Source organism: Melanerpes formicivorus, unplaced genomic scaffold, assembly GCF_026170545.1.
Source record: "Melanerpes formicivorus ecotype bairdi unplaced genomic scaffold, bMelFor1.0.p_v2 SCAF_26, whole genome shotgun sequence".
NCBI lineage: Eukaryota > Metazoa > Chordata > Aves > Piciformes > Picidae > Melanerpes > Melanerpes formicivorus.
The window spans coordinates 5,537,637-5,608,946 of record NW_027142378.1 but is presented as its reverse complement, the minus strand read 5'-3'; the positions used below and the strand labels follow the sequence as shown (position 1 = coordinate 5,608,946).

Sequence of the window (71,310 nt, the reverse complement as noted above, 5' to 3'; positions counted from 1 at the left end):
TTGCACAGTGTTTGAATTTGGAACATCGCAAAAACCACCCAGCTCAATCCTATAGGGTTTGACACTGCTTTAATACGATGCTGGATTTCATATGTCATGAAGTCTTTGCCAATATGTCAGCTCTATCTTTTCTTGTTCCCATCAGCTTTCCACAAAGCTTGCCCTACTCGGCCAAGGACCGCAACATACGATACATGTGCATTTTATCGAGGGTGACACATAATTGTTTTTCAAGAGGGTTTAAGTATTTTATCTCATGCTTTATTGTATCTCAGGTGAACGAGATTCTGCCTGTCTTATTTTAAAGAGAAACTTAGTCTGGTTCTTCATTTTCAGAGTAATAACTGAAAGCAAAAAATATCATTCAGGTTAAGTAAAGATGACATATTTGAACTGGCCCAACCCAAGGTTTGGGGAAATCGGGCTCAACAGGTATCAAATCTATAAAAAGAGCTGCTTCTTTCCTCCTCACGATGAGGAATAGTAAACATGGTTTGAAGTGGAATAATAGAGGGGGTGAAGAAGGAAAGTGCAAAACTATGGTTTAATATACAGGAGGTCTTGTGAGCTACATAGAGATTATTAATGTGAGGAAAATGTGTTGACATTGTCCTCTAGATGGAGTCAATAGTAGAATGTCATGCCATTGATATCCGATTTGTTTAATCATATAGAAAAACATCTTTTTGGCCTTTGCTGTTTCTTAGTAGAAATTAGACCAGTACAGATGAAATGCATTTCTTAGAAGGTTATACTCAGCAATGTTTGATCAATTTTAAATAATTACAGGGAAGGAGAGAGGAGGAAGTGGAAGAGAAAAGGGAGGTCTTGCTGAAATAGCAGGGACTACAGTTGAGGTGTTGAATTGTTAAGGTTTTACCAAGAAAAATGCAGCATTGTTGGTGGTTGAAAAGGGTACTGCTACCCAAAGTTCAACACAGTGACCGAATCCAGCTCACTCAATGGGCTTGATTTTACTGTAACGTGCAATGCGTTGTAATTTTCCTTGTGGTGCTTTCCTATCGAGCCAAAAATGAGAATTCAGGTGCCCGGCGAGATTGCAGGAAGTCCCCAGATACGCCAGGACAGAACATTTGAAACTTAGATTGCTGCTGTTTCTCAAGATTTCTGCCTGGTACAGTCCACAAGCCCATCTAGGGCTATTCATACAGGAATTATTCAGTTATGCCTTGAGTGAAACAGTACGAAAATTAGATGTTACTTTCAAAAAGCTTCTGGAATTGCACCATTAGGGAAGGAAGAGTCACAGAAGTTAGATGACGTCTAATGTTGATGGTAGAATTACTCATTTGCTTAAAAAAAAAAAAAAAAAAAAAAAAGTGACAGGAATGCTCCTAAAGTTTGGGGTTAAAAACCCAACCAAAAAACAAAACCGAACCAACACCAACAAAAAAAAAAAAAACCAACCAAAGAACACATTCAGTTTCCAGGAATCTCAAAGAAAGAATATTGCGTGCTCACGTAAGCAAAGCTTATGTTTTAATAAGAAAACCGTTTAATGTGCTTTATTTTATAATTTTAGTCTCTTCTAATATAATCATTTTTCCAATTTGGAATAATATTCCCTGGGCAAAAGGAAAGTTTCAAAACTGTTTTAGTTTTAATAAGGAAATTCTTGGGCATACAACCTTAAAAATTTTATTAAAATGTTTATCTGGTTTTCTTTCATCGTATTTGGAAGGTTACTGTCACCGGTACTGCTATTGAAGGCCTGTTGAGCAATATCAAATAATAGAATATTGACTTAAAATGAAAATTGTGTGGAAAGACAATTTTAAAATCCTAAAATGAAACACAGTTCCTCAAATGCCAAGTTTTAAAGTGATTGTTTAAAAAAAAAAAAAAAAAAAATCTAAAATTCTTTTTCTATACAAAATGGGAGGAAAATAAATAGTGCAACATAAATTTCTGGTAAAAATGGAAATTCTGATCACCTCTAGGCAAGATAATTTCTGGTAAGAGGAATAACACTTTGGTTTCTGTTTGCCTAACCTTTGAGATTTTTCAGTGTTACCATGGGAATAATTTATATTCTAGTCCACACTGCTACAGGAAGGGACTCATAGATTAGTTGTGTATCTGTAAGTTGTATCCTTGTGAATTTGAACATAAGGCTTTAGGAATAAAGCAGGTTTTGATTTTTATTTTTTTTTTACAGTAAAAAGAGACAGTATGCATGATATAAGCCTGAGAAGGAAAGCAAACCAACAAACAAGTTAGGGATTGCAAATGTATAAAAATTGCAATTTAAAATTTTAGTGCGATAGCAGAGCCTAAGTAGCAGCCTAGGAAATAAGAGACATCAGACTCAAGGTGGAAGTGCTCCCAGTGCTGTTCGGAAAATGGCCAAGAATCTGGATTAGATAGGGAATGGGGTAAGAGGATAATGACAGACGGGATCATAAACTGACTATCTTAGTAAAACCCCAAGCATTCCTTGTCACTTCTGTTACTTGTTGAAGAATCTGACTTCCGCGATAAAGAAATTGAAAAATTGCTTTGGAAGATGGTCAGTTGAACGTTCTGACTGCGAGGCGATCGTAGCTTTCTCCTCCTTTGTCTAGGGGTCGTTCAGAAGCTCTGCTTCTGTAGACGAGGGAACATCATATCGCATTACCTTCTCATCATTTATATCTGCAGTTAGGAAGAACAGCGTTGGATCCCTGTACTACCGCTACCATTAGCGGCGTGGCAGCATCTGGTGCCACTGAGCTTAGCTAGAGAGACACAGAAAGGAAGACTTGGCTTTTTAATCAGGTATCAAAGATACCTGCCAAATAGGTATTACTGTACAAAGAGAAGATAGGGAGAAAGAAGGGACCAGAGCCTAACCTTAACACGACTGGTAGCAGCCTGCTGAGCTTTGGTGATTATCCCTGAAGAAGGGACAGATACTCACTCTGCCTGTTGGGCACATCTGCAGCGCTTCGTAGGTCTTGCGACGTATCCGTCACGTGTTGAACTCATGCCCCGAGACCTGGGAAACTGGGTAAGTTGGCCTGCCTTTAAAATATAGGAAAAGCCCAGAGTGACACCTCTGGAAAGTGCTGCTTCATCAGATCGATAGATTCGAAGATGACTAGGTTGTGTAGTTGTATGCAGTTTAAACATTTGTGCAGGGAGTCCACCCGTGCAGAGTATTATTGACAGCTACAGATCAATGCTAATTTTTGATCATTTTCAACCTACAAAGACCTCCTGACCCTGTTGCCACCTTAGGGGCACTTCAAGTAATCAAAAGCAATCGTAGTAGGCAGTGTGAAATCATCAAACCCTTGAAGGCTGCACAGCCTTGCCCATGCCTGGGAGGAGGACCAAACGGTAGCGAGGAAGGCAGGCACCTTACATTACGGATGCTGCTGCCTTTGAATGGCATGAAAGACTATGCTAATTTGTTGCCAGAATTTAAGTGACTTCTGCGCTCATGAATTAAAAAATAAACAAACAAAAAATGCAATCTGAAGCAAATCTTGATGGATACATTATTCATGATTCCAGTTCCTTCATGTTATGTTTTGAAAAATGTGTTAAAACAAGGTTTTATTTTAAATAACTTTTAACTTAAATCACAGTGAGAAGAGTGGAATTAGCGGAGGAGTGTCATTTGTTGCTGTTAACAGCTTGCGCTGCCACTGGCAGCGTGTGAAATATTTTACACAGTAAAAAAACAAAGGCGCAGTCTTGCCTGGAGCGGCGGTGGTGCTGCCGACGCTACACCAAGGAAGGGGACCGGGATTGCCGATACCGAAGGCTGCGTCAAAGCCTGGGCTCTGGGCTGCGGCGTGGGGGTCTGATCACGGCGGCTCGGTGCTGCTTCCCTTAGGTATCTGTTTCTGTAGGGTTTGCATTGAAAGGCCAGGCCTTACCGGGGGAATGCGAGAGTGAGCACATTTAAATGTTTACTGGATTATTCTTAATTTAGTGGCTGGATGAATGAGAATGATTCACGGTAGGAGACAGCGAAAAGTAGCGTATGGGCTTGTAGTCCATTGGATTTCATGGTCGGTCAGTCTATGAATATCTTACTGTTCGCATTAAAATTTTATTTTGTTGGTTTACTTTTAATGGTGACCAAAATCTGGACCGTTAATAACGTGTAAACGTGGAATATATGAGTTTATGGCTTTGCAGACAAAGACTGAGAGAATATTCCAGGCAATGATTTTGATCGTGTGCCTGTTTAAGGCTGTGTCATTTTCTGCTGAAGCCAGAGGTTATGGTACTAGCCTTTGCAAGGTGTATTTCGCTATTGATACTTGACCATTCCACCAGGACAGTATTTCAAGGCTGAAAATATCATGGGAGGACATAAAGTAATTCTTAAAATGAATCCGTGAGAGCGCCATCCATCCTCTTTTGAGCACCAGCCTCTCAGATGAGTAAATTCACAAATGGCAATGGCAGCCGTACAGGGAGAGAAAACGTGGCTCCGTATCCTGGGAGCGTGTCCCCTGAGCATACTTCAAACCAAACTAAACAAAAATACTTGTAAACCGTTTGCTCTTCAAGAACTATCTGTAGGAGCCAGGGATAAAAGTCATCCCTGGAAGGAACGGTTTAGCAATCTCCAGAGAACACAGTGAACTGCAGGCAAGGAAATCCCTCCATCCTTGTTTCATTTCAAAGTGTGGTGAGGATTGTAAACAATTAAATCTTGGGGTTTAATGGGAAAGTGGAAGAGTGATGAAAAATATGCCACTTTTCTGTTTTAAAAACAAAAACAAAAAAAAAAAGAAAGAAAGAAAAGAAACAAAAAAGAAATTGTGTGTTTTGGAGCATTGCTGTCACACCAGCCCATCCTGGTGATGCAGCTGATTAGAAAGCAGAGCCATTGCCCTTTGTGTGGCGTTTGTAATGATGTGCTTGTACCTTTGGAGAGCCTCCGTGTAGCAGTTCAGGAGCAGTAATTTAATGTTGTGTGTTCCTTTCCTCCCATCCCCACCTCCGAACCATGGAATGTAAATTTTAGGCTTTTAAAAGTTCTGTTTTGAAAACGTAATAGGGAACTGTCCTCATAAAAACCATTAATACAGACTACATCCAATTGTAAAGCTAATTTTAATCATGTTTTGTGCCAACATAATTTCTGATGCCAGATTTTTATGCTAAGCGTGAACTTCAATTGGAGCTCTGTTCTTTAACCTGCAGTTCATAATTTTGCATCCGGCTGTATAGTTTTTTGGCTATGGCAGTTTGAACGCTTCCACTTTCAAGGATCTAAGCCATAAATGTTTATTAAAAGAATCTATAATGAAATCAGTTTTGTTATTTTTTTAATGGCTGCCTTGAGTATGTTGGATGACTGAATGCACGTTGTTAATCATTAAGCACTCGTGTTACAAAAAGTGTTTGATAGTATTGCCATCTAGGGGCTGAACTAAATTCTCCATACTGAAATAAACTGCAATTGAACAGGTGCTGCTATTGACAATATACATATGCTTTTGCTTTATGACCCACATGCTTTCCATGTTTCTTATGACAAAAGATACCTCTAAATGTCCCACAGCAGCCAGAGCTTTCTTATATGTAATCTGTTCGAGGTGATTGCTATTTGCATTTGAGCTTATGCTTTTTTGGCAGCGGTGACTGGGAATTCTTAACAAAGAATTATACTTTTTTGCATTATTAATCTTGCTAGTGTTTGCCCTGTTTAACAGAAAAAGGAATCATTTATCTGAAAAGTATGTTTATAATCTGTACTTGTGGCATCTTCAGATTTATTATTCATAATGGTCATTCAAATGCTGTGCTATATTTATCTAAAAGACTAACTCATTGTTGTGAGGAAATAACTACTTAAATATTTATGACAGAACTTTTAATATTTTAAAAAAAGAAATTAATATTTCTTTAAAATTTGTTTCTGAGTCTGATAGTTTAACAAATGTTTAAATATTAAACAATTGGAAGCGTTAGGATTTAACAACTTAATATGACTTACTGAAATAGGGAAATTGACTTCGGCTTTTTCTGCCACACGGAGGAAACTCCTGCCCTTCCCTTCTCGAAATGTATATAATTAATGCAAAACCAGAGCTAAAAATGGGATTAAACGTATGGGTGATCGGCCGAACTCCTTTATTCCTCGCTCCACTCTATAGAAGGCATTACTCTGGGTCTTTGTTGTGACGGAAGGGTCTGGGCCAGGTAGGGTTTATCTTAGTTGCCTGTGTCCCCATCAGCAGTATGGCTGCTTCCTCCAACCTGGAGAAACACAGAGGGTTCTTGCAGGTTGTCCCACAACCATCTTGCCTGGTGCATTTATCTCGAGCAACATCTTTACAAAGTGGGAGCGCAGAAACCTGTTTGTTCCCTCCCTTCTTCCCTCCCCTCTCTCCCCCCCCCCCCCCCCTTTATTTTTTTTTTTGCTTTTAAGGGGTCTATTTTCAGTAAGGAAAGTAATCTGTGCTCTTGGAGACCCTGTTATGTATCTAGATCGTAGTGCTCTAAGTGTCTAGAACAAAACCAACATGTCTATCAAACACCTTGTCTACAAGATGTGTAAGGATTCTGTAGAAGCAGAATCGCCCATCTAATACAGTTTATGTCCGCTGGAAGCCTTCAAAGTCCTAGGCACTCTTATTCCCTGAGCAAAGCTGAGACACATGCTGAATGAACCCTAAGCTGTTTGCAAGCTGAGACTTTGGCTTTTAAAACATATCTGCCATTGTAGTAGCCTTCAGAACTAACTCCTGGGGAATCCTTCATAGCCCGAGTTCTTTTTTGAGTTTCACCTGTCAAAACCCACCAAAAAAATCCTCGTAGCCAGATGGGGTATTCTGCGAAGGGGTCAGAGGCAACGCAGTGCTCAGACCTCATTTTCCAAGTGACATAAGCCACAGATGCTGATTACTTTTTTAACTAACTCAAACATCTGTATTCTTGCTTTAGGGAACAAGGCATCAGGCTCATTTATTTGGATTGAAACCTTTCACAACATATCATATTCATGTCATTGCCGTAAACAATGCCGGACAGGTTTCAAGCCCCTGGACGTCTGTGCGCACGTCAGAAGCCTCACCGAGCGGCCTGAGCAACTTCACTGTGGAAAAGAAAGAAAATGGCAGGGCTCTGCTGCTAAAATGGTCAGAGCCCTCCCAACCCAATGGTGTGATTAAGGTAATCTTCATCCTGACCCTTCGCTTGATCAAAAAAGAGAATGGAAGGGCTGAGTATCAAATTAAGACATTTTTGCTGAAAAGGACTCAATCAAATGCATTATACTTTAAAATAAGACAGAAATCCTATGTAAGCACAAGGCACGCTGTGAGCGCTCTCTGCTTGTGGTTATATTTAAAATGAGTATTCACATTCCTATGCTACAAAATATTCACTTACAGTGAAACAAATTGTTCATTTAACGTATAAAAGCTATGCACAACAGCTCATAATCTTAGTTGGTGTGGATTAGACGTTGCTGAGATGTGTTTCCTAGAAACCTGGGTTTGAGAGGATGCTGTTCTGAAATCTGGGACTTCTTTAAGGTCAATGGCTTCGAGTGAGCATAAACCTTTACCGGCAAGGTTTGCAGCAAGAGAGGTTTATTTAGAGTTTTTTTCTTAAGTGATTTTCTCTAGAATTGGTTTACAAAAAGCTCTCTGCTTACCTGTGAGAGCCTTGCAATGAAGCTTGATAACAAACAATATAATGAAAACTGTCACTAAGTGATTTATTACTGCATCCAAAATGGGGGAAAAAAAAAAAAATCATGAAAACTGGTTCAAAACATTCCTGATCTGTTTGTGTGCTGATTGTTACTACTAAGGAATTAAGTTTCTGAATCGTCAGTGAACAGTGTCTTGCCCACATTAAGGTCTCATCTGCTTTTTATTGACAAAGAATTGCTGTTTTTTTGGGGGGTCTTTTGGTTTTGTTTATGTTTTCCACTTTTTCTTTCTTTATTCACCAGACCTACAATATTTTCAGCGATGACAACTTGGAGTACAGCGGTTTGTCTCGCCAGTTCCTCTTCAGGCGTCTTGAGCCGTACACTCTCTATACCCTCGTCCTGGAGGCTTGCAATGTGGCAGGCTGCACTCGCTCTCCACCCCAGCCGGTCCGAACGGATGAAGCACCCCCGGTGTCTCAGATGGCACCTGTAATCCAGGCGGTGAACGCTACCAATGTTGAACTGAGCTGGTTGCAGCCAATTAATCCAAATGGTAAAATAATTCGCTATGAAGTTATTCACAGATGCACAAAAGAAAATGCTGCAGGGTACAGAGCGACAACAGAAGATGAGAAAATTGTTTTCACGGAATATAACACTGAAAGTAATACATTCATATATAATGATAAAGGTTTACAGCCATGGACAAGGTATGAATATAAAATACGCTCCTGGAATGCGGCAGGATACGCCGACAGCTCTTGGACAGCCGCAAAGACTAGTCAAACTGCCCCGAAAGGTCTTTCTGTCCCCAGGTTATCCTTGGTGTCGGTTAACCCCCGTAAAGTGCTCATCTCGTGGTCTTCCCCGACACAGCCTAATGGTGTTCTTCAGTCGTACAGGCTCCTAAAAAATGATGTTCTCTATCCTTTCAGTTTTGATGCTGCTACTTTCAGCTACACGGATGAAGACTTGTTGCCCTATTCGGTCTACAGCTATGCGATAGTCGCTTGTACAATGGGAGGCTGCTCTACCAGCGAACCAGCTGCGATACGAACGCTCGAAGCAGCTCCCGCCTTAGTGGAGCCGCCGTCCCTGCGGGCTGTCGGTGCTTCTCAAATTAATGCATCCTGGGCACCTCCCCAAATACAAAATGGAGACATCACCCAGTACATATTGAAAGTAAACAATGAAGAGCATTATCCTGGCCAAAGTTTGCAAATGTTGGTTTCTAATCTCCAGCCTTACACACGGTATGATTTTGTACTGGTTGCCTGTACCGCAGGGGGCTGCACACCTAGCGTATCCCGGTCGGCGATGACCATGGAGGCTCCACCGTTAAATATGGATGCTCCCAGGCTGCTGGTCATGGGCTCAGAGTCAATTGAAATCACATGGAAACTTCCAACTAACCCTAACGGTAAAATTACAAGCTACGAGCTGAGAAGGGACGGCGTACTTGTTTATTCAGGTCTGGAAACCCGGTATCTCGATTTCACACTAATGCCAGGCATGGAGTACAGCTACACTGTCACTGCAAATAATAGTCAGGGGAGCGTGACCAGCCCGTCAGCTCTGATAAAAACTAACCCCTCTGCACCATCTGGGATGTTGCCTCCTAGGTTGCAGGCATGGTCCTCCAAGGAGATCTTGGTGGCCTGGGATCCTCCTATCAAAGTAAATGGTGACATTAGAAATTACACAATCTCAATCCACAAACCTGCTGAAACAGGAAAGAAAACTTTTGACTTCGATGCATCGCACGTTTCCTTTCTGAGGCGGTCGTACGTAGCGGGAGAGCTACAGCCCTACAGTAGGTAAGTGGAAGACCTCATTTGTTGAATAAATGCTGCGAAGCGGCCTGGCGGACACCTTGCTTAAACAGATAGTCAGACCCGTGTTATTTTTTTTCCTAAAAAGGACATGACAAAACCAGGATCTTATTATTTTTTAATTCATAGTAACACCAACTCTATATTCTCTTGATGAGCGCGTAGGATTGACTTAGGCTGTCATTAATACGAGGAGAAAGTCAGCACCCTTTTACAGATTCCAAAATCTGTAGCCTCGGACTTGTGCAATTTTGCAGGTTGGCTGCAGTCAAGAAGCTTTACCGGAAAAAGGTTAAGATGGGAGACCAAAAACCTCTCAGCTACCCATTCACGATATAGCTGAGCAAAGGTTAGTGGCGTCACAGCAGGACAGCTGTGTCGAAACTTGAGTTGAAACCGAGCGACTCGTGTTTAAGTGAAAGCTAAAAACCTAACAGAGGGTACCGGACTCTACTACAAAAGGAGACCGCTTGATACTGAAGATATTAATCTTCCCCACTGCTTCTTGATTATTTACCTGACCTTTCCCTCTGCATGTTACGTGGTTGATAAGTTTGTCTACTATTTGCGTAGAACTAATTTACATCCAAAGAGAGCCTATTAAGAGTGAAGTTCTATAGCTCTCAAGTTATATCCAAACCATCTCCTACAATGAATCGTCATTTTGATTGGTATCATCAAAATCAAAACTATTTTGGTCAGAAAGAAACACACCCCAGGAGACTGCGGTCTCCTCTTTTCAGCCTTCCTATGCAATGCACAGCACAAAATCTCTGTGTTCGTATAAATTGTTTAGTTACTGAAAATGCAGAAGACAGAGAGAAATTAAGAAATGCCCCAGAACTCATGCACAGTCTGTATGTGTAGTCTTTTAATTGCTTTGTTCCTTATTTGTGTTCCCAAAGGTATGAAGTACAGCTCCAAGCTTGCACAGAGCTGGGTTGCGCCTCCAGCGAGTGGGCATCGGTGCAGACGCTGGAGGCACCCCCGGCAGCACAGCCAGCCCCTCTCATAGAAATACAGACGACGGCCGGGGGCTTCCAGCTGACTTCTTCCGTCCTGTGGACTGGCCCACAGCAGCCGAACGGGAAGATTTTATATTATGAACTTTACAGAAGGAGAATGACTCAAGCCCGTGTCAATTTAGACCTCACGCTTGTTTACAACGGCTCTTCAACCTCCTTCAGAGATGACAACTTGCTGCCTTACACAGAGTATGAATATCAGGTGGGAATCAAAGCCATTTGGCAGCTCTGATTGTGATTTCATCTCACTTTGAGAACCTTACTTTACACGTAGAACAAATATACACTTTTCACTTCTAATGTTAATAGTATTGTGGTACCCGAATGTTTGCCATTAGTGTGTTTTAAATTGTTGAGGAGCTGAAAATAGTTTTATACAAGCAATGCATTCATTTATCCTTCATTTTTCTGCAATTTAATCTTAAGTGCCTATGTTTCCTGTATGTTAAACATTTGTGTACCCTCTAGAGCTTTTTCAAGGCTGTGAATTGGTGTGAAATACTACTTAAAGGTAGTTTCATTTCATTTGTTTTTTGTTCTTTTTCCATCCTTTCCCAATATATTATGCATTAATTTTTACTTTATGGTCTTAAAGTAGTTTACATCAAGAGGGACTGGGGTAGTTTTCTCTTTAAATTTGATGTCAGGATCGCAGGCAGTTTTCATGAGTAGGTCGAAAGTGAATTTGTTGTTGTACTTCTCTCGCACACAGCTATTTTTACTATTGTTTCTCTTATGAGGCTAAGACAAAGCAAGGAGCCTGGTTCTACCATTCTTTCATGTGTATTTATTTTCTATGTCAAAACCACAAGTTTTAGCATAATTTTTTTTTATCATACTGCACCAGTGGATACACAGGGCATGAGGCCTGTGAGGAGAGGCTGAGGGAGCTGGGGTTGTTACCCCTGCTGACTGATGTTTGGCTTTCGATCTGCTACGACCCGGAAGTCCTTTACGGCAGAGGTGTTCCTGAGCTGATCCGTCCCTACCCTGTAATGCTGTAAGGAATTACTCCTCCCCAGGAATACAAAGGCTTTACATTGGTCTTGCTGAACTTCATAAAGCTTCTGGTGGGCCATTCCTCTACGCCCCGCCTTTCAGAATATCAACCAGTCCCCTTTGGTTTGTCATCATCCGCGAGTTTAATGAGAGCGCACCAGTCAGGTCAGGTTCTTTGGTAGCTCTTCTACGCTGCTATCGGTGTGTTCTTTTTGGTAGATGGAAACCACAAAGAATTACTTCTGAAAGGTTGCTTTATCACATCGGTATATCCCAGCTGCTGTACGCACGTGTGTCGTAGTCTCACTGAGTCACGTAGGTCGGAAGGAACATCCAAGAATCGTCTACCCTAACTCCCTCCCTGAAGCAGGTCCAGATTGAGCAGGCCGCTCAGGGCTCTGTCCAGCTGCATAAAGTTCCCCATCCTTGCATCTCCAAGAATGGCAATTTTGCAGCCTGTGTGGACACCCTGATCCACTGTGACTACATACCTCTTACTTTTCTTTGCATCTAATTCCCTTGTTTCAACTCGTGTCCCTTGCCTCTTGCCCCATAAATGTCAGAGTCCCAGGGCCTGGAGGAAGAAATGCGGTAGTTTTTTTCCTAAATAGTTTCCAGCAGCTCTAATTTGGATAAGAAAAGGATTCAGAAAGGACAGTTATAAAACTATGGGAAAGAGAACTTAGAATGCTGTAGTATTGCTGTAGGTGTAGTCACTGTAGTATTCTGAATGCCTTTTGTGCCTGTCTGAAAGTTACAAACCTCTTCTTTTCCTTTAGATGTTTCTGGACCGGCAGCACATCTGTAAGGTAGCAGCCGGCGTGAAAAGTGCGTGGTAGCTGCGTGTGGACGGAATGACAAGCGTCTGTGAGCGGACTGCTCCTTATTGCTGGTTGCGGTTCCACGTTACTTGGTGTCCTTTGCTTACTTAATAATGTCTTCCTGAATCTAGCGGTTCAGGAGATGCTAGGATAATATGTTGCTAACAAAAAATGGTAATTATTCAAAGCCTGAAAATTTAGTGCACTTTAAATATGAGGGTGTCTTTTCCAGTGGTTGTTTCTCTTGTGACAGGAGTGATTAAACCTCTCCTGGAAACAGCTTGCCTTAGGGTGAAAGGTTTGTGTTTTAAGCCCTGCTATGTGCAAATATTAAGGTTTCTATTTCTATCTCCCAGCTTTGCTTTAATGCCCGTGTAGGGCTTATCTTTCTGACACAACAGTGTGAGGTCTCCTTTCCATTTACTGTAGTTTCCTTGAAGCAGAACTATTGTTAGACTAGATCTCCTTGTCGCTTGGGAGTATGAATTCAAGTGCAGATGGGTTTGAGTACTGCAAGCATTGTTGCAGACCCAAGCCCTACTTATTTAGGAAACTTTCTTGTATAAATAAAAACTTCCCAGGCTGGAATTTGTAGACGTTCACTGTGGGAGCTTTTCAGCTGCGCTGGCTTTCGGTTCTGACTCAGAAGCGGGTTTTGGGGAAGTTGTTATCGCAGAGATTTTCCTGAGCCAAAGCTTTTAATGACCAGTGACAGATAACAAAGAAAGCCTCTTGACCAGATTCCTGTCCTTTATTGTGCTATATTCAAGACTGCTTTTAATCTTGTTTCTAATCTATAGTCAAACTGACCTGTTGACGGGGAACTTAAATAATTTCGGATTTTCTTCAACGGTCGCCATTTAATTCGCCACAAGAGGTTGTTTGCACGCGCGTATTAGTCTTCCGCTTATGTCACTTGCGACAGTCCTCTGGGATCTATTCGGAGCCCCTCCATTGTTGACAATTTATATCTTGCCTGTGAGACAACTTATTTGTAAGTATAGGGCTTGGCTTTTGCTATTATGCTGATGAAACCCAGATTTATATTTCACTTAAACTGGATATTGATTCTGCTGTCTCCACCTTTGAGCCTGGTTTGCCAGACATAAAACTTTAAATGCAACTGAATTTCCTCCAGCAGAATGCAGATAAAATCAAAGTGCTGCGATGGAACTCTACAGCCTTTGGAGGTATTGAGATTTAGTTCAATGAACCCTGACGACTTCTTTGGATCCGAAGTCGGGATTTCAGCGTTCGGTTGTTTGGAGTTTTTTGCCGGAAAGTTCAACTGAATATTTAGGGCTCCTAAGACTAGACACAAAAGTTGTAATTTCAGAAATAATGAAGCGATTCTATAAGCTCTTGGTCATGAAAGGGACTATGCCTGCTAAATGCTTAGGTCACCGTTCTTCGAGGAAACACTTTCAGCCTCTAAGGGCCAGATCTGCATATGCATATTGGCACCTGTTAGGTTTCGGTGGGTTTTCAAAGGACGTTAAAGGTGCCTACTGTCCCGTACTTGGAAATACTTACTCGGATCTTTGAAATTTTCTGTATCTGTTTGTGCAGGTAGGTATTTGTATTTTTGTAGAGCATCTGGCTTTTTTATTATTTGTCGTGATATTGCCTGAGATTGTCGTCTGTATTAAACAGATGTAATTGCGTGATCTTCTGGGGGAAAAGAAAAATTATCCCTGACGTAGACTATATGACTCGTGAGGCCTAATGGGTTTGCAAGTATAATCTTTTGATTCCAGGAACATGTCGGAGACGGTGCGTAGGCTCTTCTGAGGATGGTGTGCAATGTGGCCATATAGCATCCTATAGAGTCAGACCGGGTTTCCTCTGCTAAAGGAAGGCCCTTTTGAAGAGAGACTTGTGACAGTTAGTGCTGTTTGCAAAACAGAGTACGGCGCGATTTCCATGCAAGTGCAATGTCACTCCTTCTCAGTTGCACTTAATTGTGTACTTAAGTGCCTCTTTAGATTAACGGCCTAATGTCTTCCTGATTTAGAACATATCTGTATTTCCATTTGGCAGGCACAGAACATGTAAAAGAGAGAAAAGTAGGACTGTCCTTTTTACAAATGTTTTATGGCTCCCTGCAGAGGTTTATTCTCCAGGAGAGCGCACCGAGACGGGATCTGCAGCACTAAAGCTGTCTGCCTCTGACCGCCGTAGGAGGCATAGCGTCCCTCTTGCTTGTGAAGCGTACTTCTCGTGCTCTGCTTACTGCAGCCAAGTGAAGGATCTAGGAAGTACCCTGAGATATACCAGAGGTAATATATTTTGGGTCCTCAAATACTGGACTCCACAAGAGAGGAAAAAATCATATTCTGGCTTTGGAGAGAGAAGGTTTTAAAAAAGGGGTGCAAAGTCCTGAAGTTTAAGGAATGACTAAGTACACAGAGCGCAGAATATGTCAGCCTTCTTGGTCGCTTTTCAGAGATGACGAAAATGACACTTGTTTACCAGCCTGTCTGTCCAATCGTTGGCCGTTGGGTTTTTGCTGCTTAGTTACCGACCAACGACTCAGTGACCTCTGTAGCCTAAAATGGGTGAAACTCATTTTCTGACTGACCGGTGATAAATAGTCACCCATTTGTTACATCCCTTATATCGGTCTCCTTTTCATAGTTTTAATTCACCAGTTCCTCCTGTCTGCCTGACAGAAAGATGCACTACAAAGTGGTGACATAAAAGTAGGAAGAGGAATTTTTTTTTTTTTTTACCTCATAAGGTTCTTTGTGCTCCCTGCTTGCAAGTAAAGAGAGTTTCTCATACTACACCTGTATTAGGCTACTGAGCCTGACCTCAGCTTCTGAAAACAAAAACAGACAGAACTGTATTGTTTCTCTGATGTAATGGTGATATCGACTCTAAATACCCTCTTGCAGAACAAGGTGCTTCCTTTCCACAAGTAGAGGGTACAGAGTCAGAAGGGCCATGTGAAACCTCACGATGTTGCTCATGAAGCCCCACTTCAGATGCTGCATTTCTGTTGTCAACAGAATCCTAAATTCAAGTGTGGAAACGGTGTTTTGATGCAACAAACCTTGCTTTTTGTTCATTAAACTACATAAGGATATTAGGCTTGAATTTGTTGGCCTCCAAAATTACCAGCGAGACCTACGGCAGGCCTCGCGTAAGGACCCTTCTCAGTAAATTGTGATTCTGACGTATTTGAAGCCGTGGCAAGCTATCCTTTAAAAAGACATTAGTGTGAGTACCGAGGGAAAATATACTCCGGGGCTGTAGATGACTTGATATGATTTCCTTGATTGTATCTTTTTATTTATGAGGCATAATTTATGACTGCTGCAAAGCAAACTAAAATGAGTGATGACTAACTACAGCCAAAGTAATAAATCAGAAGCAGAGAAAGAAGTGGCGATTTTGATCGAATCTATTGAATTAGCTGTTGCCCTTAGCCATTACAGGTATTGGAAAGACCTTTTAATATCTGCTTATCTCTCTCATGGGAACTGGGTAACTATCTCATTATACACCCATAGGAAACAAATTATTTAATTTTCTACCTTTTAGAGTTAAAACTATTTACATCTGTCATTAATTACTGGTGTAATGCCATGTTATGTGAAATGAGCTTCCTTTAGAATTCAGTCATTTTGTTTACATCCCGAAGTTTTTTGCCTGCCGTCTTTACATTTTCATTCCCCACAATGGATTTAGTACTTTCATTATGAGCAATTGAACAGTGGAGATTAATAGCAACGTTAAGAGGCTCAAAGTATCACGGTGCTGGTAGCCCGGACCTAAAATTTATCCCATTATGTGTTTATAGTCTCCCCAAGGATGCTAGCGGCGTCGGAGACGGAAAAGTACGGATCTGAGGATGGGCGATCGTAAAGCACACATTTCTTCACCACTTTTTTGTGCTCCTGGTCGTGAGTGGACGTGGTGGTACTTTTTCCCTTGCCTTTGCTCTGTCCCTGCAGACTGCGGTCACCTCCTAATTTCAAACCTCCTCCTTTGGTAGTACCTGCCTGACACTGCAGTGCCCAGATGTGACTACATTATCCTAATGCTATATTTCAGTAGATAGGCTTTGTACTCTGAGCTGTGCTGATGTTGCATAAACAACTCTGAATTACCCGAGCTGCATGCCGGTCGGTTCTGATGAGAAGACGGACTCATGAAGGGTGCTGCAGCTCACGGCGCAAGAGAGCTGTGCCGGTTTTCTCTTAATTTTAACCGGCCAGAATTAGGGCCTTCTCAATTTTCTTGCGGGCTGCTGTTTGAACGCAACTGAAAATTGAGTGCTGTGTTTCTGAAGTTACTGATGTCATATCTTATATAGCCCTGAACTGTCGTGCGGTCTTGGAAAAGCATCACGCTGCGAAAACTCTGCGTTTATTTAGGTGTAGTGTTAGAACTGAACAAATTTAAGTCAGGAAACCCGAAGCGAGTCTAAAAGTATTGCCAGTTTTGTGACCTCCTTGCAACAATGCCAGAAAAAGTGGTATGAATTCCTCTCTGCTACCATGTGTCTCTCCTGGTATTCGCCGAATATTGCCAGCGTTGAATCCTTTATGGAAAGATAGGTGCAGTCTATGCGTGCCTTAAGGGCAGAGACTCGAGTCGTACCCCATGCTTACCCACGAGAAAGAGTTACGTGCGTGTGTGAAAGGGGTGGCTTGGTCTGGCATTGTGGTTCCCTGGAAGCTACAGCCCTACCTAACTGCCTTATAGTTCTAAGCAGCGCTCTATGCTGAACATAGGTGTTCACCTCTAACTCCTTTCTGCTGATTTCCTGCAAATCAGAAGAGTAGCACCCGACCTCCACGGAAAGCAGAGGAGCCTAGCTCTCTCTGGGAAGTCAGGAGGAGCTCAGGACTGCTGCCTTCAGACAGGCAAACTGCTGCCTTCAGACAGGCAAACTGCTGCCAGCCACTCCACTCTTCTGCCTTCTGCTGCTTTGCAGCACTTGAGCAGAAGTGAACAAGGTCTCTCCAGTAAAGGAGAGACTGTTGGCTGCCCAAAGCTCCTCTTTCAAGAGCGGAGAGGATTCCTGCCTGGGGACTTGTTGGTCGGTCCCCGTGCTTGCAACCGTAATACCTGCCGCATCTGAGGCCTGGCTCAAACGATACAAGTGTTGGGAGCCGGCGGGTGTTAGCAAACGCACGGCATCCTCTGCCGAACCGCTGCTCGGTCGGCCGCAGTTGCGCTTCCTTACGTAATCCAAGTTGCGTGACCAAGGGTTTGGTCTTTTGTTTTGGGGACTTTTGGCTGAGTGCTTTATGTTGTCAGCTACTTCGCCTTCTCTTTTCCATCACGGTGAGGCCATAGTGCTTGCCTAGTTTGCCGTTCTCGTGTGGTATCATTGGAGGAGCTGTGGAAACGTGTATTCAACTGTCTCACTCTGTTCCCATTTAGTACCTCCTGTATGGAATAAATGCTTTCACATCCCAGATCAATTTGATGAAAGGAAAACCTCTTTTATACCTTAAACCATAGATTCCTCAGTAAAGACCTAGGGGTTGAAGAGTACTGCAGCAGAGATGGACTGAGGTATGTAATGGGCTTATTCCACTGACACCACCTACAATTCAGTAGATGCCCAAAGGCCATTAAGGTTTTGTTGCCCTTTATGGAAGGAGCTTTGCTAAGCTTGAACAGACCAGGTGTACCACGGTAAGGCTGTAGTCACCTTCTCAGCACTTTTCTTCTTGCTCCTTGTAGGTTTTTCCCCTTCTTGCCACGCTGAGGAACCTTGAGGTTGTCCTGTGATCTTTTTGAGCAACAGCTGATCGCTGGTTTCTTCCAGGAGAGAGATCTGCGAAGGCTCGTTGGAGATGGCAGGGAAAAAAAAAAAGCTCAGTTACCTGTAACTGGAATTCTTCAGTTCAAATGTACAGTCTCTGGAGAGATTTCTCTCCTCTCACTCTCTGGCTCCGCTTCAAAGTGCAGTCTGGGCCAGGGGCCAGGAGATGGAAAAAGCGTCGTAAGTAGTAACCCTTGTAGCTGATTTTGGCGCCCTCTCCCGGCTGTTTTGGGGCAGTGCGGCCGCTAGCGCCGCGTCTTTTAGCAGGCTGCTGAGCCAAGCGCCGTGATGTCAGACTTCGCGAGTTTCGAGGCAGCATAATCAGAAAGTCCAGAAAGTTTTGTTGGCTTTCTGTTGTCTATGTTTTGCCATTCAATACCTCCCCGAGATGTGATGGCTACTCGTTTCCCCCAGATTCTTCTCTTTTTTTGGTCGTCCTGCATTATGAACAGCAGGTAATGCTGCTGCCTGTTAAATTCTTGACGTTATTTTGTGAACGCCGGGGGTGTTTGTTTGGGGTGGGGTTGCTTTGGTTGTTTGGGGTTTTCTTGGTTGTTTGTGGTTGTGGTTTTGGTGCCGGTTACGTCACAATTTAGAAGGGAATTTTGTGAGCCCCAAAAGCTTTTTACAAAATCCCAAACCGTGCCAGGCTAGCCAAAGCAACAGTGACCATTTTGTGGCGACTTTTTGAGGAGTCGTGACCCAACCTCTTATTGTAATAGGCGCTTCTCATTCTGGTTTCTCTTGCCAAGCTGCTCCATTTCTTTCTGCACATGGCTAAACATCAACATTTTCATCTGCAGCGAGTTCTGGGTATTAAACGCTCTGAGTCTTCAAACGCTGACCAGGATTTACTTGGGCAGTGATTCTCGAAGGGAAATGTTTTTATTCCCATCCATCCTTTTACAGATGGCTGAGCAGAAGCTGAGAGAGTCGAGGGAATCCAGCTTAGGTCAGTGTAATCCTGAATTTAGATCCTCACAAGTCCTGTTTAACTGTCACAGCTGTCTCAGAGGCTGCTGTTAGAGAGTTTCATGGACACATAGAGGTTTTCTGCTCAAAACACGTCTTGGTGGGGCTGAGTAGCTGGTATCTGTCTGAAAGACATGCTCATGTCTTACCTGTCTGTCAAGCCCACGTCCCTGTGGCCATGACCTCAGCATTTTTTCAAGGAGGACAATCATGTGACACCTGGGGCACGGACATCAACCTTTCCTCCCCTTGAGGTCCCCAGGGAAGGGCTAAGCTGAGAAGCCAGGTCTGGTCCCGCTTGTTTGTGCTTTGTCCAGTCAGCCTCGTTTTCATTGTTCGTTCAAAGCGAAACAGCCTTGAAGGCAGCTCTGGAAGTGCCCCGAGTGAAAAGATGGGCGAGCTGCTCGTGTTATTCCCGTTCTGGAGGGTGGCAGGATCGACTGCCGTCACTGAAGCGTGTGGGTCACCCTAAATTACCTTCCTCTTGCAGGAGTCCCCCAAGCATTCGGTTGTAGTATGACAGGGCACGAGCATCCTCTTTTTTTCCTCGTTCTGACACGGTATTTTCATGAAAGAGCCCTTGTTCCTGTGATATAAGTCTTGGTTTCTGAAAGACGAGGTGTAGGCACCGGAACAGGAGCGTGATCTGTGGAAGCAGATGTCCCCATCCAACCCTTGGGGAGACACCTACTTCCCAAGTGAATTGCGTCCCTCTTCTCTCCAAAACTCTTGGGAGGTACCAATCTGAGAGTGAATTCCTGTGCTACACAGGAAGCTTCTGTTCCTAACCCATCACCTTTATATTTGCTGTGGGCGGCTTACTCGGCAGGTCAGGTCTGACACTGTTACACTCTGCGCTCGTTCAGGCCGCAGCCTGGATGTGACTGGAGCGTTTGAGCGCCAGTCGCTCTCGATTCTATGCCAGTGGCACACTCAGGGCTGCTTTTTCCATATGTGGCTTATTCTTTCCGCAAAGAAGGGTGCCCTTTGAAGCAAATGACTGTGGGTAAGTCTTTGTAGCAGCTGGAATGGAACTGAGAGGAAGGGTTTGACCTACTGCAGTAAAGGGAATGGAGTTTGACTCTACGAAAAGTTCACAACAGAGATATAGCAGTGATTTCACTGAAAGTGCTTTGGCTGAGCTTTGTATCATAGGGCATCATCTGTACTTATGTAGGGTTCACTGGATAGTGCTCTATGTTACTGATGAAATCAGGCGGGAACTTTGGAGTTGTAATTGGCAGAATTACGGTCTTCGAAGCCACTGTGGCAGATCTGGGCCTTTTTCCCTCCTTGGGCTCCTTGTGGAGTGTTCTGTAGTCCTGGAACGTAATATTGCAAGCTGGAAGGACTCCAGGGTCAGTTTTGAAGCTCTCATTTCTAAACTTCCTCCTCTTGCTTTTTTTTTCCCCCCCTTTTTTTTTTTTTTTTAAGCTGCATTCCCCGCACCCTCTTCCCCAGAACCTCTGCTCGGAGCGCATCGCATAAGAATATGTTTTACTGTAGTTAGAACCACTGGACATGAAAGCTTACTAAGGAATACCTAGACTGAAAATCACTCAGACAGTCCTCTCGTATTGCCATTTAGATCTATCATTCTGATTGATCACTATGTGGTTGGCTAATATTGAGCCTAATTTAACCCTATACACTCACGCATCCATCTATTCTGTCTATTGTACCTGACATTCTACAAATTACTTACTCATGCAAATGATGACCTAAGGCAACCTTTTATGATATTCGTGTTTAATTATACAAATGCTTTTTGATAAATAAGATTATACATCCTTCCATATGTTTATTCACTCCTTGATGAAAGCAAAATTTAATTTTCATGCAGATTTGTTGGAGAGTGTGTTTAATAAGTGCTGAGTTTTATGTAGTCTGCAGATCACTCTGGTTTTGGGAAGCTGACAAAATTGGGAGGCGCAGTTCACGGAGACGTGTGGGTTTTAATCGAGCCTAATTCAAGCTGCTCAATTTTGAAATCTTGGAACTGAAGCCATTGCCTTTTTGTTCGTGCAATCAAGGAAATGTTGTTGTGAAAATGGACGGAGATGCTAACCTAACTGTACATTTCAGTGGGCTTTATTTATATTATGGGTTACTGAAAATGTTGCCAAAGGACCGATACGTGAATATTTTTGAGAGGGGCACGTTCCTGTAAAACTTTGCAGTTTTAAAGGGTGACTACAGCATGGCTTGTGATACTCAGTCAGGGTGAATGTAACTTAGGTGTCAGACGGTGCCAGGCTGAATTCATCGGGACTGTTTGCATGCATGAAGAAAGTGTGTAAATAGGAGTAATTGTCAGAACTGGATGATCCGTGATTGTGTTCAGGTGTCTTTGAAAACATTATCGGTGCTGCTCACAGCCTCTCAAGGAATCCTACAACACAGGTGGCGGTGGGAATTCGGCCTGAGGATCGGGTATGAAGGCGGCACACTGACACGCACCGCCTGTGACATGAAATCTGCCTCTCTTCCCTAAATGTAGCAGTGGGAAATATTCCGTTCTTCTGTTAGAAAGTCACTTAGCCAACACAAGCGTTGGGTGGTAGTCAAGGAACATTTTACGTGGGTGTTATTGCTCTGCCTTTTTGTTGGTGTCAGTACAGCGGCTAGTAGCAGCCTTGGCTAACCGCGGATGTTTTGTGGGCTCGAGTCCTTCACTCGCTTTCTCTGGGTCTGCTTTTTGTGTGCTGCAGGTGTGGTCCGTAAACTCGGCGGGCCGGGCGCCGAGCGGCTGGTCCCGCTGCCGAACGGGCCCTGCCCCTCCCGAGGGCCTGGGAGCTCCTCTCTTTGACACGGTGGCATCCACAGTGGCTGTGGTGAACATCAGACCCCCTCTTAAACCTAACGGCGTGGTCAGCATCTACAGACTGTTTTCCAATGATACCAGAGGGACTGACGTGGTGGTGAGTGTTATCAACACTGTATCTGTACTTCTACTTGGGCTCGCATTTTCTAGCCTTAACAATTTTGGTTTTATAAGTTGCTACTGTTGCTTACAGACCACCTTCCTGTCCTACCCTCACATTGTTAACTGTCTTCCCCTGTAATGCTTTCTTTTGGCTAAAGCAGCACCGGGACTTTCAGCCATCTCATCATTAAATGCTTCTGACGTAATGCTGTGCTGTGACAATGTGACAGGCATCGGTGGTGTTCAAGGGCGGCTAGCCATCCACGTGAAACGCGCTCAAACAGCTCCCTCCGTCCAAATGGTGCAGCTGAAAACTGCAGCTGTTAGGAAATGACTGCGTGCTTTGGATAGCCTGTGGATTTGAAGCTCCCATTAAAGTGCTGTGCATGAGCTCTCCCTAAAAACTTTTTGGTGGGTAGGAAGCATTTAATGGCAAAGCACTGAGGCAACTTTTGTTCGGCGTCTCAGCCAAAGCACCGTTAGGCGTCTAGAAATGACCGATCTCGGTCAAGGAAACCTGTAGGGCTTTGTGAGAGCCCTAAAACAGGAAAAGGTTAGGACCGTGGAAGGTATCTGGAACGGCTACCATCACAACAGTGTCAAACACTTGAGTACGTTTTGTGTGTAACGCTCCCTGTTTGATTTTTACAAGCAGGTAAATTGTTGCATGGGAATTTTTTCCATTGGCCGATGTTGCTCAGCTTGGAAGCGGTAGGGACACATTCCCAGGTCATTGGTCCTGTCCGTGAGCCTAGGCTGCCTACCGATTGCGCATGACACGTGTCTTCCTTCCAGCGCAATTGGCTGTGTCCTTGTCTGAGTCGGCCGGTTCTATGGTGCTATGCTGGACCTTCTTCTCACCAACAGGGAAGGGCTGGTAAGCAATGTGAGGCTCAGAGACGGCCTTGGCTGCAGTGACCATGAAGCAGTTGAATTTAATATCCTCAGGGCAATCAGGAGGAAGTATTCCAAGCTTACGACCCTAGACTTTAGGCGTGCAGATTTTGATCGCTTCAGGGATCTGCTAGCCAAAGTGTCGTGGGACAAAGCCCTGGAGGGAAGAGGGACCCAGGACAGCTGGTCAGTATTCAAGGACCACCTCCTCTGTGTCCAGGAGCTCTGTATACCAACAAAGAGAAAAGCAGGTAAGAATGCTAGGAGGCCTGCCTGGATGGGCAAGGAGCTACTGGACACACTATTACTTAAAAGGAAACTCTACAGGAAGTGGAGAGAAGGACAGGTAGAACAGGGGGAATATAAGGAAGCTGCCCGAGCAGCAAGAGTCCTGGTTAGGAAAGCCAAAGCAGAGTTTGAATTGAATCTAGCCAGGGAGATTAAAGGGAACACTAAGATCTTCTACAGGTATATTAATGGGAAGAAGAAGACTAGGGAAGGTGTGGGCCCCCTCAGAAAGGAAAATGGTGACATGGTCACAAGTGATGAGGAAAAGGCTGAGGTACTTAATAACTTCTTTACCTCAGTCTTCACTGCAAGGGCCTCTAGCCACACTCCTGATGTTATGGAAGTCAAAGCCAGGGACGGGGAGGAAGAACTGCCCATTGTAAGTGCAGATCAGGTTCGTGATCATCTGAAGAACCTGAAAGTGTTCAAGTCCATGGAACCCAACGGGATACACCCACGGGTACTGAGAGAAATGGCAGATGAGGTTGCTAAACCCCTCTCTATTATATTTCAAAAGTCATGGCAGTCTGGGGAAGTCCCCACAGACTGGAAAAGGGGAAACATTGCCCCCATCTTCAAAAAGGGCAAGAAGGAGGAACCAGGGAACTACAGGCCAGTCAGTCTCACCTCTGTGCCCGGAAAGATCATGGAGCAGATCCTCCTGGAGTCACTACTGGCTCAGAAGAATAGTGAAGAGGTGATTGGGAACAGTCAGCATGGCTTTGCCAAGGGCAAATCCTGCCTGACCAACCTGGTGGCCTTCTATGAGCAGGTGACAAAATTAATAGATGAGGGGCGAGCAACTGATGTCATTTACCTGGACCTGAGCAAAGCCTTCGACACTGTCCCGCACCACATCCTGGTCTCCAAACTGGTGACACATGGGTTTGATGGGTGCACCACTAGATGGATAAGGAACTGGCTTGATGGCCGCACCCAAAGAGTGGCTGTCAAGGGCTCCATGTCCCAGTGGAGGCCAGTGACAAGCGGAGTCCCTCAGGGATCAGTCCTGGGACCTGTCTCGTTCAACATCTTTGTGGGTGCCATGGACAGTGGCATTGAGTGCACCCTCAGCAAGTTTGCTGATGACACCAAGCTGTGTGGTGCAGCAGACACGCTGGAGGGAAGGGAGGCCATCCAGAGGGACCTTGACAGGCTGGAGAGGTGGGCACAAGCCAACCTCATGAAGTTCAACAAGAGCAAGTGCAGGGTCCTGCATCTGGGTCGAGGCAATCCCAGGCACAAATACAGGCTGGGCAGTGACTGGCTGGAAAGTAGCCCTGAAGAGAGAGACTTGGGGGTGCTGGTGGACAAAAAGCTCAACAGGAGCTCTCCATGTGCACTTGCAGCCCACAAAGCCAATCAGATCCTGGGTTGCATCAGGAGAAGTGTGGCTAGCAGGTCGAGGGAGGTGATCCTCCCCCTCTACTCAGCCCTGGTGAGACCCCACCTGGAGTACTGTGTCCAGTTCTGGAGCCCCTATTACAAGAGGGATGTGGAGGTGCTGGAACGTGTCCAGAGAAGGGCCACAAGGATGATCAGAGGGCTGGAGCACCTCTCCTATGAGGGCAGACTGAAGGAGTTGGGGCTGTTCAGTCTGCAGAAGAGAAGGCTCCGAGGTGACCTCATTGTGGCCTTCCAGTATCTGAAGGGGGCCTACAGGAAGGCTGGGGAAGGACTTCTCAGGATCTCAGGTAGTGATAGGACTAGGGGGAATGGAATGAAGCTGGAGGTGGGGAGATTCAGGCTGGAGGTGAGGAGGAGGTTCTTCCCCATGAGAGTGGTGAAACCCTGGAATGTGTTGTCCAGGGAGGTGGTCGAGGCCCCGTCCCTGGGGGTGTTTAAGAGCAGGCTGGATGAGGCTCTGTCCAGCCTGATCTAGTGTGGGGTGTCCCTGCCCATGGCAGGGGGGGTTGGAACTAGATGATCCTTGTGGTCCCTTCCAACCCTGAATGAAACTATGAAACTATCTCACGCACGCATGCACATCCTCTGTTTCCATCCCCTCACGCCTGCCATGCTGCTGGCTCATCTCTGGCGTCACGAAGTACCAAGCGCTTTCCTTTGCTTGCTCGCCTCTTTCCTTTCTTCTTTTTGCTGCGCTCTGCTAAATCGCATGCTGCCAAATGGGAGCAAATGTTTCCCTTCATTGGTGTTTTCTACGTATTTTTATCTCTTTGGCCTAAGAGGCTATAGCAGCAACGAGGTAAAGTGGCAGTTCCTGTGAGCAGTTTCAGAATGAGTGCACTGTTTCCTTTACAAGAACTGCCAGGTCTGAGCATAGGAGAGTTTCCTAACCTGCTTGCCCAGCACCGCTGCCATTTGAATGCCTAGCTAGCTGCATCATACTGGCCTTCAACGAAAAGGTACCCATGAGTGAGCACATTCTCCTGTGTAGGAGTGAAGTGACTCACCAGATGCTATTTGTAGCATTGCCCAGTGCTGTCTCTATATCCATGGTGAGGAAGCTTATGAGACATGCATGAGTATTTTCTAGCACTCTAATTTCTTGCTGCCTCGGTACTACTTTTCCCAGAGTATCTCCTTAAGGGTTTTTCTCTTTCTCTCTGCCTGAGAATGACATTTGCAAGTTGACATACAGTGGTCAGCACTCATTTCACAATGTCTGTGAGGCCACTGATGGCATGGTCTTTTCCTTTGAACAGTGCCCTTTAGCTTCATAATGGGATAAAAGTGAATGTAGAGTTCCCAGTACACAACAGCTGCATTAATGTCAGAATTAAAGGACATGCAGAACCTTGTGCCTGTCTTCCTCTGGAGTTAATTCACCTCTGTAGCTCTTATTTAGTACTTGTGGTACCTGAAGCTGCGACAAGATCCCTCTTAATTTTTATAGCTGTCGGAAGGGACTGCCACCCAGCAGACGATACACGGGCTAAAACCTTTTACCACATACTCTATTGGTGTGGAGGCCTGCACCTGTTTCAACTGTTGCAGCAAAGGACCTACAGCCCAAATCACCACTCAGCCGGCTCCGCCCTCGGAGCAGCCCCCGCCGCAGATCCGTGCCGTGACCTCCAGAAATGCGTCTTTCCACTGGAGCGCCCCTCAGTCACCCAATGGCATTGTCACCAGGTAGGAGCTGCTACCCGGTCGTACCTATGCATCTCGGATGGGGTGGCGGCTGAGCAATTTGAGGCGGAATTGTGGGGCTGAGAGCGGTGAATGGTTGTGGCTGCCGTACTCCTTTTGCCTCACGTGGACAAAGATGTTCCCTGTGGCCCGAATACCATCTGAGAGGCGTTCATGCACACGATTGCTTTTCTCCTGAGCAGGAAGCTGGGGAGGATGAAGGCGGAGAAGGTGAGCTGTGGTAAATGGAAGTACTCGTCTGACAGTTGTGGCTGCACAGCCGAAACTTTGTGAGCTCAACTGGCAGCGAAGAGGCAGCTGCATCCTGTATTACTTAGGCAAATCCTCAGTTGCTGAAGTAGGCAGCAAGGTAACAGGCATCAACGGTTTCGTTATGAGCATGAGTTAAACCATGCTCATAGATGTTTTATGGCCAGGGCCCAAATCTTCCAGACAGCAAATCGAATCGGGTCCGTTCACTTCTCTGGTAGGCAGATGTACAGCTGTTAGGAGGAACTGTATGACTGGCTGTTATGTGATTAAGGCTCCCGCTGAATCAAAATCCCAACTCTCTTCTCAGCTATGAACTCCATGTATATATGGCATGTCCCCTGAATCTTCAGCCGTCGGTGAAGGCTTGCAGTCCTGGCCCAACCGAGGTGAAGTATACAGGAAAAGGACAGAGTGCCAACGTGTCCAACCTGGAACCTTACACAACTTACAACCTGCGAGTCGTATCCTACAACTCTGTTGGCAGCAGCGCCTCGGAATGGATCGGGTTCACTACGGAAAAGGAGCGTGAGTATGAGAAATAGATCGGCAGTGCCCGCCTCTGAGGCACGGCCACGTGTAGCGTCAAATGGCTTCGCCTCTGTGAAAGAGGAGAGTCCCGGAAACCCGTCTCGTCAGTGTTCTCAGTTACTGTGCCTCTGGTGTCCATTTGTTGAAATTTTGCTCTAGGGCTTGACTGCTCATTCCCTCAAAAATATTTCTTTGCTCATCATCTGATATCACATTCTCTGTCTTGGGAGCCTGGAATACCTTTATGTTCGTGAAAATGGGCAGCACAGCTGCATAACGTGAAATGGTCAAGTTTTACCAGAAGGATGATGCGTAGTAATAAAATACACTGCCACAAATAATCCCTGGGAAAAGAGGAGATTCTGACAAAGACCTGAGAAATGGTTTTAGGAGCAGGCTTCCTGTCCTAATTCATCCCACACTTCTGCCAGGGCTCATGAGAGTGTTCCTTAGACGTCATCTGAACGATTGGATCGTTGTTGACGCTGAGGTAAGACTTTGTTGCTATTTGCCTAACCACCCCAAGCGAGAATTTAAGGCCATGTGGTGGTCGTCGTGGAAATGAAACATGCAGGACCTGTGCCTGCAGTCAGAATAGATTTTGCCATCAAAACTTAATTTGTCGCAGTCCAAGATTAGCTTTTATTAAAAAGATCCATAGTAGTGTAGCCAGGGTCATTTCATCACAGATGAGATGGGCATTTTGTCTCGGCCTGCCAGGTCAGGCTAAAGAGGAAGTTCACTTTTTATCATGTAGTCTCCTGTCAGGATTTTAGAATCACCTTTCTAAAACTTTCCTTTGTATCACTTGGTGTTCTGCCTGGTAAGTACTGGTAATGTATCTGTTACATCCACAGCAGAATAGTTCAGGTGGAATAGCCCCAGATTTTCTTTACGGTCACCTCTGAACAAAAAAAAAATAAATCAATAAAACACAGCTTTAGAGACAAGGACCTTCAAAGTTTTAAAAAATTACAAACTCAAAAGCCGGAACATGACGATAAACTCTGACATGGAGCCAATTTCTGTGGAACTGGTGAGACCTACACAACAAAAGGGTTTGGATGCCATTTTTAAAACCCTGCCCACAAGGTCCACAACTCTCTTCTTGCAGTCTTGCTTTTCTTGTCTTGCTAATGTCTTCACACCAAGTCTCCCGAGTCATTCGGAATGTCTCCTTTGTCTGGCCTGAAAAATTTGCCTTGGTGGCAGTGAGCGATTAGCAGCAAAGTGGAGCTGGACACGCAGCTTTTCGAGGAACAAAACGGCCTACGCTGGGCACACGGCTTCATGGCAAAGCCATGAGAAAGGACCGCCTCAAACCTAAATGAGCTTTCTCAGCAGGCTTGTGAGCCCAGTCAGTGTTCTGGGTTTCTTGTCTCTCTGCCTGCCCTCTGCTCTAGCTTTTCTGAAACCTCCTTGTTTCATGCATGTGTATGTGTTAAAAAATGGTCTTGCACAATCTCTTGGGGCTTGCAAAAGAGTCGTTACCTTAGTGGTTCGGTTCCCACAGCCTGGCATGCTGCGCAGCCGCCTGTGTTTCCCTGTCCCCCACCCTAAGCTGGAATTTAACTTATACAGACGGTTTTAGTGTCTCTACCGCATGCACAAAGGCAAAGGAAAGGAGGTCTTGGTCTTTCTTTTAAAGATAAGAGCAACTTCTGCTTTCTCAGGGTAAAGCCTGGCACGCTTTCTCTTTGCTACTTGTGTCTTCCCTACTGGTACACATCTACCAGAGGGAGAGGGAGCACGTGCGATAGAGAGCAGAGTCTCTTTCTCTGAGCTGTGTAACTCAGTCATGCCTGATAGCTAGAAATTAGCCTCTTTCCTCCTTTTGCAGCACCTCGGTATGCATCTCCGTTCTCTGTTGTCAGCAATTTATCGACCATCCACATAGACTGGAGCCGCACTTTTGTACTGAACGGCCGGCTGAAGGAGTACGCGCTAACGGAGAGCGGGCAGCGCGTCTACAGCGGCTTTGACACTGAGCTCTATCTACCCAGGACGTCTGACAAAAGTTGGTTTCAACTTCCTGTCGTTTCCTGCCTGAGACAGTTTGCTGAGCTAAATTAATGTTATCGTGTGCTGAATTTGAGAAAAACTCTCCATATCCATCCCGAGCTAAGAGCACAGGAGCGTAGCACAGACGTGTCTAAGGAGATGCCTGAAAAAAATCCTAGGTGCTAAGCTGCCTCTTATACATTGTACCTGGCTGGGGAAGAAAGACTCATAGGAGTCCAGCTTTCCCGTATCCTGGAGCTGTGTCGCAATTCCACTCCTTAGGGCTATGCTCTGGGAAATGCATGGGAATCCTCAGCCTCAGAAAAGATTTGGGCTTATATTTGCAGGTGAAGCAAATTAAGTCAACAGCACTGGGAATCAGCTGTGTTTTCTCACACAGTTTCTCCTACAAAATTTGCAATTTTTAACATACAAGGAAAGTGTTAACAGGCAAGAAAAGCAATAAAAGTACAAGGAAAAAATGTTTTCTGTTTTCAAGGCATTGGGCTTTTTGTATGTGAAAGATTGTGCGATTTATGTTGTACCTTCCTCGTTACTGCAGCGATGCTAATACTCTTGTCTGTTTCACTCAAATATTTTTAACGTGTTTGTATCAGCCATGAATGGAGTATGAGGGACCTAGGACGAAATTATGAGGAAACTGAAACTTTATAGGAACATCACTTCTAGCAGCATAGTAGTGGTGACTAGCTGTGGTGTGCTGTGATTCTTAGTCCAGAGGCTCAGTACCTATCCATAAGGGATTATGAGGCTCTGTGCTGGAACTTGGGTGGGTTATGGGCTATGCCTGCCTCGGGTTTTCCCAGACTTGCCTCCTGTCTCAGCTGAGGGATCATAGTGAAATAGCACCTGCTGACAATATTCTCAAACCTCTTTTTTTTTTTTTTTTTTTTTTTTTTTTATGAGCAGCTTTTTTGTTTCAAGTAACCTGCATCACTGATGAAGGAAGTGCCATGACACCAGTCATCAGGTACAGCGCTGGAGATGGAGTTGGTAAATACATGAAGAAATTACCTAGCACCCTTTTTTACTCCTTCCCCCCCCCCCAATTTATTGCTCCAAAAGGTAGTGCTTTTTCCTGCTGAATAGAATTTCACCTAAGATAGGTTCTCCTCAACAGTTTATGTCATACGAGATGTTGCCAAGACCCGGTTCATAACATTTACTGCCTCCCTTCTATTCACATGGCCTTTGCCTGTTTTGTGGAAGTGAGGGATTTTGGTGTAGTGACCTCCTAAGTCGTTTGTTGTCCTTTGAGTAGTATATATCGTAGTATCCAGAGTGTCCTACTAGTATCCATAGATGCCTCCCAGTCAAAAGTTTGAGGTTTTTTTAACTCATTTTTTTTGTGGAGCCAAAGCTTGGACTATGTCTGACTGACACGCTGTTTTTAAATCAGATATTTTTTTTGTTGAGTTGCATCTTGTTTAGCCTCCTAAAACAGATGGGTCTCGTCTTTGTACTTAGTCATCATGCTACATTTCCCTTATATCCCTTTGTGTGCTATTGCTCTATCCTACTGTGGAATCTCGGGCAAGGCTTTTGCGTCATAGAATGGTCCCATTTGCTCTCCATCCATCACTTTCCACACCCTGCTCCTGTTTCTCTCAATTGCTGCTTATACCCAGCACCACAGGCAACTTGCAGAGGAGGCTTGGAAGTGAAGGTGCTGGAAATGTCCTTAGCCAAGAGTATGGATACACATGGAGGGTTGCAACTAAACAGGGAATCCTGTCACTGCGATTTCTTACACGTGTATTGTACACGAGGCAAAGCCGACCAAATGTTTGGGTTTTTTTTTCCTACAGGTGGAGAAGAAGGGATAAAATGTTTCATGTTGGTAGCTGTTGCATTCATTCATCACTCATTTCAGTGAAGTCTTCCTCCCTTCCTCTTTAACTGCACAGGCCAGCCATTACACATTGCTGGAGAGAATGTCCTCTGTCTGTACCACACTGAGATCACTGTAGTCATTTCCACTCCTCAAGGTTACTTAGAGAAGACTTTTTTTATTTTTTCCCCCCTCACATTCCACCTCTACTGCCTCCTTTCTCAAGAGCTGCTGATGCAGTGGTGATATCCAGGCTAAGCAGCAATGCCAGAACTTTAAGCAGGATCTCTCGAGGGTAGTAAGGTTTTTATTATAGCGCACTAGCATATTGAACCCTTACGGCACCCTGAACATAAGTGCAAATAAGCACATGACGACAAAATTACTTAAATTTCTGCCTAATTTATTAGTGAGGAAAGGGATGGCGTATTGTTAAACGCTTTCTGCAATAACAGTCCTTTTCTCCACCAATCCCTCTTGATTTTTTACAGGGCTGATTCTGACAACACCCGGGGAGAAGGACAAAGGAGAATCCAAACGGGCAAAATTCTACAATGAGTTGTGGTTTGCAGTGCTGATGGTACTTCTGGGCTTGATCCTCCTGGCTATTCTTCTGTCCTTGATTCTTCAAAGAAAAGTCCACAAGCAACCCTATGCACGCGACAGACCTCCTTTAGTTCCACTCCAGAAAAGAACGTCACCAATGAGTGTGTACTCCTCAGGTGAAATCCATCCGGTATGTTTGGTGAAATGTAATGCTCTCTGTAGCCATTGCTTTATACTTTATACCCCACACAGAGGGGTTTTTTTCCTGTCTTACACTGTGTGGGGCTCTCTTGGTTACCAACGGACCACTGTTCAGCATAGGAGAAGAAGGCCTGGCAGGTGAAGGCAGGCTACAGGGGTTTAGTCCAAAAAGATCGCTATGGAACCTGGCCTGCAGGCCTTGAGATACTTGTGAGGCCCAAGACAAACTTTGCCTTTTCTGTAGCTACAGATTCAAAGCCATTGATGTCACCTGATGTTAGCTGACATCTGCAGTAGACCTGAAAAGGCCTTGGCATGCTGTGGGTGCTAAAGCATGCTTTTTCAGAGGAACCTTTCCCGTGTTCCAAGCTATCTATTGTGGATGGCTAACCGAGACCAACCTGACAGTCTCTGTCATAAATATGCCTGTAAAAAAAAAGCAGGACTTACTTTAGAGAGGCTTTTTTTTCTTTGTAGTATCTTCCCACCACCCAGCTGGAGTGCTCTAGGGTGAGCAGTATGTGAGGGAGGTTTGGAGGAGAGTGAGAGCAATCAGGGAAAATCTAGGGACCTTCAGAAATCGTGTGTGCGCATTGGGGCTCGTAGATCCACAGTGGGACCACCTGAGCCCTGTGAGGAGGACAACTGGCGAGCGATAAATGCAAAGGCTTTGTCTTTTTGTATCACTTTTTTTTTTTGTTTTGCACTGTAACACCATAATAGCAAGAGCGTGCTCCACCACGTAGGAGCTGGTAGTGCTCTCCTACCCTTCAAGAAAAAGCAAAAGGGTTATGGCAGCTGTTACAAGACTGAGAATGGGAGCAGCAGCATCTTCCATTTCTGTGCTTCTTGCCAGGCATAGGCCATGAGATGATGCTTCTTGTCACTTCTCAGCTTTTTTCCTGCGAGCACCATCGAACAGCATAGTGACTTCTGCATCCTTCACGCGTTCTGTTCCTTCTTGTCTCAGCACCAGGAAGCTGCATCTGTGCCTCAGTGATGGTGCTCTTGGAAACAATGGGATTTCCAGTGTGGCCCTTCCTCTGGCAAAGACTAAGAGCATAAGAAACCTTGTTGTTTTTTGGTCTCATGGTTTTGATTCCTTTTCCTCAGCAGTCTGTCATGGTCCTCTTGACTTTAAAATGTCACTGCTGTTGGCATGCCTGCACAGTTCCTTTCCCTGTTCCTGGTCCCACCCAGTCCTCTATTTTCTATTCTTTCTTTTATTTTTTTCCTCTTTTCTGTTTTACAATGGTGAGGTCATGCGGCAAGCGCTGCTGACTGCCCACACAGTACTTCCTGGTTAAAAGTAAAATAGTGCCTCACCTTTGCAAGTTCCCTCCTCCTCCATGTCCTGTTACATTACTCTCCCTCAGAGCCGCAGCTAATTCACACTTTCCCTAAAGAACAGACTGTAACTGCAGCGCCACTTGCCCCGCCCTAACTGTTTTCTCCCTCTCTAACCTCAGTTTGAGACCATTGCTGACACGTCTGATTCATCGAGCAGCGTCACTCTCAAAAGTTACACAATGTACTTTGAGGTAGAGTGGTTAGCTTGCAAGTTGTGTGATGTGCCAGATGACCCAAAGAGCATGCACAAAGGCAGCTTACACTGCATGTTTCTCCTTGTGGATGAATGTCTTCCCCTGGTCCTACTACCTGAAAAAAGGTGGTCTGCTGACATCTCCAAGCTGTGCAAATCTCAGCTATCATACTGTTTGTCAAAACTGTTTGGACCTCTGCCTACTGGATATGCAAAAATAAGGGGGGGGGGGGGGGGGGGGAAGGGGGGGGAAGGGTTGGAAATGAAAGGAAAAATAAATGCGAATTGGGAATTTTTGCTTTCACCGAGAGGATTGGAGAGGATTGCCCTACAATGGGGAAAGGTCCATGTGTTGGTGGGGGGCGTTGGTATTTATACCTTTTTAAAGGTCATGATTTTTCAGGCATTTCCTATCTTTGTAACTGTTTGTGAGTTTGGAAGCATGGGTTTCTCTGTTCTCTTCTCCTTCTGCTTTTACTTTATCTAACAAAGTGCTCCAGACCACACCCTTTATTTTTTATTTATTGCACACAACAAGATCTTCAAGGTCTCTTCTACCCCTTGTGATTATGAGTTTGTGTCTTCCTCATAGGGGCTATCAGATACAAAAATTCCAGGAGCTGGTTCTCCCACAAGCAACCGCAGTGGCCGTATTGCATCTGGGCCCAGAAGACCAAGTCAGAGCCATCTACGGCGCAGCTATTCCCAAGCCTCTCTCCACCGCAGCGTCAGCCAGCTTCTCGACCTCTATGACAAAAAGTCTCTTGCTGACGAATCGCCCTGGGACACCATTGTTCGCAATCATCGCACCACCGGCCGGGGCTTGGTAAGGCCTCTTCTTCCTCAAGATTTGCAGCTGTTGAATTGCCTGTGTGGTTAGTCAGGAAAAAGTCTAAGTACCAGAGGCTGCTGGAGACCCACCCAAAAGACCTCCACGATCAGGGTCAGATTAGATACTCCAAAATCTTTGCAGCCTGCAAATACAGAGGAGAGCAGCAGGCAGGAAAGGGTCCATGTGCATCTTCCTATGGTTTCCCACTGAGTAACATCCCTACAGCCTCCCAGGGATATGCACCCTGACAGAATAGAAGGGAGTTCTTCAACTTTTCCAGATAGGCTTTTCCCCCCACATGCATTTCAGGAAATAACCGTGTGAGGAGGGGGTGTATTGCTGTCCCTCATCCACTCAGGGCCACACACAGAAGGTTGTGCTTTTTAGGGCTTTCTATGCTGTGACCTGGGACGCAGTTGCTGACCTCCTCTCTATGCGAGGATCAGTTGCCTTGCTGAGACCATGTGAATATTCCGATCTCCGGGCATTTGTGACACTAACTTCAAACTCTGGCTAATTTTGAGCCCTTGTTAGTTGAAAGACAGAGACTCTGCCGGCCCCTCAGTCTCCTTCCAGTCCCATGCAGGCAGTGTCACCAACATGGCCCTGAACAGACATACAAGTGGTCATTCTCACCTCAAGGACAGTGGCAGCTTCCATTCCTCGTTGTCAGCAGGAAACAGGCAAGGGTGGGAGCCAGAGGGGTGGAGGTTAAAAAGCCTAAGTAAAAGTGTGGGAAGGGGTTCAGGAGCCAGCAAGAGGTGAATGTTTATTGCTACCTTACACCCTCTTCCCCCCTGTGTCCCCCATTTAGGAGCCTTTCTAGCATTTTTCTGGGAGCAAAGTTAGATGGACAGTTAACAAGTTTCACTTTGCATTTTGGCCAAGATCAGGTTTACTTCCACGGGAACAAGAAGGATGGTCTAGAACATAAATCCAGGCAGCTTCCTTGGGCTTTCACCTTCCATATACCCAACATCTAGAACAGCGGGAACGTACAGGCATGCCACGGTAGGAAGGGTGTTGCCACCTCTGCTGCCAGCAGTAACAGCAGAACCAAGGAAGCTGTTAAGGCTTAGGAAAGAACATAGTGATATTTAGTTCTATGCAAACTCCCTGTAGCTACAGGTTCGGCTTCCAGTCTGCATTGATCTGCAGCTCGGGGAGTTCCTGTGAGTCAGCCGTGAGTCATTTTTTACAGCCGGCACATCCTGAGGATTTAATTTCTGGGCAACTAACAGCCCACCCAGAGCGTAACTCTGCACAACCTCAGAGGCCAGAACAGCTTCCCTGGGCTAAGGAAGCTCTTGCTCCATCTGCTTACCCTGTGCTAACACTATGATTTGGTTTAGCCTGCAAACTCCCCCCTAACCCATGCTGCATGTCAGTATGTTAGAACCGGTTTACAGAATGGACCAATGAGTTTCAGAAGCGGGAGGAGCAGAGCAAAATCTCTCCTGCTTTTGGTGGCAAGCAACCCTGACAGCATGAGCTCAACTGTAACATGTACAAAGCTGGGCTCCTCTGCCCACCCTCTGTACATTGCTTGACATTTCCCTAACCTGCCTCTGCTGCCATGCTGCTCAGCACCTCCTGCCATACTTTTCACTCAGTCTTCCCATTATTACACAAAGTAGCTTGGCAGAGCCTGCAAGTTTTGCTCACCCCTCCATTCACCCTGGAGATGAACATTACCTACTCACTACAACCTCCTCACTGGTTTGCATTCAGATGCCTGAATGTGCATCAGGGTCTTAGCTCAGGCCGGGAAGAACAGGCAACCACACAAAAGGCAGGAATGCACTTATCTATTTCAGAACCACTTTTTAGGGAACAGGATCTCCTTTAGTGTAATACAGTTTCATCTTACATGTTGTTTTTTCCCCCCCACCCTCTTGTAGTATGTAGATGAAGAGGATTTTGTCAATGTCATCAAAGGCTTCAGCACTGTCACCAAGGAGCACACCATGTTCACTGACACCCATCTCTGAGGACCACAACCACCCTCTCTAGAAAATGAAAGTGGGTAACTTGCCAAAAGCAGCCTGCACAGACATGGGGGAGGGGACAGGGCTGCTGTGTCCCCACCCCATGCCCACTAGGTAAAAGACAGAACTGTTTTGTCGGGGAAGGCGGTAAGTCGGTCTTAGCTTTTTGCAATGCAATTAGTTAAAGAGAAGCTGGAAGCAGTGGGTTAGTACTGACACCTCAAAGGAGAAAGGAATGGTCAGACTGTTTTCCAAGTCAGACAGTAGTAGAAGTCTGCAAAGGTGGAGGCTATCCTTGTCTAGCATCCAACTTTGACAGCTGAGGAGGATTGTGGGGGCAGGAGGGGGGACAGTGTGTTTGCTAAGGAAGAGTCTTTTACCTGTCCAAAAATGCAGCATGTGGCTAAAAGGGGCCTTTGGGGCAAGACAGCCACGTCTTTTCCCAGCCGTTCATGCACGAGTGAATAAAGCACTCCACAAGACTTTCTTCAGTTGCTGTTTAACATGTGTGTCTCTCCTGCCCTCTTTCCCACTCTCTCAGCTCAAATCTTTAGGAAAAAACAACAAAACTAAAAACCACAACCAAAAAAAAGCCATTACCTCACGCCATGCATGTTTTGTCCAAGGTAGAAAACCTCCCAGGCCACTCTCTATTAAACACTGGTTCACACAGACTTCGGTTTTGTTTATGTAATACTAATCTACAGGCAGTAAGATTTGTCTCACCACCCACAATAAACTAAAAGCAAACTACAAGCAGCCAGTGCAACACAGCTAGGCAGTATCACATCAAGGCACTTGGAATTGAGAATTATTATACCAGGCCAGTAAACCTACTCCCATATTCATCTCTGTCCTTTCTCCATAGATAGTGACAAGGAAGCCCTCAGGAGACTGCCACTTCTGTGTATTGTGCCAAGCGTGTTTTTATGCGTGCTCTCAGTCACACTCGGCAAAATCCATCCTCTGATACCACACAGTTTCAGAAAGCACAGGCAACGCTCCTCTGGCAATTTATTTGGACTAAGAGGCAAAATAATGTGCTATTTTGAATAGCTTCCTCCTTACCCTGCACAGAACATTTCAGACAGCAGCCTACAGAACAGGGATCCCATGCATAAAATGGTACAGAGGCAGCCCTGCGAACGAGGCAAAATCCAGCCCAGACAGCGACAGCTCTGCAGAGCAGTATGTGGCTGTGTCTAAAAGGCATCTCCCGCTGAGCAACCGACTATTCCTTCAGCACCCTCCCTTCTCCCAAAACAAAAATAACAACATATCACATGCCTGACCACGTTTACACAAGAATGCACATCAGTATTTTTGGACCAAGTACCATACTACAGTTTAGAGCATGACAAAGCCGCACGCTGACGTGGACAACTCTTCGACGGTTTGGCAGCAGCCAGGTACTTCCTCGTAACTGTCCAGTTTTCATTCTGGACATCAGACTAAGGCCCCATTCAAGAAACAACCCCCAACACCTAACGTGATGCCTGCTACCTGCCGGAGGGCACCTGCCCCTCGTCTTTCCCACCAGTCACATTTTCACAAGCCATAGTCTTGACAGGATGAGTCATTCTTCCGGTGACGCGGTGAGGCAGCTGTCTTTGTAGGCGAGGGAGAAGCTGCACCAGGTAATTCAGGCACACCTTCGGCAAGGGCCGGTGCAGAGGCCAGGAGAGGCACTTTCTTCCTTCCCAGAAAGCCAGCTCCTTCAAACCCCATTTTCTTTTTGCTCTCTCCTTTGGCTTCACTCTCCTCTTCTGGCCCTCTTCTTTTAAGATCCAGAGAACTTTCTGGCAGACGGTGAACCTCTGCACTGCAACACCCACCTGCATCTGTCACACCTGTGCCTCGTACTTCAACTGCAGTTGTCAGGACTGCCTTCCTCTCAGCTGTGCTGCCTTCAGCTGCTGCCTTCCTGGCCTCCGTCTGGCTTGAGTTCCCATTTGCAGCTGCTGCCTTTTCCGTTGGGCTTTTGCTGGGTAAGTTAAAACCCTGGAAGTCCCGGTAGCTGTGGAAGCTCTCCGTCCGCCTCGCTCTTGCCAAAAGGGGACTTTCTCTGTATGGACGCACAGAACCGTACGTGGCTGCTTCGTGGATGGTTTCGTGGTGCTGCAATTGCAGACTTCAAAGGCAAAGTAACCAAGGACAAAAAGAGCAGATGTTAGGCTGAGAGTAGCAGCCAGCTCTTCCACCCACCTTGCTCCCACCCATCACAGCAGCTCCCGTTAGACCAGCAATATTTTAGCAGTCATCAGACAGTGGCCCACCCCACACGTACAAGCACATCCAGATCACTTACTTCAGACTCTCATAGGATACTTTAATCTACATGCATATAAAGCAATAGAAATCAAGGAGCGCGTGTGCGTGTAGTTCAAGAAACTTAATGCATAGATTCAGGGGCTCCTCTACAGCATTCAGGTGATCACACCTGTCTTTGCCTCCATGAAAGCTAAAACCTCTGGTTTCTGCAGCTGGTGCCACCCTTAGCGATTACCTGGAATTAGATTCCCGAAGCCGGTTTGGCTGAACAACTGAGGTTGCAGGACTGATGTTGGGTGTGGCACAGCGAGATGTACTCAGGTCACACTGGTCAAGCAACTTGAGTAGCTCTTCCTCCGTGGGGCCGCCAACATCTGAAAGGAACAGCTCTTAGTGCCCAAGTCCATTTACCATAGTCATGCCAGGACCGTGTCATGGTTAGTTTTCTGACCTCATATGAGTGTAACACAACCTACCTTTGTCTTCACTCTTATTAACCATGTCCATAGCTGTCGTCAGGTCCCACATCTGGATGCTGCCATTTGAATGTCCAGTGAAGAGGTAGCGGCGTGGCCGGGAGCCCATTCTGCTGGATCCCTCACATTCTCGCACAGTAAATGATGAGATGGTAGTGCAGTCAACTGCCTGGATCTCACAGATCCTACAGAAAAAGAAACTCAAAGTTGCCCAAACAATTTCACCCGGCAGAGTTGGGACAGTAAAGTCAGTACTGTTTCAATCTTCTGAGAAGGCACCAAAACTTGCCATCAGAATAAGACATCTCCTCCAGACAAAATTCCTTCCCCGTGACCATCGTGCCACTCAGCTGCGCCGCCCCCCTTCCCACCCCGATCCATCTGCAGTCTTACTACTTTTTAAATTTTATTAGAGAATTCCCACATGTTCAATTTCAGTCTGCAGTTATCAGAAACTCTGAGGAAAATGCCAGAAACCAGGTCCTTCATATGCTGGGCACTCTTAAAAAACAAGCTGCAGAAACAGCACATTTAACCACACAAATTATATGATTAAAAAAATATCCAAGGATGATAATCCAAGGTTATCTATACAGAACACCTTTGTCTTGTGACAACTGCAATATTACTTGATATGGCAAATCTCCATTACTTTGTTCAATTCATTTTAGAGGCCTCAATGGGCAATGGCAGGAAAAGCTAGGCTGCTAAGCCATACTCCCTACCGGAAGCTCACGTATTCCAGGTAATTTGTTTTATTCACCTCTTGTAGTGAGTTTTCTGAGGTTTGTAAAAAAGAAAGCTTTTCACAACATGCAAATGTAGCCTGAAGTAGGAAAAAAAGGTACAACAGGTCTCATGCCCCAAATTCAGATGCTAGTAGTGTTAGGGCCTCTGCATTTTCACTCAGATTCAAAGTTATTAGGCAAGAGATGCCAGAACAAGAAGCAGCACAGAAGTGAGAGGCACCAGCTTCTCTGATCTCTTGCTGTCTTCCTAGCTGGACAGGAAGAAAAGCAGCTGTGGTTATTTGGCAAGTCTTTTACTTCACTGGCACTAACACGGTAAAATATTATGAAGTCAAGCCTAAGGAAATTATTGTATAGCTGGCCTACAAGTGTCTCATTTTTAGAGTTTCTGATATCTTCAGAGTACTGCAAAGGAAGAGAGTAACTGCTTTGCTGTCTACACCTGTGAGCAGCATAATCCCTGCCAGCAGCAACTTCAGCATTAGTTTTCAACTTTAACGACAGCAAGGTACCGTGTCTGAGCGCCACACATTCTGTAGGAGGACACAAATGTTTGTTTTGTAAGCCCCTCAGGTGATTCCTCATTAAATCAGCTTCTGATAAGACCATTTCCAAAATGCCATTGAGCTTCTACATGATGGTGTGAGTGATAATAACACCATTGTACTTCATCTACTGTAGAGTTGAACCAGACATGCCAAGCACCTTAGAAGCCTGCTATGTGCAACTGCTTACATCCTCAAGGGACGAGAGACCCTGCCACATGAACAGCCCTGCTCCTTTCCCGCTTCAAACCCTAGGTATGCAGGTACCTTCTGCCTGTTGAAGACAGCCTTACGAACAGCTTATTAGTGATCGGAACAACTTTTTGGATAAACACTTGTTGATCGTCACGTTCACCAAAGGGCCCTAGAGAAAAAAAGAAAGATCACTTTTCTGCTTTTTTCCAATTCTCTCTCCCTCCTTCCCCACACAGCCCTGAGGACCCAAACTCATATTAGTATGACCCCTACAATTTTAAAGCATCATGACCAGGGAATCAGAGATAACTAATAGCTGGAAAATGCCATCCAATGCCAAAATTTGGAGGCCTCTACAGACACAAATCTTACATTCTTTGGCTTCAAAGGACACCTATTCTTGAGTTTCTTGCACATTCCTGGAAGCATTACCATGTCAGACCAAACCCTACATTAGGCCTCTCTAGTAACAGAAAGCACGTTCTTATTTTGCAGCTCCGAGATGTCTAGAGGCTTAATCAGATTTCTTGCCACAGTACCAACCCCACCCTGTGTTCACAGGGCATCCCATTCATCAAAGGTTCATTTGCAAGACTCAGTCCACAAAGGAATCCAGACTACCTGTCTACCCATATTTACTGACATGCATTCCTTCAAGTATCTTCCCACAGCAATGTGCTACCATAATTTGCCTCCACAGTTCAGGCTTCTGTAAATTTTGCTACAACTTCAAGTTCATTGCAGAATTTTCCACACGAGCATCACTTAACCCAAAGGGAACAGTCAACTGCAATTCATAGTAGAACCAATCCTCACTATGCTTTTAATATAGTCTTCTGTGTTTTCTGCCATTCTCTAGTTACACCAAAAGTGAAATGCCCCATCAGATGGCTCAAGGAAGAGGAATATTATCTGTGGTCAAAAGTTTTTCCTCCCTTTTTGTCACTTTCAGAGTAAGACTGTTAAGTGTACTCATTCTACACAGCCTAAACATTGAGTATTTCCAGGTGAACCTCACAGATCCCTGACATCTTTTCAAAAGGAGAGCAGAACATCAGAGCTTACACCCATCGCCTGACTTGCATGCTGTAAGGTTGAAAGTCTGTTAAACCTTTGTGAGAGCAGTGAACACATGGGCTCACACAACGCATTGGAGAAGCGCCCTACCAATGTCATTTCCAGAGGAGTAACTGCCGTGACTCTCTGCTTCCTCCAGCGATAAGATTTTGAACGACGCAAGAGGAGTTGAGCCTGGCTGAGTTGAAATCATGCCCCGGAACCGAGTGACGGTCCACGTCCGTACATGGTTGTTATCAGCGCAAACTAGAAAGGAAGAGATGTTACATTAGCATTTGCATGAGAGGACAAACCTCTCGAGATAAACTTCTCCAGTGATTTCTCTATGGTAGTTTTTTTTCAAATTCAGTGATCAAGCAGAATTTAGTCAAAGTCCAGGTCACACGGCATCTCTAGACAATTACCTAAAAATCTACAAATTGTTGATGGTGTCCTGTTTTCTGTAAGTTTTGTCTCTTCCTTCAGAAAGTCAAGAAACAAACTGAGGCAGGAGGTTGGCCACAACATTAAGGTCCGAGTCAGCACCAGTAGCCTACACCACACCTCTCTCCTGCATGCAGGTGCTAAGTGCAGCATGGCAGCAGAACCCTCACCACACACGAGTGTACTTCTATTTCACAGTATCACCAAGGTTGGAAGAGACCTCAAAGATCATCAAGTCTAATCTGTCACCACAGACCTCATGACTAAACCATGGCATCCAGTCCAATACAAAATCTCCAAGATCATCAAGTCCAACTGACAACAACCCAACCCTATCTAAGCAACCAGACTATGGCACTAAGTGCCTCATCCAGCCTCAAACACCTCCAGTGATGATGACTCCACCACCTCCCTGGGCAGCCCATCCCAATGGCCAATCTCTCTTCCTGTGAAGAACTTCTTTCTGAGATCAAGACTAAACTTTCCCCTGGCACAGCTTGAGACTGTGTCCTCTTGTTGTGGTGCTGGTTGCCTGGGAGAAGAGACCAACCCCCACCTGGCTACAACCTCCCTGCAGGCAGTTGGAGACAACAGGAAGGTCTCCCCTGAGCCTCCTCTTCTCCAGGCTAAGCAACCCCAGCTCCCTCAGCCTCTCCTCACAGGGCTGTGCTCAAGGCCCCTCCCCAGCCTCATTGCCCTTCTCTGGACACATTCAAGTGTCTCAATGTCCTTAAACTGAGGGACCCAGAACTGGACACAGGACTCAAGGTGCGTCCTAACCAAGGCAGAGTACAGGGGCACAAGGACTTCCCTGCTCCTGCTGGCCACACTGTTCCTAATGCAGGCCAGGATGCCGTTGGCCTTCTTGGCCACCTGGGCGCGCACGTTCATCAGTTATCCAGTTTACTATATATAATGTGCCCTTTCCCGGCACTGAGGGTTTGGCATCAAGTTGCAGGGGAACAAAGACCCTGTGAGGTGTTTGTTTGCAGTATCATTGGCTACCAAGAGAGTTAATGATATCCTGGGGTGCATCGAGAAGAGTGTCCATCAGGTCTAGGGAGATTCTTCTCCCCCCCTCTTCTGCCCTGGTGAGACCACACCTGGAATAGTGAGTCCAGTTTTGGGCTCCCCAATTCAGGAGAGAGAGTGACCTCTCAAGAGAATCCAACAGAGAGCCAGGAGGATGCTTAGGGCACCTGAGCATCTCCCCTGTGAAGGGAGAGTGAGAGCCCTGGGGCTGTTCAGTCTGGAGAAGACAGAGAGAGGATCTCACCAATGTGTATCAATCTGAGGGATGGGTGCCAGGTGGAGGGGACCAAGCTCTTTTCAGTGGTGTACACTAATGTGCCAAAAACCAATGGCTTCAAGCTTGAACACAGAAGACTTCACCTCACCATGAGGAGAAACATCTTCACAGTGAAGGTGACAGAGCCCTGGAGCAGGCTGCCCAGAGAGGGTGTAGAGTCTCCTTCTCTGCAAACTTTCAAAACCCACCTGGATGCCTTCCTGTACAGACTACCCTAAGTGATCCTGCTTCGGCAGGAGGGGTGAACCCGATGATCTCTGGAGGTCCCTTCCAACCTCTAATGTAGAGATACCCTGTTCCTTTTTAAAAATAAATGGAAAAGTAAATCTGTTCTCTTATCCCTTGCTTGCTGGATTCTGGGTGGAAGAGATTTTTACAGAGGGAGGAGAGACTGCATCTTCCCTGAAAGCAAGACACTTTCCCGAGCATAAAACAGGCCGATCGGGACACTACGGAAAGCTGCTGAGAAAAGAGGAAACACAGACAGCCCTTTGAAACCACGGGAAGGCATTTGTTTCTGCACATTTTCCTGCAACCCAGAAAGCTCCTAAAGGCTGTTAAAAGAAGACAAGCCCTAAAGGACTTGCCCAGAACAGAAAAATTTGACTGGGATACATTTGTTTACAAACTCTTCTATTTCCACAAACAGCAAACCTTGGAATAAGACACAGAGGAGGCAGATAAAACTTAGGCCTTTTCAGTGCTCAAAGCTTTGAGGAGTGTTTGCTTTAAGAAAGGTGATCCCAGCCAATCTAGCCCACCTTTCTCACCAAAATAAAAATCTGTCCAACTCCTTTTAATCACTTTTGGGAAGTTATACAGCAATGCATACAAATACTTCTTTGCTCAGGAGGAGGGGAGACCCACCAATACAAATCTGTGCACACAAAAGATTACCTGACACAAGGTGTTTCTCTGAGAGCATGATCTTTGTAACAGGGCTTCGATGAACTGTGAAGGTTTGAAAGAGCTGAGGCCCAGACCCAACTGTTTCAGGGTGCTGTACAATCACCCTCACTGCTCCAGAGCTGGTTCCATAGGCAATCTCAATCCAGTTTCCACTCGCACCTAAAGCAAGCAAGAACACCGTTGTTCTCTCCAGAAATAAAAGCTGGGACAGGGAGTCAGGGAATAAAGCAGTAAGTATTTCCAAGCTTCAACAGTAATATAGGTATTTACTCTAAGTGCTTTTTACTCATCATTTTCCCATGAGCCTACAGACCATGTTGTCATAACAAAACCAAAACAAGAGCAACATTTGTTCAGATCCACACCACACTCTTGAACACTGTTGTTCAGTCTCCCTCCTGGCAGTGAAAGGAGAGATGGATGGAGTATGACGATCTGGTATTTTGGTACTCTTCGCAGTGATGTTACGGTCAATACATTCCACGTACAAGCAAACAGGAAAGAGGAGTTACAAACTTCGCTGCGGTACAGACAGTTCTGCAAGCCACTTTCTCCTGGTTTGAGATTTTTTGGATTATGCTTTATTTGGAATTTTGGAGGAGTTTTTTGTGGTTCAGAGGTATTTTCATTACCAAGACAGCTGGACTGCAATTACAAAGGTGTGTATATACACACAATAAGTATCATTCACCTGCATAAACACATGGGTTTCAGTATATTGGCTACAAGGTAAGGTGTAGCAGAAAGGTTATCTCCCCCCTCCTCAGTTCACCACAAACCATTTTGGTGAATACAATTCCTACTCTAGGAGCAGAACTTGCGTAAAAGGCTTACACCCAACAAAGGTCCACTAACGAATCGCATATTAGTGTTTGTACAGATGTTCTTACTTTATAATATATAATGCATGATGCACAAGTATATGCACACACAGTGCCTATTTATACATGTGTACAGAGGTACAGGGAAACAGTTATGCTTAGTATACATCAGTCATTTGAGGATGATTCCAGGAAGAGGAAAAAACACCATTGATGTCAGGGTTGCTTGGCTGTGCAGCAATAGAAAAACCCATTTAGGCAAAAGGACAAAACCCACATCTGCAACAGGCTCTACCGAAGAGACCATGCTAGAATACTGACTTGTTTTAGGTGTGAGGTAGACACTGAGCGCTGTTATAGCATCATTGGAGGGATCATGGTACAGTTCTGTCACCAGAAGATCGTTGTCTTTCATTCGCAATGGGAACTTCTGCATGTCTGCGGGGAAGAGACATTTGTTAATTGCTCTGAATACAAACAGATGTTCTGATGCAACTTAGACCAACCAGAGTTTAGGAACCAAGCCATTCAGTACCACCTCCCTTTTATTTCTTACCTATATAATAGATAGAGCCATTGTTACAGCCCAGAAGCAGAAAAGACCCAGCAGTGTCATAGCTCGTGATAGGAACAACATCCTGAACCTAGTGTAAACAGAGGGAAACAAAAATAAACAAAACCACAGGTTAGGTCAATACTTTCTCAGTTTCCAGACATTTTTTATACATTTTGTTGAAAAGCACCCAAGTCTGGCACTAGCCTGAGGCTGAGGCGCACGCACTCATGCATGCAGTGTCATTCCTAAGGTACTGCTGGTAGATGACATTCCTCTACCAAACTGGACCTTAACTCATGGAGTTCAGCAGCAGCATGCACACAAGTGAGCACAACTGCCCCAGACGGTCCTTCTCCATACGAAGGCACAGAGCTTAGTGTTGCATAGCCAAATCACATCCTCAAAATGAGTTTTGTCCTGATATGCAAAACAAGCCTACTTCACACTTTCTGTCCGTTCCTTCTTCCCCTTCGGACAACTCCTTAGGAGGCTTCTGGGCAAGCGACCTTGATGCTGCCTCTCCAACCCTTCCTTTGCCCTCAGTCCTTAGCCTCCCTGCCAGCCTCTGTGGAGATACCACCCCCTAGCAGATACATAATGAGCAGAAAAAAAACTACAGGGCCATTAAAATTTCCCACTTCCATTACACATCCACACCAAGTAAACCGGAAGGCAGCCCTGTCACAGTTTTCTTACTGGTCTATGACTCAAGAGAAGCAACTAAGAATGTCCCCTCTTCACCCTTTAAGATTAAAATGAGTGTTTGTTCCTTCAGGTGTGACAGAGCTCTCAAGCAAAGGAAAAGAATTAGCTCATCCTAGGTCTCATCCCCTATCTCAAGCACATCTTGCTTCAGCCCTAAGGAATAAAAAGTCAAAAGACTTTCTTTTTTTAAGATCCAGAGCACTTGAACATGTGCAGCCATAACCCTTTTTTCCTGTACTCCCTATATTACAGTCAGCCAACTTAATGGACACTGAATAATAATTTGTGGAATTTTCAGCTTCAGTTCTCATTTCCCTCTGACTGGCAGCATCTTTCCAATTCCTATGGACACTTGCAAAATAGCTACAATGGATCTGTTGGATAAAAGCAAAATAAACCAAAGAAGCTTCTCCACACCTTCTAAACAAACTTCAGAGCTTGCACTCCAAACCAGTACCCCTTCCTGACCTAAGAATAGTCTGTATGCCCCTAAAACATTCTATCACATAGCCCATCACATAGCCTAACAGAAAAAGCTATAACATGAGTACAGCTTCTGCATAATTTTGGGGGTGAGGCAGGAGGAAGGGGAGGAGGAAGGGAAAAGGCACTTTACCTCCTGTCTTGGTTTCCACACCTATATCTTTCACTTATGTTCACCCATAATCCAGCACAGATCCAAAGCTAAACATACACTGTTCTTGCAAAGCACCTGGATTTTCCCCAAATAACTGACAACTGAATGACCTGGAGAAGGATTCTTCTTAATTACTGCAAATCATTGTTAGCCTTGATCTCTATGCTTTCACACTGCACTTTAGGCACTCCACTCATCCCACAGTCAAATCCACATAACACCTAATTAAATAAGGTATCTAACAATCTAGGCCACAGACCTTGGTTTCAAAAGATTTTTTTCTTTCCAGACTACTTTAAATAAGTAGTACAGGAACAGAAAGGCAGGAGAATAATCAGAGTCGCAGCATCTAGGAGTCTACACATCAGGGTGCTTTCCAATTCCATGGATCAAAGGCATGTACAGAAGCTCTATCATTTCCAAGTTCACAAACCTGAGGAAGGTAGAGGTAACCCACCAACAGACACACAACATAACTCATGTCCTGGCAGAAGACATAACTGAAAGGAGAGGATCCACAAAGATGCTGATATCAGTGATCGTACAGCCCCTATTACAAGAGAGATACAGACGTGGCGGGATGTGTCCAGAGAAGGGCCAGAGGATGAGCAGAGGGTTGGAGCCCCTCTCCTATGAGGACAGACTGAAGGAGTTGGGGCTGTTCAGTCTGGAGAGAGGAAGGCTCCGAGGCGACCTAATTGTGGCCTTCCAGGATCTGAGCGGGGCCTAAAAGAAGGCTGGGGAAGGACTTCTCAGGATATCAGGTAGTGAGAGGACTGGGGGGAAATGGAATGAAGCTGGAGGTGGGGAGATTCAGGCTATGTGTGAGGAGGAGGTTCTTCCCCATGAGAGTGGTGAAGCCCTGGAATGGGTTGTCCAGGGAGGTGGTTGAGGCCCCGTCCCTGGAGGTGTTTAAGCCCAGGCTGGCTGAGGCTCTGGGCAACCTGATCTAGTGCGGGGTGTCCCTGCCCATGCCAGGGGGGTTGGAACTAGATGATCCTTGTGGTCCCTTCCAACCCTGACTGATTCTATGATACAATGAAAACAGAGAGCCCTTTCTTCTGCAGCACAGATAAGAATGCCAGAGCCAAGATATGAAATTTCAAAACCAAGCAACACCATACAACAGTCAGTAGTAAAGCACAGGTGGTGAGAAACCTCATTTCACAGATGAGGCTTTCCTGTCATATTCTATGGCTTTCACATTACCTCCTATTCTAGAACACTAGATATTCTGCTTCCTTTAAGCTGTCCTATGTGAGAATGTCATTACTGATATATTTAGCACCCATAACCTCTCCTTCTTGTTATATGCAACTGAAACCTGGCCAGAGGACTAAGTACTAGGGAAACCATCCCTCAGCTAGTCTGCTCAAATCTCCAAGACAGGAAGAGGATGGAGAACCAATTATGGGCACAGGTAAGCATCCTTAAAGAAGAATTTAGAAAGGCATCCGGAAAGACGGCCTGAAAGGAAACAAAGTTAACTTTGGACTGGCACAGCCTGTTCCTCAAAACCTCTCTTACTGCAGCTAGTACGATTACATGATCAGTTCAAAGCTATGGGCAACCACAGAAAGCAGTTACACAAATACCAGGTATTCTCAGGAGGAATTTAAAGGCCAGAGGTACAACCCTGCTATTTAGGTCTTTAGAGGAAGGAAGTGTTTTAAAGGGAGCCAAATATTTACAGGAGGATTTTTTTATGCCCTCCTTACTATCAGATGAGCAGAAGGTACAGAAAGCACCTTGAAACTGGTCAGATTTGGGGAGGGTGTGTTTGGGTGTTCTGTTTGTTGGTTTGGTTGATTTAAAAGAAAGCTATTCAAACCCTCTAGGGAAAAAAAACAACAACAAACAAAAAAAAACCCAAAAAAGAGACAAACACAAAAAGAGAAGCCAAAAAACTTGGGCTTAGGACATTATCACATAAAAGCCCCTCTAAAAGATTTACTACCCTTCAACAAGAAATACTTTCACCAAAGGAATAGCCAGTGAAACTGAAGAACTATTCCTGTGATCAGAAAGATTTCTGTGGCTCCCCCTGGAAACAAAGATGATGAATGGGACATCAGGTTTTATTCCTTATGACCTGGCTCCTTTAGAACACATTGTCAAATGCCAGCTTGTCACATAGCATTAGGCTGTCTCTTAACAATTTTGCAAGGCATCCATAGAGCTTTAAACAACGTTTAGCTTAATTCAAGACCATACTAACATGTCTGCAGCAGAAGCAGTGCTATCCCATGCTTATTATCTGTGTTATTTGTTAGTAATACTGTCACTTAAAGGTTGAATCAGAACTTAGTCAGCGAACAGTGCAGCCGCCTCAGGTCAGTTTTGCCTCTTGAGATTTGCAAGGCAATTTTAGGACTTTTTTCTTGCATCGCAGTTTTGTGCCCCAAAGACTTATGTCTGGCTGCATTACAAGCTTTGTTATGCAAACAAATACCGGGCCGTTTTCTCAGACAGACTCCAAGGATCTCTCTGATACACATTCAGACAGCAGAAAAAGTCAGAGCAGCCAGAAGCATCCACATGCAAGACAGACATCTTTAAAGCATCATTTATATTTCATTTCTTCTGAGGAAGAGTCTCCCACTGTAGAACAACTTTTGAGATCCTCAGGTATCAGATTGCCTTGTTCTCTTCTTTCTCACGGTCCAGAAATTGCTACCGCAATTTTCCCACCACTTTTTCTATTTACAACGATCCTAGTGAATTTTGACAAACCTAGTCATTCACAGGGAAGTTTAAAGACACACACCATTCATTCCTCCTAAATAATACCACATCCTTCTATTTGAAAGCCTATAAAATGCATGCTTGGTAGTGCCACCAAACAATTCAATATTCGGCCCACAGGCATAATGGTGAGATATCAAGGCAGCAAACTCTGTAACACAAGTCAGGGCTAAAATACCTATGACAAGCAGGTATTTCACACATGCTTTTAGCTTACTTTAGTCTCTCTTTACTAGATAGACATACCAGCTTATTACAAGCAATGCAGAACAACAAAGTGAACACACCTGCCAATGCTGAGTCACAGCGTTCCACACTCCTACTTTTCCTGTATGGCTTGTAGCCACCAACTGGTTGCCAATGAAGAAGAGAGCATCTACAGGGACTCCGAGACTGAACACTCCTACAAAAAATGAAGAGTCTGTGAGGCTCATCTAAAATAAAGAGACCGAGACAGTAACAATGGAATCTCTCCACTATTATCACGTGCCACATTTCTTACAGCAGCAAAACTGAGTATGCAGGGTGCTGGGCGAGATACCGTTCAAGCAGCAAACTGGGTTCCATTCAATTACATCATGTCTTTTCTGCTGATGTCTTCATTAATTGGGAAGGAGAAAGGAGACAAGACAAGGAAGAGGAAACTATGCAAAATATGTGTTCCATATTTTTGCACAGCCATCAAGTTCTCAAATAGCTTTATACATCCTAAGGTATCAAAAAAACCCCAAAAATCAATTACAGCAAAGCAGGATTTTATGCTTGGGGTTTTCTTTGTGTTAAATTATGACTTTTAGGCATCATTTAAGAAGCAGTAACTTCATGGTATTAAACAGAAATTTACTTCATACTAGTTTGCAGTTACCTTTCAAAGTATTACACAAGTCCTCACCACTTTTTGTTTTTTTCCAATCACACAGGTGTAGTCTGAAAATGCATTTTTCAGAACCTAGAGACAGCTACAAGATTCATCCTTATTCTTAGGAAAGGATGGAACAACTCCAATGCGACACTACTGCAATACACACAAATCTCTTTGGAACCTAGAAACAGTAGCAGCTGCAAAAGGCTATTTATTGTTCCTCTTGTCATCTCCAGATCTTTCATTTTTGGTTATAGGCCACAAGTAGAGAGTACAAACTACTAGAAACAGCAGCTACATAGGAAACCAGTTTCACCGCTCGTCATCGCATACTATTCAAAATCTGCAAGGTAAGACTGACCAGCAAATGCTGGCCTTCCAAATAAAGGAACTGTGGCATCAAAAGCATTTAACAATAAAAACTGGAACACTGCAAAGCATGCCAGACATTGACGACTGACTGTGGTAAATCTTAACATCTGAGCTTTTCCCCAAAATCTGCCCTTTCTTTAGAGCCTTCCGGTCTCACCAGTATTTTCAATTGAACTGCAAGCTCGGATAGGATACTATATTTTGTTTGTTTATTGTACCATGTACTTAAAAGTTACACCAAAGTAAAGTTAATTTCTAAGTTTGCCACCCATAAAGACCAATTAAATGACCCAGTAAGCACATCAGTTTGCAAGTAATTCCTGGCTAGGTTTTACTACCCGGTAAATATAAGAGTCATTACTACGGGGGATACATTACACTACCAGGTGTCAAGCTTTACTCAAGAGCTTCCTATTCTGTGCTGCTCATTCAATATATTTATACTACTCTTCACTAATATACTTCAGCTGCAGCAGAAATCTTCAAAACAAGAGTACCCAAATTTCCTGACGTTTTTGGACAAATTCAGGCAGAGAGCCATTTCTAACCAAGAAGCAGCCCTCAGTTACACCCCAGGAAGAAACCTCAGGAAGCTCACTATATACCTACGTTTTAATTAGGATGCTAAACTATTTTCCAGGGTATTTGATGCAGATAAGATTCTGCAGTACAGAGCACATGAAAAAGGCAATATTAAAAAAAAAAAATGCAGAAACAACTAGAATTGATTAGTCCAGAGAAGGATGAGGTTCAAGGAAATCAGGGAAGACAGCTTCAATGGTCTGGAGGAATTTGAAGTGTCAGTCCTGCTTAGGCTCAACAATCTTAAGACCCATCCGCAGGGGAGACAATGCTATACATAATGACAGGCTCTGGTCTTACGGGTCCCTCCTCAGTAAAACACACATTACAGCAGCAATCCAGCAGCAGTGTCGAATATAAGTGATATTGAAAGGAGAGAGAGTGTTCTGGGAGAGCTCTATCATACACATGCCAGCCCACACGCTTTTCTGAGACTGGTGCCATCAGGCTACAACGACTATTTGGAACACGTCGCTTCTTTCACAGGATGATGGTAACGTACTATCTCTCTCTCTAACACAAAGGAGGACAGCAGGCATTTGCCACTACAAGGAAACAAGACAGCTATACTCAAGTGATAATGTATTAAACACAAACACAGGCAGATTTTAGAGCTTTTTCACAAATGAAGCAGCACAGCGCATTATTCAAAAAAGGAACAGGGCATTTTGCTCAGCTGGTGGGCCTAAAGACGGTCCTGAGGGGCATTTTCTCTCTGCTCTACTCGCCCCAAATGGCACTACTTTGACTCACAGTCACTTCAATGCACTACAGCCTGTGTAGCAAGGGCATGTTCTCCAGTTTAGTTGTCACATTCAGTTCTAGTCACAGTTATCAGAACCTTTGATAGGGGCATATTTTAGAATTTCTATCTGAAATAAAAGTCCACCTATGGGTTTTGTATTTCCTTGCACTTGATTTCCAAAAATCCAAGACATTACTTCCCTTCTCTTCCTGGAAATCCCAAGGTAACGCAGCAGCTAAGTCAGACCACAAAATGCAGAAGGAATGTAACAGCATAGTGCTTAAAAAGCAATGCCTATTACAGGAGTACAGCTGTCATGCGTGCTAATCGTTCCTGGTCTTTAAAATTTGGTCAGGGGAAGCCTAACAGAGGAAAAAGCTTCTCAAGTACAGTATTCACTCCTTCTTTAATAGAGATATTTCACATTCAGTTGTAAGACACACCTTTCAGACTTCTTTTTTCCTTTAATACAATGGAACTACTTCTGTTTTGCTGACCATGATTACATACATGAACTTGATGAGTCACAAGCAAAAAAGCTGTATCATCTTATGGAAGACCTTTACTTTTCTCCCTCCTCAAGTCTGACTTGGTGTTGCCACTCATTCAAGCACAAAAAGATAACAGCTGTTAACATAGCTAGAAATTGCCAGAGTATCTTTCAAGTAAGCTCTTCCTTTGAAGGCACATGGATCAAAACTTTAATTGGATCATTTTGACTTGAATTAATGACCACATTAACTCTCATTACTTCAACTGTGGAGATAAATTAAACAGCATCAAGTTTCAGAGAAAAGTGTCCACGTGCGGAGACTGTTGTCATACTTTGTTAGCAGTATCCACTGCCAGAGAAAACAGACAGTACTGGCACAATAGCGGCAATTCAAACACCAGGGATTAGGCTACAGGAAGTTAATAGTAACATTCCCTTTGCTGCCTCCCAAACTTGCCTTGTGTTTGACCAGCGAGTCAGACAAGCCATCAGATCAGTACTAAGGAATATTTACTTCTGAAAATACCTTCCTGCTGTTTCTAAAGCCTCCCTAATTGTGTGTCCTTCAGTGCCAACGTGTACAAGCAGCAATTCCTGTATGGTTAGGTCAGCAAAGTGTATTCCTTCCCTCTACAGAGACAGTCCAGTTATAAAAAGAGATTTTCATTTTCTGTATTACCTTTATGAACAACATCTGACAGAGAACCAAAACCTTTTTATTATCTTGCGTAAAAATACAGTTTAAATAAAGCAAAGCTAAGAAAACAGCCAAATCTATCAGTATCTGCAGCTTTCCATCTCAGAAATTCAGTTCCACTGAGCTATGGCCTAGATTCAAATGCAAGTCCAGGGAAAAGTTTAACTCTAATTTGCATCTTCACACAAAACCTCATGCTGAACTGAACAGCAAGTATTAGTCAGCATATACGCAGTAAACCGACTTTAATAGTCACCTTTCTTTTTTGAGACACATTCCCCCAGCACGGTGGGGAAAGTTAATATACTGCAATACATTGCTTACTATAGCTTGCTTTGTCAGTTTGTAAAACCGATTACCAAACACTGCTGTCGCACAGACTTCTCTCTAGTTAAATATACACAAACAAAAAACCCAAAACAAACACTCAAACAATTACACTTACCAATTTCACTGCCACTACCGCCATCTTGAATGCTCCATAAGATGATGCTACTCTCTGAGGCAACCGCAACCATCTTATCCTTGTCTCCATGAGGTCCTCCGACCACCTTTGCATTGAGAGCCACTCGCTCAATTGTCCAGTCCAGATAGGGACTCGTGAACACCTGTTGCCACCCAGATGATTCTTTAATTCTGGAAGGGCAAACAAGGGAACAGAGAGCACACATTAGAAATTCAGAAATAGCTCAGTCTAGGCTTGTACTAATGTGAATGATCCAATCCAAAGCCTAGGTTAGCTAAAAGATGAAGCATCCTTCAGACATTTCTATTCATATCCAGAGGCAAGGAGTTTCACGTACCATGTCAGAAGACACCCATCGTGCTCTAGTATGAAGTTGTGCTATCTGATCACATTTTCTGTTCATGGTATATTGTAAAAAGACTATACTGGCTTTTAGAGGATTATTTGGCTCTGCAATTTTAAAGATTTCTATGATGCCAGAAAGATACAATTGAACTGACTTGATTTGAGGCAACAATTTAGATACTTTGTATCTGAGCTACACCGCAGTAAGTCTAGGCAGTTCAATTATATAAACATCAGCATGGAAACTAGAAAGGTATCTATAGCATTTTTTAGCCAGCTGCCCTTCTTTCAATTCTGCATTGCATTCTGCAGCACCACAGATCACTGCGGTCTACCTACACAGCATGCAGAACAAACTGTGCTGAAGTGACTTATGAGCAGGACTGCACTATCCATAAGCCTTAAACACACCCAAGACTTCTCACAAGTTTCATTATCAAGTTTTGATGAATTCTGTCATACTTCAAAGGGGAAAAAAAAAATTACTATCCTTAGGATGCACTGTGTTTTGCTGGAGCTTTTTACTAAGGCCATTATCTTTAGGAAAATAATTATCTTAGGTATTTAAATAACAGCTGTTGCAAGCAGCATGAAAGGAAGGCACCAACTAGATTGCACAATATACTTCTTTTTTACTAGACAGGATTGAATGTTCGGTCCACTACACATTACTACTTACATAGGGAAGTAGCTAAAATTCAGATGATGATATGATGTTACAATAATCCTGACAGGAATCTAAGAAAATCACATCACTCAAGTGCAGCATAACAGCGTAAGCAAATCATATTAAAATTCGTGGATACACTACAGTAGCTCTAGGTATATGGTGTCTTCTCAAACACTAGAGACTCAAAAGAGTCACTTGTCAAGCAATGAAAAACCAAACATGTAGTAGGATACAGCACATGGGGGAAAAAGTGTTACCAAAGCTATATAACATCTGTATAGAGGGGAAGAAATTCCACCACTGTATTTCTAGAGCTCCTGCAAGACCCAAAAGAAAAAAATAAATCTTCAAATCAGGACTGCTATCTTGAGTCACTATTAGGAAAAGCTGCATTTTAAATTAGCATTTTGACCAGTGCCCTCTTTCAGGAACCAATCAAGCCTGAGATGTGTCATCAAAAGCATCGCTAACGACTTCGGTTCAATGGTCACAATCTCAGTGAGCAGATTTCCAAGCAGGAAAGAGACAGAATCCCTCACTTGTGTAAGCCAGCATCCAAGAAAACCAGAGATAAACTCCTAAGGAGGGGAGAACTAGTATGGAGACAATTGCAAATCATTGCCTCTTTCTCCAGTCAGACCATATTAGGCATAATTGACAACAAGACCTTTAGGCATAGCAAGAGAAGCCATATCTACTACAAATTAAAACAAATTGCACCAGTGAACACAAGAGACAAGCTAGATGTGATTTAAGTTACAAAGTTAGGCAAGTAATTTAGCCTTCCATACAGTGAAAATGGCAGCAAACTATGGCTTCAGATTGGTAGTAAAGAAGCTATTCACATTACACTTTTTATTCTCCCTTTTGCTTCTAAACCACACTATGACAGCAGCACTTGCTTTTGGCAACAGATCTTGCTAAAACGTCACGGTTCACTGAAAAGACAGCCACCAATTAAATCCAGATTACCAGACGTCACCTAAAAAATAGTTTCTGTAACAGGAAGGTGCTGTTTTCACCTGATCTTAAAAAGCAGCCAGTTTGTGTAGAAGATACTTAAAGACATTTTTCAGCCATCCAGGTGAAGTTGCAAGTGCTTAACGGTTCTGCTAAGGCAAAAAACCTTGACATTTAGGACAAGGTACATCATTTATATAGTAAAAATCCACAAACCGTTCCAATTTCTTTGATATTCTAACTTCCCTGTCTTCAAACCCATATTAAAGGCCTGCTTTCATACAGGCTTTTCAGGCAGCAGGACTTTCGCAACAGCATCAAGAATTGACATTAAAGCAGCAAAATTTGTGTTCCTAACAAGCTCTTTATTTGCACAGGCAAAAGTGACAATTCCAATTTATAGGAGCAGACTGAATGCATGATCTACTATCATTTCAGAGTAAGGCAAACCTTTTGCTCTGCTCATCATGATCATTCTTTTAGACTCCTCTAACCTGACAAGCCACTGTATTCATACCTGTAGCAAACAGCAAAATGGGCATAGGCAGCTACTATCCAGTTGTGGTGGCCAGCTACTATTAGGACTTTCCGTGGGTCCACAGGAAATCCTAAAAACAACAACACAGCTGAAGTCAATAAAGAAGTGATGGGCACTCAAAGAGGAGCAAGGACATCTAGAAAAGGATAGAGCTCTCCAAAAGGATATGAAACAGGAACTTGGAGAATGAAGTTCCTCAACACTTTCAGCTAGATTCTAGTTAGTGGTATTACTGCTCACAATCCTTACATGTATTACAGTTCTTACGTGGAATGTAAGTGTTCATATGAAAAGTGTTGATAAGAAAGAGTGGCAAGTACATGCTTCGGTTTTAAAGCCTGCTAAATTGGTTAAAATTTGAGGATTGTTATCAAATAAGAAACAATGCTGTCATAAAAATTCTTTCCAAATAGTCAGTGCAACTTCACAGTACTGTTACAGGCTGTCACAACGAAACATCCAGAATTCCTATAGCACCTCCATTTATTTTCCAGTAGGGCTGTTATCTGTTTCCAGTCCATAACTAACTTTGATTTAGTGGAAGTATTGGATGGTACGTCCCCATGTCAGCTCTCGGCCTTCATATGCTGAGAACCAATGTCTAAACACTGCCTTTTCCACCTCATTTTCCTTGACACTGCCCTCGTCCAACTCGCGGCAACTTGCACAGAGGAATCGGCAACCGATCTTCGAGGCTTAATTTTGTATCCCCTGGATACAGACTCACATTTTAACACACTCTAGATTTTGCTAACATAGCTACAATTTACATGATTGTACAAGAAAGACTTCTAACAGTTTCAGTTTGCTTGCAAAGTCAAAAGCCAGACAATGACAGAGTTCAACCCAATCTTACTTAGGGGTTTTATGTATTTCACATGGAAAGTACTGTATATACTTGAGTGACTTCAGACTACCTTCACTCCCAAAACTCTACTCTTGCAGGGCAAGAGAAGCACCCAAAGGAAAAAAAGATGTGCAAGCGCAAGAAGGAGATCCTGACCCAAAACCAAAGAGACACTGGTTGGTCTAGTTTTTAGAGTTTTACTATAGTGTAAGGTATTTGTTTAAAGGATCATACTAGGTCTGCATGAAGACCTTTGACTTGCTCTTCTCTCAGCCTCATGGTTTGCTTCTGCAGCAGCAAGCATTAACTGCTGTGTAAGTAGTAGTGTTTAAGTAACTGTTCAGCAATGTAAAATCAGGCAAACAGAATAACAAACTATACCAAGAAACAGTCACTCGGGTTTCATTTCCCGGTGACAATCATCTTTGCAATTTGTTTTTAGTTCAAACCTGACATGTCTCACCTAGCTTCACCGCACCTGCCCCAGAACCACCGAGCGTAGGTTGGACACCACCTCCATGATTCTCACTTTCAGAGCAGTTTTGACCAGTTCTAACATCAGCCAGTGGCCCAGAATTGTTATTTATCTTACGACTGGGAATGCCTATAAAAAGACAAGAGATTATTTTGTCCTACTTCATAAACTTTAGCAAGATAACAGATATTAATTCACTTAAAAATAAAGATTGTTGTGCATTTTGAGCTAAATTCATTTGCTGTAAGAATTAAGCAATATCACAACAGAAAATGCCTTTGCTCTCAAGGTTGCCATTAACAATTTAAGGAACTATCCCCAGGAAACGCGTCAACAATTGGCTAGATGTTCCCTAGACTTCAGGTTAACGCATCAACTGGGTTCATCTCTACTGAGAAGTAAAAATCTACCAAGTACTCAATTTGTGCTGGTACGTCATGTAGACATAGAGCACCTAACGTAACTGTACCCCAAGAAAGGAAACAAAACATTCTATGATAACACTTAACTGAAATCTACTTGTAGAAGCTCTATTCTACTCTACTACCATACACAGCCTGCTTAGTATTAACATGCCACAACCGCCTGCTCAGTACTCTAAATGTGCCATTTCATACAGGATGCAGGTAAGTCGTGGGTTCCTACCAGAACAATGTTTGATTCAGCCACTCATCTCAATCTTTCCATAGGAAAACCTTCTCTGGACAGCTTGATAGCTAGAGTAACTACCTCAGCACCCCCAGCCACACCCACAGACTAAAGCTTAGGTGACTGCAAGCAACAACAGACCACGAACAGAGAAATACCTGGAGGAGGCAGGTAGCCATGAAAGAGGACGCTGCCACAAGATGAGCGTTCCAGTTCTTCACACAATAGCAACCTTCTCACTAGAGAGGAAAAGATATATGACCAGTTTTACTTCCTAAGCAGCACTACATTATTTCACATAACCTTCTATATCAGTAATTTTGAAAAGCTTCAGGGTCACAACTCAGACTTATAAGTCTGTCACCACTACACTAACAATTATGAGATGACCTCATATTCAAAAAACCCAACAACTCACCTAAAGGAGTGATTCCATAGAATTCAGCTTCATGTCTGAGAACATTAATACTGACTCCCCTAGAGAAAGAAAAACAGCCAACCAACAAACCATGAGGACAAAGTGAGTCAGTACCTTGAACATAAACACTTCATGCAACTAGATATTACACGAAGTGAACGTTACAGTTACCACTACATGTATCCAACATGTTGCTGTTTGAGGTTTCAAAAGGATCTTAGTATTAACTCTCATTAGAATAAGGAGGATACAGACACAACAAAGAAACACATTGCCCAGAGGTGGTTTAAATAGCCCTATGAGGAGAGGCTGAGGGAGCTGGGGTTGCCTAGCCTGGAAAAGAGGAGGTTCAGGGGAGACCTTGTTGCTCTCTACAACTACCTGAAGGGAGGTGGTAGCCAGGTAGTGGCTGGTCTCTTCTCTCAGGCAACCAGAACAAGAGGACACAGTCTCAGGCTGCGCCAGGGGAAGTTTAGGCTGGATGTTAGGAAGAAGGCCTTCCTACAAAGAGCGATTGCCCATGGAATAAGCTGCTCAGGGAGGTGGTGGAGTCACCATCACTGGAGGTGTTTATGAGGAGACCGAATGGGGTGCTTGGTGCCATGGTTTAGTTGACTAGATAGTATTGGATGATAGGTTGGACTCGATGATCTCAAAGGTCTCTTCCAATCTGGTTAATTCTATTCCATTCCAAATTACAAGAATCCACTAACAACATGTAACACCACCATGCACATAGTCTAGACATGGCCCCAGACCTATAAGGGAGCAGAGTCATAGACTAGGCACCCAAACAGATGACTAAGACTGACCAATCCTAATTTCAAGCGTTTCTAATGCATGCACTCAGGCTAATTTTCACTTGCAATCGTTAGTACTTCTTACCGTAGGTCTAATTCCTTTGTGCGAAGAAAATTTAAAATGGGTGCAAATGCTGCTGGATCTCGGTCAATAAATATCTGCCAAGAGAAATTGCTGCACTTTAGCACTTGTCACCTAAAATGCTTTTTAATGCTGAGCACGGGAAAGAGGAGTTGAGGATGAGACAGTCAGCAGGCAAACAAAATGGGAACTCTTACTGTCTAGCATGTGTTCAGAATGCAGTAAACATAGTAAGAACAGGTATGCTAGGAATTGCTTTTAGTTAGGTCAGTTACAGCTCAACAACACTGGCATAAGTATAGCTTCGCATTCAGGAGTATCATATAAACAGACCCGACACAGCCACTTGGCTATATAAATATAGGCCAACAAGAGCTACATTTCCATCTCAGGATCATTCAACTACATAGGCAATACCTATCTAATAACAATTGTACCTCTCTCTGCAATACAGCAATTAGCAGTTTTTCCTTTTAACATAATACAGTTGCTGCCTCCGCATTGTCTGTACAGTGCAGAATAAGCACAACAATATATACATTGCTCCAGTTATCTTGGAATGAAAATGAGACCCATGAAACCCAGAGAGGTCAGCAATTTTCCTATTTCTGGCAGCGTAACTCCCATTAGTACCCACAGCAAACTACTCTAGGAAACAGCCTAACAGAAACCATAACAGTAAATTAATATGTTCTCAGCAGGTTTATTACTCACAGCACCAGTTTCATCCTTCAGTGTTGAAATTCTTCCACTCAGTAAACTGAAACACAGGAAAGCATCGTTAGATGTTCCTCAGAAATGCACTAACACAAATACAAGACAGCAACGCTCTCGGTCAGTTTGCTCTTTTGGTGCATTGTTGGTTGCACTTTGGTACAACAGTGTAACTGAGCAAAGACTGCCTTGGTAAGGCAGAACATTGGGGGCGAGTCAGGCATCTCTCCTGAAAAAGGAGTGCTGCGCACACACTTCGGGGAAAGGTAAGAAATGCACCATAAGGGCCTTCAGATTCCCAAAGGAAACAGACACAAGGCCTAGCCTGTAAGGATGGAAAAGTTTTCTAGGCACCCGGAGGGTTCCATAGTTTCTTATTCTGTAGTACATTGGTAAACGATGCTGCGGCAAAAAAAGAGGAGTGAACAATTCATTCTGCAAGGACTTACTGGGTAAAGTCTGAATGGATGAGCTCTTATGCCATTTTACCTCAAAGCTTCTCTCCCAACAGATAAAAATAGTTTGGCTCTACATCTATGGAAAACACTGTTGGGATTTTTTAAAACATTACTGTTTGTTTGTCTTTACTTAATGTGACAATATATTACAAATACCTGGAAAAAAAGGAGTCTGGAATCCACATCAATGTTTGCCTTGAAGTGCTGAACCTAGGAAACAAAAGTTAAAAGTACAGAATCAGCTGTAAAGTTTGAGGGAAGTCTGCTTTATTAAAACATTTTTACTTATCCTTCAAAGGTGATATCAAAAGGATTTGGGAAGTCTAAGAACATTTAAATGCCTGCACAGAGCCAAAAAGGCTACACAAATTGTCCTCAGGCATGCAGTAGGACCGTTCAGAGACTCCAGGAGTGTCTTCCTTTATACACAACACTCTGTTGCAAGTGCCTGACATTTCTGCTTCTTGCACTGTATCAATGTTAAATGCACCCAGAAAAGCAGCCCCTAAAATATAACTTCATTAACACTGTGCTACATTCTTAATGAACTGCATATTATTATTATCCTTACTAGGACTCAAACTGCTACACTGTGTACTGCAGAAGACTGTAATATGGTGCAGGTTACTATTTAACCATGGTTTTAATTAGCTGCTGTTTTGCTGTTTGGGCCCTCTTAGAGGGCCAAGGTCCACAGCGAGAGTTAAAAGAACATGTTTCCTCTGAACCATATTACTATAAAATAATATAAATTATAGTGCTATGCATAATGCAAGACAGTGTTTTACATAATAAATAACTATGAACTGCTCCATACTTCTGGTTTTGATTTAACACGAAGGAAGACAACTGGACTGGCAGCATGGACAAGAGCTTATACTCTGCATCAGCTCTCTGACCGTTACATATCCTTTTACTAGTACCATGACTGAGAAAACTCTGGGGACCCCTAAATTAATGGGAATCAAAAAAAAGAAATGCAGAAGTAAAATTCCATATCAACTTTCCACATAGTACAGGAATACATTACAAAAACATTTTTTACCAGAGGTGCTTGTATCATTATTTTTCTGCTTCCATTTTCAGGTTTTGGAGGGGGGAAAAAAAGTAAATAAAAAGATTACCTCATAACCCCCACAAGGCAGAAACACAAAAGCTATATGGAACTACCACCCTGCATAAAGGATGGCTTGTGTAGCTGCTAACTGCAAGTGTAACAATGACAAATCTGTTCTCAACAGAAAATCTACAGTGTCAGCGTTCCAAGCACAAATGCACACAAAGTCTTTTCCAAAACAAAGAGAATCAAAGCAGTTTGCTATTTAAATGCAAAGTGTATTTGCAGTTTTGCTAAGCTTTTATCATCAGCAATACAGATCGCTTCTCTACTTTAAGAGATGATTCAGTTAACTATATTATGATATGTGCATACCAGAAAACAATGAGTTACATGAATCATCTTCAAGATTATATGAGACATTGCCTGTAACTATGGGGATAGATGCAGCATCACCAGTTAGCCCTTGCAGAGGTCTTTACAAGCTGGAGATTTTTATTGTCTGATACTTGAAACGTTTTACAACTTTCAGTTTTTGCGTTTTTTTTTCCTCAAACCACAAAAATAAGGAACACAAAAAACCTGCAGAGGACTTTTGGTTTCCCGTGGAAAAAGTACTGCAACCACAGCTAACTGGCATTTATCGCAACACTGAATGATAAATGCTACATTAATTATGAAGCAAAAAAGACATCTGATGTGACCACAAAGACATTCAGGATATTGGAATAAATATTTGATGATGAAGTGGTACTATCTTCTCAGTATACTACAGCCCAACTTCTGACCTGGAGGAATGGTTGCATTTAGGCACACGGCTCATAGTCAGCTCTTCTCACAGTCTGTATCAAATCGAAGCTTTGAGCATGTAGGTTCCACTCCAGCGCTTCCTAAGCCAGCTAACATTCTGGACCAGACCATGTGCCAGAAAAACAAGCTACACAATAAAGAGGAAAGGAAAAAGATCCTCAACTGATTCCATGTTCATCTCCTTGCAAACTGACGGTCCTGCATAATCAGTGGATTTAGGTAACACAAAGATTTTCTGTCCGTGATGTAGCGCTATGGTATCAGTTCAGTAAGCAATACCTCATAGTAACATCTACTTGAGAACTTTTAATACATATGCATTCATCTATGTAAACAACTAGACTAGGGTGATGCTTCCCGGGTTGCAGAAAGAGGCCTAGCTAGCAATGTTCACATGTGTAAGCTAACCTGCAGCACCATGAGGGTCAGACAGACTTCATATGAGGAAAATTAGGCAAACTCAGAGCAATAGCCTCAAATACTCTTAAATGGGTGGCAACTTAACAGCTATTCTAAATAAAATATATGCAACACTTAGATGTCAGTTCTAGCACAGACGTTTTCATTTATTACACTTGTTATCTTATAACCAGAGACAGATAAAGGGTGAAATAAATGCATTAAATTTGTTACAGTAATTTCTGTGACTGCTACCTTGCAAAAGGTTTGTGCTCAAAGCAAAGGAATCCACAAAAGCTGAGACCGTGAACTGCTGTATCAACAAAACAAAGCAGCTCTGGCAGTCCCAGGGAGCATAAGAACCTGGTGTCAGACCACAGAAAGTTTAGGTCTCCGTACTAGATGCTCCTAGGAGTAACTGCTGTCAGAGACAGAGGAGAACGCAGATCTGCCCTTCTCACACAACTCTACTGAAACACCAGAGTTTCAGGTCTCCAGTAAGGGTAACAGGAACTACTGAGGAGAAGCAAATGTGCATAGCATCCCATGCTCCCCCTCTTGCTGTCCAGATCATCCACTCTGCTGATAGTTTGTCTTTGCAAGCTGAAAAACCTTACCCGGATATATTTTTCAAAGATGACAGGCAAGGGAAACTGAGCTTCCAAGACCGAGCTCTCTTATGCAGAAGACTACTACTAGTGCACATTGTCTTCTCATTACCAGGGAAATGTCCATGTACACATTTTCTGCTTCTTCATCCAAACGATACCTGCTGACTAGAATCCAGACCTTTGACTAGAGGTGAAATGTACACAGTTGTTAGCTTGCCTTATTCTTTATACTTCTCTGTGTTGGCAAGTTCTCTGAGGACATGTAGTTCTTTCATATTCCTACCCTGTACACAATTCCCTATTCTCTGCAGAAGTGTTTAATAAGTCAGATGTATTTACAATTATGAGATTGAAGCATCTTTGTCACTCCACTTATAACAGAAACCTAACAGATTGACTGGCCTATAATTTCAGCGAAAGATTTCACTGAAGAAACTTACTTAGTGCAACATGAAATTTGGTCCAAACCGGCATCAAAATCATCCCAAAAGCATCATTAAAGGCGGGTTTTGCCTATGGAAGCTGCAAACAATTCCTCTGTGCTCAATCAGGTCGTTCATGTCTTACTGTAACACAGGAATTCTGCATCATTTCTTATGGCTCCCTCCTTTAAGAAAGGCTGCAGCACACACTTTAGTTGTAGGAATGAGTCCATCTTCTGAGTAACGCAAGAAAATTCTTAAAATAGTAATAGCAGCTCCCACTACTTACAGCTAGTGTCGCATGGTGCGCAGACTCAGGAAGACACATTACTTCGCTAATTACTAGCTACGGGAATCTCAACAATTTCATGCCTGAGCATTTTGACAGGAACATTGGCACTATTTATCACACGCATTCGGATCACAGCTGTCCCACAATTCTCTGTCTCGGCCTGCCAAAATGTCCACATATGCCATCTCGCACACAATACATTTCTTTATTCTGGTTGATATCAGCACTATCACACCAACTCTTTTGTTACTTTGGTCTCTGAGGCTGCTGGCCATTAGAAGCCTACGGATCTGGTGGCAAAGCAAAGCTCAGCTCTCTGTCCCCTGCTCCCGAGAAAGCAGCCTATTCGGGGAGTCCATAAGACATTACAGGAGTACGTGTCGAGAAATTCCAGACACCACAGGCAGGCACCAGGCTGGGCTGTCAACACTTCCCGTATCCGCCTCCCCTGGCTCAGCTCCCCTACAACATACTTAGGTGAATCTTTATTCAGGCCTCCTCACAGGCAGCACCAGAAAACGGAGCCCCAGTGCACAGATCCCAGGGGAGTCGACACCGCGGTGGAGCGGCTGCGGAGCCACCCTACCGCCCTGCACGGCCAGGCAGCGCTTCCTTTCGGGTAGACTCCCGGCAGGGGGCCGGCCGAAAGGAGCGCGGCCGCCTCCCTCGCTCCTGTGCCCTCCGCCACTCGCTGATCGCCACCCGCCGCAGCGGCCCGCCAGCAGGGCCCGGGCCTGTGCCCTCTCCCGCCCCGCCAACCCCGCGGAGGCCCCTGCACCCTCGCTCACCTGGTGCCGCCCACGTTGAGCTGGATGATCTCCCCGCTCCCTGCGCCAGCAAAGCCTCCGCCGTTCCCCGCCATCTTCCCCGCCGCCTGCTCCAGCCGGCGCCCGCCGCCGCCTCCCGCCACCGCCGCCGGAACCTCGCGGTCGAGGGAAGCAGCGGCGGGGCAATGCGAAGGCGGCGGGGAAAGAGAAGGCGGGGAATCAGCCAGCAGGCCCGCAGTCCTCCGCGGCCGCCGGCGGGCAGGGAAGGGTCAGCGTCCGGACGGGCTACGGCTCCGCGAGCTCCCCGCCGCTCAGGCGCGGCCAGGCCTCGCCGCCTGCCCGGTACGAGCGGAAAATGCCATGGCAACGCGACAGCACCTGGAGGAGGGGGGCCGACGCGGGCCAAAACGCCTCGAACCGTTCGCGGAACGAGGATGGCTGCAAAGAGGCGGAGATCCCGCCGCGCTGATAGCGGCAGCGGCGGGGCGGGGGGAGTAGGTCACCGCCCCTCGGGGGCAGGACGCTCCCAGAAAGGTCGGCTGCGCTTCGGTTGCTCTTGACAAGGGGGCTCTTCTCTGCGAGTCGGGGCTGGGCCGAGCAGGTGAGCGGTGCGATATGCCACGCCCAGCCGCATCAGCGCCGCCGATGCCGGTCTGGCCTGCTCCGGCCCGGCCTGTGCATCGAGGCCGTTGGCCGAGCCCGCCCGCCCCGGTTGCAGCGTCGCGCCTGGAGGAGAAGGGGGCACGGCGGAGTAATTCCTGTTGTTTGTTTTAAAAGGAAGGGGGGAGCCACCTGTTCTGCCATCAGGCACCAGAGACCCTAGCGTAAATGAAGCCGCTGCTTGCAAGCGTGTCCCCCCACCTCGGCCCTTGTGCCGCCCCCGCCCGCAGGAACCGCGGGCTGGGAAGTTCACGCCGCCAGTAAATAGTAATGCCCGGCAAGAGAGACAAGGAAACGGCAAAGTCCTTGAAAACTCAACGAAAAGGCGGTGGCAGCGCTGTGGAACTCAAAGCCCAGGTTACCGCCCACCCTTGTCAGTCAAATTCTAGACCCGTGAAAGGGAAAAAAATGTAGACATGACAAATCCGAGCCCACAGTGCAATTTGAGGAACAAATCTATCACAGCAAGTGAAGGAAAACTGAGGAGGAAATAAATGACAGTGCGGTTAAGACAGGAAGTAATAAAGTTGTGGTTTCCAGATGCAAGGATAGGCTTTATGATTAATTCCTACACTCGAATAAAGAGAGGATTATGCAAATATGAGCCAAGTATTGCAATTTCAATGAAATTTGCCTAGAGATCGAAAACCCACTGTGAGGATCCATGCCCTGCTTAAACTTGATGTGTTTTTGGGAAGGACACTTGTGTAGAGTAAGGTTGCTCCAAAATCGTATTTTGAAAATGCTGTGAGAATTATGTGACTACCCTAGGAATAAACTTAATTTACCTGGCCGTTTCCTCACTTGCATGCCTTGGAAATTCAGGTTTTATCCCTTTAGTCGTATTGCAGAGCCCAACCGATCAAAGCTCTGAAGACGCCTTTGCCGGTGCAGTATTTTGGAGACGTGACTTTGGTATTACAAGGTTCTATCACTGTCACAGAGAAACACACAGCCATGTTCAGCCTGGAGACCTTAAAAGCAGGCTTCCGGTATTTGACGTGGGCTTCCAGAATTGTTGGAGAAGGACCATTTTATAAAGGTGTGTTGTGGCAGGATGACGAGTAATGGCTTCAAACTGGAAGAATATGGATTTAGTTTAAACTTTAGGAAGAAATTATTTCCCACGACGGTGGTGAGGCACTACAACAGGTCGCCCAGAGAAATTGTGGAGGCTCTAAGCCTGGAACTGTTTAAAGCCAGGTTAGGTGGGGCCTTGAGCAACCTGGTCTAGCAGGAGGTGTCTCTGCCTATGGCAGGGAGTTGGAACTAGATGACCTTTAAGGTCCCTTAGAATCCAAATCAGCCTGTGATGTTAGGCTTCCTGGAATAACCGGCTAACTACCACAGTGTATTAACCATGGGGAGTGTGCCTACAAATATTTCAGTAATGTGTTCTGCATAATGTCAGTACAGATGCTTCTGCGGTGTGTTCCACCCTGCGGCCTTAGGCGGAAGGGAAAATTAAATAGCAGCCAAGTGTGTCACAAAGCCCTAAACCTTCATGCTTTCTGTATGTGTTGTAGTCTGGCTGTAATTTGGGTTTCTTTTTGAGTTTAAGCAGAGCCCACTTTCACATTTCTGCTGAATTGTCTCCTTCCCTGGAGCATAAAAGATGTTCAAATGTACTATTAGGCAGAGAGGAAAATTTAACTTCCTTTCTTATGGCCTGAGGGAGTCCTCTAACTGTTAAAGTATTGGGTAAGAGAGTGTGAAGCGGGGTATTGCTTTTCCTGCGTTCGGAAGGAAGGCTCCCTACTTCAACCCACCGGCTTTTAAAAGAAAAACTCAAGTCAGAGAGGGTTTGAGGCTGTGGAAATGCTTGGAAACCATACCTTTCCGCTTACTCCTGTTTCCTATGGGCCATTTTGAGTGGTTGCTCATTCAGGCAGCTGACTGAAAGATCACTTTCCTGAATGCCTAATTCAAGCACCTTTTATAAGGATTTCAATAGCTTAGGCAGTCAGGGACTAAAATTGCACTGCCACAAAATCGCACCTGTCTCAAAGAAACGGCACTGTAAGCGTTGCCCATATAAATGCTTTCATGGACCAACTTGCTTAGAGCAGTTTTGAAAGATGTATCTTAGGCTCCTAAGTCATGTTTGCCTCACAGTGCCTGAATACCATTCAATTTAAGATTTGCTTTTTCCTATAGAAAGCATAAACGGCATTGGCGTTTGTAATTTGATTCACAAAATTCCATCTAGGAAGAAGTAATGCGAGACACTCAGCTGTGCACGGTCTCTAAGAGCTGCAATCCTTAAATACTTCCGCTAGGTGTCTCTGTTGTTTTTAAACGTCCACAATGTAATTCTGTTCGCCCTACCCATTTAAAGCATATTCTCCAGACTATTAGTCTGGATGTCTCAATTACAGATTTGCAATCATGTGTTAAAAAAAAAAAAAAGATAAAAGCTCCTTTCAAAGCACACATCAACGCTATACAATACTAACACGCAGAGAAACTTTATATTTCTCATTACTAGAATATTTTCATTAATTCATTGAAAAAAAAATCTCAAAAGAAAGTCACATGGGGCACTACACAAAGAAAAGGAGATGTAATAATTAAAGACACGTGCTTCTGACTGTACAGTTTAGGGAATAGCACCCATGCAATGGATTATTTGCTATGTGGTGGTGTACATTGCAATTTATAATTTGATCTCTTCAATTGCAGTAATTAAAGGTAAGGGTCCAAGGAAGGGTTTCTTAGGCACTTTTTTGTACTTGAGTACAGGTATAGTTTTCTTGCTTTCTGCAAGAGAGAAGGCAGCTCTGAGGTGACCTTATTGTGGCCTTCCAGTATCTGAAGGGGGCCTACAGGAAGGCTGGGGAAGGACTTCTCAGGATCTCAGGTAGTGATAGGACTAGGGGGAATGGAATGAAGCTGGAGGTGGGGAGATTCAAGCTGGAGGTGAGGAGGAGGTTCTTCACCATGAGAGTGGTGAAACCCTGGAATGTGTTGTCCAGGGAGGTGGTCAAGGCCCCGTCCCTGGAGGTGTTTAAGACCAGGGTGGATGAGTCTCTGGCCAGCCTGATCTAGGGTGGGGTGTCCCTGCCCATGGCAGGGGGGTTGGAACTAGATGATCCTTGTGGTCCCTTCCAACCCTGAATGATACTATGATACTATGATACTATGACTTCTCAGGATATCAGGTAGCGATAGGACTAGGGGGAATGGAATGAAGCTGGAGGTGGGGAGATTCAGACTGGAAGTGAGGAAGAAGTTCTTCACCATGAGAGTGGTGAAGCCCTGGAATGGGTTGTCCAGGGAGGTGATCGAGGCCCCATCCCTTGGGGTGTTTAAGACCAGGCTGGGTGAGGCTCTGGCCGGCCTGCTCTGTGCTCTAGTGTGGGGTGTCCCTGCCCATGGCAGGGGGGTTGGAACTAGATGATCCTTGTGGTCCCTTCCAACCCTGACTGATTCTATGATTCCATACTGTTTTCTGGACAGACTAATGATTCCACTCAGAGGAAGACAAATTCTGCTGTATAAATTGTATTCAGACACATCCCAATAGCATGATTACCCTTCAGCTATTTAAAATACAAGCCTAGAGAGGAATTGCCACTCTTTGTCACGTTTTCCAGGTATGTGTTTTGCTAGGTTGTTACCTGAGGAGCAATTTGGCTCACCAAGTAGCCAAAGGAAGCTAGGTACTACATTCTTTTCCTGTCTCCTCAGCAGGTCTGTACAGCTGGAGATTTTGCACCACCCTGGACCGGCTCCTTTCTGGACATTTACACCAATGCTAGTGGCTGAGATACATTTTTAGCTCTTTATGCAAAGACTAAGTCAGACTTTTTTCTTTCTTTATTTTCCTTATTTTCCATAGTGTCCAGTTTGGAAAAATCAATTAAATGCTCTGGGTGTGAAAAAGCATTTAATTTTGGTGATGATACAATACGTTGTGATATTATTGTCTAGAGTTCTATTTCAAAATAAATTCACGCTGCATATTGGAGAGGAGCTCATCAACAATTCAAAGTCCCCATCTGTTTTGCTTTTGTTAACAATTTTCCCACAAAATGTGAGAACTTTATGTCAGGAATTTAGTTTCTCTATCTTTCTGTAAACTATGATCTTGGTTGCTGTTTTATACAATAATAATGCCAAATTAGACGTTTTCTACCATCTGCTTTAAAGGGTGGAGTCTTGGAGTGTCACCAATACAGTCACTCTGGGAAATGGTACTGTGAGTCACTGGAAACAATAGTTAGTGTACGCTCAGTTTTTCCCCGGCTTTGCTTACAATTGCGTAGCTTGAGGAGTCTTAAGTTTTTGAAGGTACCCACTTAACAGCTGAGGTTCAATAAAGAGTACCAGAATAACTTTAAATAGGCGGCAGGGGAGAAGAGAGGAAGCTCATGGGACTAGGTGGAGTATGTGTTTCTTCATTCCTGAACATATGGTCGTTGCTTGCAAATTGGGAAACAACCTGGGTTTTTTTTAGCTCCAGATGCTATGCTGCACAGTGTGCGGCTACCAAAGATGTTTGTTCCCTTTGCCCGGAGCAGCTCCACCCCACAGCTGAATAAAAGATATATTGGCAGAAATGTCTTTAAAGGCCAATTTTCCCTCTACTAAAACAGAATGAAAGGATGCAGTTTATAGATCAGGTCAGACGCAGCTTAGAAGGGAAAGAAAAGTTCTGCAATATCTTGTAAAGAACTATGTACATAGGTCTGCTGAATCCCTGGAAAACTCTTAAAATCTTCAATTTTTCAGAAAATAAGTCTAAAAATCTGTTCTCAGGCAATCTGGGGAAGAATACTACTATGCTCCAGGGTTGCTTTTTTTTTCTCAATTACTGCTGTGGGATATCCACTAATCCTGCTACAGAGCACTACTGAGTTCTGCTTCCCAGAGGAGTGCCAGGACCGCCAGCCACTCAACAGCTTCTCTCACAGAATTTCTGTAGTTGATTTTTCTGCCCTGCAAAAATAAATTAAAATTTTTAAAAGACAATAATAATAAATAAAAAAAAAATTCCAAGCCTACTAAGTCTCAGAAAAATTCTTCCTCTTCCCAATATTCCAGAAAAATTTAATATGAAAATGTGTTACAATAATTATGCCTTAATAATTTTCAGCATATCCTGTCAGAGCTTAGTGTATCAAGAGACAGCTCAGGTGCGGTAGATTTGTGTTATGTTACCACTACACGCTGTGTCCACGGCGTGGGGCTGTTTGCCAGTGCATGTCTGTTGTGAACACCAAGGCTTTTCTGGCATTCAGGACAGAGCTGCAGGCTCCTGTTTGATTTGAAAACTCCTTGAGGCTGTGTGCAATGTATGCATTTCTGTTCATCATTTAAGTCATTCAGCTGAAGCTCTCTACATGTCTGTATTGAGCCAGATTCTATTTATAAACTGGATGCTCCATAAGACTGCAATCTAAACCACAAAGGATTAGATTGGAATAAGTTAGCACAGCTTCATTTATGTTGGGCCGCTGCATAAGCAGGCACCACTGTGTAGCAGGCTAAAGGTCCAATCAAGAGCTGAATATGCTGTCAGAACAGAGGCACGGGCTGTAACATAGGCATTTATCTGAAACATTAATTCATTTGTATATTTTATTTGTTTGCCAAGGGCTGTTCATCAGCCTGTTTTGTTTGTAGGCGTTGTAGAGAAGAGAACAACATACATATTAGAAATTACTT

General features: G+C 44.3%; 2 protein-coding genes across 4 annotated transcripts in view; one reads left to right on the top strand and one right to left on the bottom strand.

The window, feature by feature from the left end:
* Window positions 1-36,036, top strand: part of USH2A (usherin) — a 378,576-nt gene extending 342,540 nt beyond the window's left edge. Inside the window, exons 61-71 of the mRNA XM_068153470.1 lie at window positions 6,916-7,143; window positions 7,934-9,450; window positions 10,371-10,692; window positions 21,779-21,988; window positions 26,033-26,271; window positions 26,849-27,066; window positions 28,910-29,086; window positions 30,001-30,084; window positions 31,414-31,658; window positions 33,805-34,038; window positions 35,946-36,036. Of these exons, the coding sequence (XP_068009571.1) occupies window positions 6,916-7,143; window positions 7,934-9,450; window positions 10,371-10,692; window positions 21,779-21,988; window positions 26,033-26,271; window positions 26,849-27,066; window positions 28,910-29,086; window positions 30,001-30,084; window positions 31,414-31,658; window positions 33,805-34,038; window positions 35,946-36,035 (3,564 nt within the window). The 3' untranslated portion in view covers window position 36,036. The remainder of the gene's footprint in view (window positions 1-6,915; window positions 7,144-7,933; window positions 9,451-10,370; window positions 10,693-21,778; window positions 21,989-26,032; window positions 26,272-26,848; window positions 27,067-28,909; window positions 29,087-30,000; window positions 30,085-31,413; window positions 31,659-33,804; window positions 34,039-35,945) is intronic.
* A 1,544-nt stretch (window positions 36,037-37,580) lies between these two features.
* On the bottom strand, window positions 37,581-65,564 carry KCTD3 (potassium channel tetramerization domain containing 3). Of its 3 annotated transcripts, none has more exons than XM_068153466.1 (18): window positions 65,002-65,564; window positions 60,779-60,832; window positions 60,165-60,210; window positions 59,454-59,527; window positions 58,569-58,627; window positions 58,309-58,389; window positions 57,491-57,631; window positions 56,160-56,250; window positions 53,647-53,837; window positions 49,738-49,853; window positions 45,364-45,451; window positions 45,129-45,245; window positions 43,975-44,145; window positions 41,436-41,591; window positions 40,341-40,437; window positions 38,780-38,964; window positions 38,539-38,677; window positions 37,581-38,163 (listed from the first exon to the last, which is right to left on the bottom strand). In XM_068153466.1, exons 1-18 carry the CDS (start codon window positions 65,073-65,075, stop codon window positions 37,581-37,583), a joined length of 2,463 nt encoding a protein of 820 aa, XP_068009567.1. In that variant the 5' UTR covers window positions 65,076-65,564. The 3 variants fall into 3 exon arrangements, with proteins under 3 accessions (XP_068009567.1, XP_068009570.1, XP_068009569.1); XM_068153469.1 differs by lacking the exon at window positions 65,002-65,564 and adding an exon at window positions 63,940-64,104; XM_068153468.1 differs by lacking the exon at window positions 65,002-65,564 and adding an exon at window positions 62,468-62,531.
* Window positions 65,565-71,310: the final 5,746 nt, after the last annotated feature.

Bases quoted from the DNA above. Each gene is read 5' to 3' on its own strand.
- KCTD3 (XM_068153466.1), bottom strand. From the start codon at position 65,075: ATGGCGGGGAACGGCGGAGGCTTTGCTGGCGCAGGGAGCGGGGAGATC. The intron at 56,251-57,490 runs GTGAGACATGTC...TGTTGTTTTTAG, and splicing joins GGCAGGTGCGGTGAAGCTAG to GATTTCCTGTGGACCCACGG. The intron at 45,452-49,737 runs GTGTGTTCACTT...TGTTTACACTAG, and splicing joins CTGTGACTCAGCATTGGCAG to GTTCAGGATGTTGTTCCTAT.